The following is a 72,089-nucleotide window of genomic DNA, read 5'->3' as shown; positions in this document are numbered from 1 at the left end:
AATGCAGTTCTCCAGCCAAGTCATATGTGCAAAAATTCATGGTAGTGCATATATAGCGCCCCTCCCCAATAAGAAAATGTATTATATCAAGAACCAGAGCTTTGGGAAAAGGTTATATTAGACAAAATTACACACAAATTACATGGAGAAATTCACACTAGAATGCTGGTGAATTTTCATGAGGACTTTTTAAAAATGCAAACTCATGTGGAAACCTGAACTTAAGATTTGAACAGTGAGAAACTGAAATTGACAGATTCACCCCATACCATAAAAGGCTGTAGACTCCATAGAGTCTGGCTCTACTCAGTGTTTTGGATCCCCCACCCCACTCAACTGTGTCTCTGCCACTCCCACTGACTTGAAGCTCTCCTGTTCCTTGGGTTGTCAAGGAGTTGCCTGATGACACTTAATTGACCACATAAACTTTGGCAGCAGCATTGCTACTGAGTGGGATGCTGTAGCAGTATCAGAAAAAGAGAAAATCAGTAGTTATTTTAAGATTACTGATTCTGGTCTTATAACTCCAGAAAAAGAAATGTTGTGGGAGGAGGACCCTGAAACTCAGCACATATTGGCAAGTGCACAAAGGAAAACCTTCTGTCCCCACTACTTTTCTTTTCATGCTTAAAACAACTGGCATAGATGTATATGTAATATTGTTGTCGTTCTCTGTGTGGCTCTTTATGCAGCCAAAACATCACACATAACAGGGCAGCATCAGCAAGCATGAGAAAATCTCAAGGTTTGCAGAAGTACAACAAAATCTTTAGAAAAGCTCTATGTGGGAGGAGGCATAGCAGGTCAATAAGGTGCTGAGCATGATTGGTGAGCACTGCTGAGTGGGTGAAAATGGACACTTTGAGCAGGCAGGGGAATGGAATGGAGTATCCTGGAAGAAGGCATCTGGCTGGAATACTGAACAAGGGCACTCCACACTGCAGTCTTTTGCTGAAAGGCACACTTCTGTGTCTCATCATGGGCTGTAGCAACAGTGTCCCTTGTACAGACGGGAAGGCACTTTGATCCAGCAGAGTCTTCCTTCAGTGGAACAGGGAGGGAGACATTTTTCACTGATCTCCCTTCACCATCTGCCACACTGGTCTGAAGGGTACTGTCCACCCTCTGGAGCAGATTTGTAGGTTGTGCAGAAGGGAATGGGTGAAAATCACCACACACCCCATTCCACTGACAGATGCTTCCATGGAGCTTTCTGCCAGTGTGATGTACATCACTGGATACAATCCTAAGTATTTTGCTAGGTGTTAAGTATTTGCTCTATTCAACTGAGACGTTTTCTAGTGCAGTGTTTTCAAACCGCTTTGCAGTTTCAGGTTCCTTGGAAGCTTGTCAGCAGGAATTAGTCAATGGGCAGATCAATAATGGTCAACGTTCCTTGAAAGTTTTCCCACCGTGACCAATCTTCCTTAGCTTGTATTTATTTAATGAATTTTATATACTGCTTCATTGTAAGAAAATCTCTGAGAGGTTTAGAAAAAGTATTTAAAAAACATTAAAATTATTGATAGAGAACAGTTAAAAACAGGTATTTAAATATATTCCTCATACCGAAACATTGTGTTTAAGTGCACAGACTCATTTCACAGAGGGCAATGAGAAATCCCAGCAGGCCTGGCCAGGGCATTAATTGAATATGCATCCTAAACATGGCCAGAATCCTTTACTGTATTGCTAAAGCTCCATGAAAAAAATATGCAGGAGTTCCTTTGCAAATGTGTTCATATAAAAGCCATTTTGGCATATAAGCTGTGCTTAAATTAATAAATGATAATACTGTTACAGGCCACCCCAATCTCTGAGAGATGCAAGATTCCAGGGGTTCAGGCACTTACCCAGGGTAAGTGGAAATAAGGAATGGTGGGGACGGTGGTGTTTTCATGATATATGGTTTATTGGCACATATATACAACCTGAGCCTATGATGGAGGGACATTTACAGCATCACACCCTGAGAGTTCTCACTTCTCCCAAGGCCACAGTCTTGGATGCCAGCAGAAATCAGCCATGGCCCTCTGTCCCCCTGTCCCAACTTGCTGCTTACACAATAACACCCCCCCCCCATAGCAACCTGCAATCCTAAACACAACTCTGCTAACTAACTCGGAGCTGGAGAAGGGACCCCACCCCTCTGACACCTGGCACAGAGTCTCTGCTAATGGCGCATATCCCTGGCTTTGTTTGCTTAATGACTTGGCCATTGTCAGCAATTGAATCCCTGCATCTGGGGAAATCAGGGGCCTTGGTTAAATTCTAACCCTTTGCTGCTTCTCAGAATTTAGGGGACTCTGAACAATACGTTTCCTTGAAGGAGAACAGGGTTGGTGAAGCTGTGGTCCTTCAAATGTTGTTGGACTACTGCTCTCATCATTCCTGACCATTGACCATAGTGGCAGGGGCTGATGGGAACTGAAGTCCAACAACTCCTGAAGGACCACAAGTTCCCCATGCCTGTGGTAGTGCATTAAAAAAACCACTGTTCCCGTGCATTAAAAAATCTAGAAAGTGTGGGCTTCCAAGTGCAACTATAGTATAAGAATCAGTAGCAAAAAAAATGTACTGATTTTTTTTCCAGCAGGCAGCTTCCTGAGCCCCCATTTTTCCCCATTTCTTTAAGTAACTCAAACACCAGAAGTGATTTGCTATGTTGAACTATAGGTCTTTCTGGAATTCTACCATTTCATGGGCTATTGACTTGAAAATGTTGCCATCAGTCCAATATGACATATGGTCTTCCACCGTAGGAAAACACTAGCACAGCAGATGCACATTTTCACAGGGTAGCTATAGCAGCAGGAAATAATACTTAACCAGCAGCAAATAATAATGCGCTGGAATGAAGGCGAACATATGGTATTTTGACATACTACTCAGCTGAAAAATGTGTCAATACGACCCTGCCCTCCCCACTCCCAAACAAATAATGGGCTTATGCTTTAATGGAAGGGTGCTAATTGTATAAAATTGAGTGTTGAGTGTAATTCAGCCCCTTATCACAAAATTATGCAAAGCCGTGTGACCCTTAAACTAACCAAACTTTATGATTCATCATGTTTGATGAATACTTGCAATGCAATTCAACAAATAATCACCTTTATCTCCTTGTGCTGGTAAGAACATGATTGTGGGTGTGTACATAGACCTAAAACATTTGTTTAATAATAAGTATATTTAACAGAGAAATGTTTTTCCCCTTTTGGTGGTCATTCCACAATGTAACTCAGTTCATTTCTATTTAATTAAGCAATCACTAGAATTCTATTACATGTGAAATATAAAGTCATATCTAGATTTGAAGGCTGTGTCTTTTTTAAGTCCTCCGCTTTTTAGACATAAGAACAGTTGATTGAAAACATGTTAAGCCCAATTAAAACCAAATAAAAACTGTATTATCTGGGAGCTCTGGAATCAGCTAGCTCAATCTTATGCTGACCGGAAGCTGCATTTATTTCAGTGTCTCTGCCTTGGGTTTTTTTTAAGTCGTATATCCAGATATTCCTATCTGTTCCAACACATAGCTTTTATGGACTCTTCCACACACTTTCTCCTGATGTTGTGCTGGACACATAATAAGTCAGATCCAGAGCAACTTCCTCTGATAGAGCAAACTCCTCTGGATCAGACGCAATGAGTCCTCTCTTTTCTCAAGGCAGTTGAAAATCTATTTATCAGTGAGAAGTCCATACAAGTGTAGAATAATGCTTTCATAGATAGTACTCTTGACGGCTAATGTTGATGCCAATTCCAATAGCAGTGGGGAAGGGCCATAGCGCAGTAGTGGAACAACTGCTCTACATGCAGATTCAATTTCCAGGTAAGACTTGAATATATCCTGTCTGAAACATTGGAGAGCCACTGCTGGGCATTCTGAGCTAGATAGGCCAATGGCTAAATATACTCACCTCTGTTCCTCCTACTCCAGCCAAAGACCCTCTATTTAAATTCCACTGGTTTCTATGGGAAATACTTAAGATGGATTCTAACATCAATGTGACTTGGCGCTACAAAGGAGTGAATGTTCTCACATTTAGGCAGCTATCTTGTCAGGTTTACATGTTGTTGTTGTTTTCTAAAGGATAGTCGAGAATGAAGTCATGTGCTTGTTGCAATATGATCACTGTGTAGAAATGTTGCAGTCAGTCCTATTATCCAATTGGGACAAAAGCCAGACTAGTGAATGGTGGAGTATTGGATCAGATGTTTCCCTAACGCTAATTGAAAATACATCAGCAGGGAGGCAACCATTAGTTAAATGAGAAACCTTATAGATGCTCCTTGAGCTACATGCCAGATCTGTACTTAATAAATCTGGCTTGTGAAGCAATACTTTTTCATCATTAATGTCAAACTATTAACAAGCTTTGCTAATTCATATTTACCAAAGATACTAGGCTTTAATCACAACCAAGCATATAGCCCGCCATGGAATTCAGTTATCCTCAAAACTACCTTGCAGCTTCTTATAGGGTTCAAATTTAGCAGGACAGTGTACTCTTCGGGGGGTTTTTATTTTCAGGGAGTGCATTGCAGACTGCTAGATTTCTCCAGGCACCTTGACATTTAGTAGGCATAAAGGCGAGGTTACTAAGCAGAATTAGGTAGTTTTGAAGGGACTGCTGTATATATGAGACCCCAAGGCCATAATAGTCTAACATACCAACACCAAGGTAATTGCAATAATTTGCTGCTTTTGTGATACATTGGCTTCTAACTGCTTTGTAAACCATAAAATGAACCTAGTATTGGGAAGAAATGATTTCTGTTTATTCAGTACCCGATTGATTTTATATCCTACCACTTCCACAAGATGGGCAGGAAACTTACAACAGAAATAAAACTCAATTATGCATGTAGCCCTGCGTATTGCTCCGGAATGAAGGCATAAAACTTTTGTAAGTTAACACTGTACATAAAGCAATTAAATATATTTAAAAACAACCTTAGCACCAAACAAGTACTTAGACTAGGGGTGAGGAATCTTTGGCCCTTTGGATGGTGCTGGACTGTAACTCCCATCAGCCCTAGCATGCAGGGCCAATAACCAGGGATGATGGGAGTTGTAGTTCAGCAACCCTTCTGCCTCCCCAGGACAAGTTTGCATACAGAGAGAGGAAGAGGGAGACCTTGAGCTCTAAACTGTGTTTTTTATTTATGGGCTCTTCTAGTTTTGAGAGACAACAGTGGCTAGTGGAGAATACCCAGATGTATTTCTACGCATCCATATTTGGAAGTATATTCTACTAAAACCAATGGGACCTTCTTCCAAATTATGGAGGAGTAAAGTTCACAGCCCCCTGACAGAAAAGGTGACTCAGCTTAACAATGAAAAGAACAATTAATTAGCCAATCTTGTTTGCCACAGTGAGAATCCAGCAGCTGACTGGACACTGTGTCAAAGCAACCCGAGCATTCAAGGCAAACAGCTTCATATTAATCAATGTCTATTTTGATTCTCATTAGATTCAAGGTCAAAAATGGCATTATAACCCTGTACTATTTCTTACATGGTGCAGAACTATGGGGTCAGAGTTATTGAAGGAAACCACGATTCCTCTACTCCATTATACATTATAATAATATGTTCTTCGTTCTTAAGCAGGGCTTTTGTTTTTGCTTTTTGCTTTTGTTTTGTTTTGCCTTGAATGCTCTGGAAAGGCCAGCATTCCTCCATATGCATGAAAGCAGTTTCTTTTTTCATCTTTTTTTCTGGCAAACCATCAGACCTCAGAGATATTCCTGACAATGCTCTTTGGTATTGTGAAAAATAAAACCCCGCTGTGGAATATGGGGTGTTTACAGAGGCAGGAAAGATGCAAGATGCAGTCGGTACAAACAGTCTGGTTTTGCTGAAATGCAGCGGTACTTGGAAATCATCCAAAGCCACTCCTAAACTGTCAGGTTTCTCGGATCCCTTGGCTGTTCCTCTCTGTAAAATGCTATATTTGGCTGCACAGCTTCTGACTCACCAGGCTGAAAGCAACCCACCAGCCATATATACAGAAGCTGCCAGGTGCCTGACAGGAGTATCTACTACCTCCAGGATCAGAAACACCATCCCAATCACTGTGGAGCAATCACAGGTGGGGTTGCTACACACACGTCCAGCTTCCCAGACACACCCTGGTTAGCCACTGTGGGAATGGGATGCTGGAATAGGTAGGCCTTTTGTCTGATGCAGTAAGACTCTCCCTGCATCCTTATGAGTCTCCCTTGCTTTTTTGCATCCCTGGCCAGACAGCAGCAACAGGAGAATTAGTTTCTGTTGCAAGTAGTGACTGCTGATGTGTTCCATGTTTTGGTCGCCATCTTTTTCCTACGGGCTGCGACGCATATGGAACAATGGCATCTTGGCAAAGTGACTATTGCAAAGAAGGGTCCCTGATCTCTGTCCTTCATTCTGCCTTAGGAAAGAAGCCATGTTTCCTCTCAAATCCACATGTTGTTGCTTTAAGAACTGTCTGTCAGAGGGACAGAGAAATCAGCACTGTGACAGCATCTCCCCAACTTCCCCAAAGGTGTCAAACCTCTACCTGCTGGATGTGACATGACCTTATCTGCCTGTGCCGGCTCCTGAGCCCACCTTTAACCAGAAAGTATGCCAGAACCCTGCCTCTGTGACTGGCCAGGGTCTGACAGGTTCTTATTTGTATACATGGCATTCAAATTCCCATGATAAGATAGGTAGAACAAATATATCAAGCATCTTGTATAAGGAGGTGTGTGCAATTGTAGAAGAGTTTTCAAATACTTGAAACTGGCATCCAATGATGGCCTCTTCAAAGACAAAAAGGCACAATCAAAGCCACAACTATAATTACAAAGCTTCTCATTCCAAGAATCAGATACTCAAGAATGCATGGATGCTACACTAATGGTCTATCCAAAACTTCAAGCAACAACACACAACCAGGGAGGACATAATAACATGTAGAAAATAAATTCTTAGAGCAAAAAGATCTCTCTCTGAATGGCTATTCATCTCTTAATAGCAATCAGATTCTCTCCACCCCCCTCAAGTACATAATTTCCTGCTTTTCACCTTCTGCAATTATATGCATCACAAAGCAATGAAAGAGATGCGCATGGGGAATGTATTTCAGATAGATCCGTGTGTCAATGGGAGACTGTTCTATAGACTGAGAAACAACATTTTCTCTGGCTGGTTACAATTGGAATGAAATCGGCTATCATTATGCTAGCTCTATATATATATTGGAATGGTACTTTGCAAGTAACTCCATCAACCAAGTTACACAAAAAAAGCCCTGAAAGTGGCAGCTGTTGAAATGAGACCCAATTCTCTGAAGAGGATAAGGTGCAGTATAGGATCACTAGACTGTTTTTCAGGATAATCAAAATAATGTATATCTGTGGAAGCAACTAAAAAGGAGACAAATCTCAACTTGATACTGAGTACAGTAGTTCCCAGGATTTGGTGTGTGATGAATTGACCAGGAACAATAACCATGTTGTTGTCAAATGTGTGTGCATGGCAAGGTGCCTAGAAGGTCAACCTTTCCTAATTTAAGGAATGTACAGACTACCTTTTAAGCACCAAGTTCATTAAGTGGCTCACAACAGTATGTATTGATAAGTAAGCTATAAAATTTTAAAACCATGTAAAACCAACTATTACATTGCATTTCAAATAGCACAAAATATTACTAAATCAGTAACAAAACAGCATTACTCAGCAATTCATGCCCATACTAAGAACCAAGACACTTCCATGAACTAGCAACAGTAAAAGACTTTGTGGTCCATTTAAAAATGTTTAAAGATGGAGTCATGGGGCAGATCCACACTATACATTTAAAGCAAACCCAACACACATTTAAAGCATTCTGGGTACTGTATTTTTGTTAAGTATGCTGGAAAGTGTGGCTCTGTGAGGGGAAAACTATAGATATGCACACGCTTCTATAGCCACTAGGCAGCAGACCCTCCAAGTGTCCCTGTTTTCCAGGGTATACTCCTGGATTTACAGAAGCCATCCTGGTTTCTAATTTGATCCCGGAATGTCCTGTTCCCCACCCCCCCTATTTTCACTGGGAAAATGTTGGAAGATATGGAGCTATGTGACCTTTGAGCCAAGGAGATAAGTAACTATACAACCTGTAGAAGACATATAAAGGCAATTATGAATAAGGAAGTTTTAAAAATGTTTATTGTTTTATTATGTTTTTATATATTTTGGAAGCCCCAGAGTGGCTTCCCCAGAGTGGGGTATAAATAATGTTGTTGTTGTTGTTGTTGAATTTGATGGCCCCTATTTTCATTGGAGAAATGTTGGAGGGTATTAGACTAGTGGCTGCAACTGAAGCAAAAATCCATGTAGAAGTAGGAATGCAAATTTTACAAAATTATAAATGGTGGAAGATTTTTTTAAAAACTGAAAGATTTTGCATGTGGTCCAAATCTACCATGGCAATTTTTCTAAACGGTTCTCAGTTGTTACTGCTGATTTTTAAATGAGCATTCTTTGTAAGTTTAACATGGAAATAAGTTATGTAACATCACAGATGAAACTAAGCCTTAGAATTTGAGCACTGTGGGGGTGTGCTGATAAAGTGTTTGATTTTAACATTTGACCGGTTAGCTTCATAAACAAAATACATACACACAGTGTGTTTTGGAAGTATGTGGAAATAAAATATGCCAAGAAATAAAACACAGTGAAAATTGGGGGGGGGGTTAATAAATAAATCAGACCCAGAAGAATCTCAGGCTTGCCTTGGGTGTCGTTAGTAACTCTGGCAAATGTGCAGCTCACTCCTCCTGAAATTCTCAAGGGAGCACTCATACAATATGTACATATTTGAAATCTGCACAAATCTGTTATGCCTCTGCAGGCATTACCACAGCAACTCAAGATTTGGAAGCATGATCAGTGAATCTGGTTAAGGTTTATGAAACGTGTGTGTGTGTGTGTTTGTGTCTTAAAGTATATTTGGTTTTTCACCCCAGTAAATTCATCTTGCTAAATACCGGGAAAAGGTAATCTTGATTCTATATACAATGGGCATCACAAATGAGAATACTGTGGACACTGCACATGGACTGCTTTTGGACAGCCAGCTGGTATCTGTTTCAAGTAATATCTGACATCTGTTGCAAGAAATAATAGGTCTTGCTGGAATTGATGTGATTTACACTCCAAAATATGTCGAAGGCACCAGGTTGGTGAATGCCTATACTATATTCAAAAGTATCCAGAAATTGAAGTTCTGAGGTTGCAAATAAACCTAAAGATTATTAATCTCATCCTCAAAGAAGCATGTACAGTTTTCTGTACACAAGACTGAGGAAAATACGTTGCAGGGAGGGGAAACATAACTGTACGTTTCTCCAGCTTGGGGTTGTTCCCTTTGAGATACAGCTCTGTTCTGGCTTGTTAACTTTCCTGAATACAAAGCTCAAACCAGACAGTACCTTTGTTCTGCTTTCAGATGTCACAAGGGGAGGCCTTTTCTGCAAACAACAGCAAAAGCAGATAAATTATTTAAAAATACCTTTTCTTTTCTTTTTTTGAAAAGTGCCTGCTGTTGAAAAGGAGAAACAAAAAACAAACAAACCCCAAACAACTGAAAAACTATCTTCTACAGAAGTTAACTTGATTTTCACTAAACTTCTAGCTTGAAAAATCATATAATGTGGCTTATATCTTGGAGGAAATAATATAGATGAAAGTGAAATTTATACAGGAACCAGTCCTAGGAAGCCAGTTTGCCATTGCTTCTATGGGAGAGGTGGAGAGCATGCAACCCTCCAGATGTTATGAACACAGCTCCAACTCCAATTGGCCTCAGCCAGCATGGCCAATGGTCATGGATGATGGCAATTATGGTCCAACATCAATGCTAAGGCCACAGGTTCTCCATTTCTGTTTTATGGTATAAACTGGGTTGGGAAACTTCAGGCCTAGGATGGGATGAAGGACACACACACACACACACACACACACACACACACACACACACACACACTTTCTAGGCCATTGACTTTGCTTGACACATTCCATACCTGGAATGTGTCATTTGACCATGATAATACCTTTGGCTTAGTTGCTTGGATGGAGCAGTAGGTGTCTGTCTCTGTCTGTCTGTCTGTCTCTCTGCCTGCCTGTCTCTCTCTCTCTTGGTGTGTGTGTGTGTGTGTGTGTGTGTGTGTGTGTGTGTGTGTAGAACCCTCTAATCTTTGTGTGATTGTAATGTACCCTACAGAAGGAAAAGTTGACTCTATTGCTCCATCTACGTCCCCTTCTATAATTGCTGACCCTGCCCACTGAAAGGTTATCCAGGAAGAAACAAAGGTTTTGGGCTGGAAAAACCTCCCTACGCCTGGAATAAAAGGTCAAAAATTATTGCACCAGGTACTTGCCCAGCATCAAGTTTTGTAGGGTCAGATTATTATTATTTTTTAACATGGATGGCAGGCTCCTTCCTTTCCCAGAGGAGAAGTAAAGCTCACAGCTTCTGTGGTGTGTTAAAGGGGGAAATATTGTTATCCAAAAAAAGACATCCAAACTGAATTTATGTTGAATTTTGTTTCCTGGTACCAATACTCATCACGGCTCAACACAGAAAAAATGAATTACTGCTGAGGCACATAATGAATCTGATGCCTTACAGGTTTTGAAAGTGAAATACAGCTCCCAGTTCTTTTGAACTGCAATCAGCCATCACTCCCAGGAGTTCTAGTCCAAAACAGCTGGAGGGAACCAGGTTGGGGACAGCTAATCTAATAGTTTCAAGACATACTTCTAGGTTCATGTTACCTGTATCCATGTGTGATAAAACGGGCAAAGTAACAGGAGGGAGCACAAAATCAGGAAATACGGACACAGATTTTCAATGTATACCTGCTTTCTTTGTAGATGTCAGGAACTTGTTTTTAAAGTAATACCAACAAGGTATCCTCATAGCATGGTAAAAAATTCGTTCCAATAACATAACACAACATAACAAAATCCTAGTAAGTGTTGGAGCAGCCATGGCAACAGAGAAACCTACCTACATTTTTGGTGGCAATGTCTAAATGAAATCTGACATTGGGCAAGTTTCCTTAGCTGAATAAATAGGACTTTTGTTAGGAACAGCCCAGTTTCAACTGGCATTATGATGGAAATACCTCTAGGTTCAACCTATTAAGCAGTATTTTAACAAAGAATAGGGATGGGAAAGGAGTCAAGATGGCAACACAAGCAACACCGTCTATCTTTCACTCTGCTTTTTTCTTTCTTTCTTTTTCTTTCTTTACTACTCACCCATTTTAACTGTTTTATCTACTATGCGCCACCCCACGTTTTCCACCTCAAGACAAAAGAAAGGGTATTATAATGAACAAAACATAATCTGTGCAATTGGGAGCCCTAATTTCAAGGATGATTTCTTGGAAATGCAGTTCCTGTTTCCGATATCTCTTGACTCAAAAGATGAATTTGGAAAAGCCCTGTCCTTGTGATACTGAGAAACACATAAACAAATCAAGCCAACCCCAGCCCCAGCCCTGACATCCTTTTTATTTTGCATTGATGATGAGTTGTTATCATGAAGGAATCAGGCAGTTATACACCATGCCACTGTCAATACTGCTTGCAACTGCAAATGTTTTGGGATGGTAATTGCTTTGTTTCTAATCAATGCATGTACCTTAACTTCCCTCTGAATCACATGACTGTAGAGACCACAAATTTTCCAATTTTTGTCCTGCTTTTTTGCACTATAGTTCAGGAGAGTCACTTCAGACAGCAATAATGTAACAGTGATGAACCACTGCAAAACAACTAAAATTGTGTCAATTACATACTGTAGAATACGCCTTCAAAAAACCAAAGCGAGACAAAAAAAACCCCACCAATTTGGAGGGGTCTGACGTTTTAAAAAAAGAAGATAATGAAAATCTGAACAGAGATTTTCAATTAATTTGATCTCTGCTAACTCTGAAAAGAGAATATGTAAGGGAAAATTGGTGCTTATGTTTGAAATGAAAGGTTAATGAAATATTGGTCCATGTGATGTTCTTCTGTAATTGAAAAATCTTCAAATATAATAGTTTTTTAAAAGGACAAGTTTCTCCTGAAAGTTTTTGCCGTATTAGAGTAAATAAAATATTTCCCTGTACCATTTTGCCATTTAAAAACAAACAAACAACGATCTCAAAGGTAATGTGGGGTGATTTGGGTATTCCTCAGTCCGGGCTTTTTCTATCCTAATGGATTCAAGAAAGAGGCAACCAATTTAAACAGGATAATATAAACAGGTTTAATAGTATTGAAGGCACACCTCTTTAGCTGCATTTCCTGAGCTTGGACTGCCATGGAGTTAAAAAGGTAAAGGGACCCCTGACCATTAGGTCCAGTTGGGACCGACTCTGGGGTTGTGGCGCTCATCTCGCTTTATTGGCCAAGGGAGCCGGTGTACAGCTTCCGGGTCATGTGGCCAGCATGACTAAGCCGCTTCCTCTCTTTGGATTGCATATTAACTACAACGAGGCTTTAATACCTTCTATCAAAGTTTGTGAGAAGGAAGTACAAGCAAACAAATGCAGCCTATAGGTAGGAAATTGCGAGGCCTTCAGATGCGGAGAGTTCAAGTTTCCGCAGCCTTCTCTCCCTTCCTCTGCTTCTCAGTCAAGATAAATGATCTATTAAATCACAGAAATCCCAGGCTCTTCAGTTCCTGCTCTCTGGGAGGATTGCATTAAACCCAGTCAGCAATTATCTGTAATTCGAGATAAAAATCTTTACTCTAAAAGCAAGCTCTAAAAGGTCAAAATGTAATCACTGCCTTCAAAGGGGACTTTTTACTGTATGTTTGGCTGAACGAAGACAGCAATATAAAATGCATTCAACTTCCAGGCCTGCATTTCACAACATAAAATCCTTTGGCTTGTCAGAGTTGTGGGAAATGTAATGATAGAACTCTTTTAATACTATCTGTAATGCTATCTGAAATATTCTAGGCTTTTGTGACCTTCTTATTTGGAGTCTTTACATCTAATAACAAGAAAAACAGAATAGACCTTTGAGAAATGGGAAGTCATGACAACAGGGCAGTTGGAAATTAAGTTTCTTTTTCTTCTTTCAAGGCCAAGCTAGAGGTGACCTGGGAATGCACAGATTATTCTGTTAGCCAAAACATATGTGGACAAGTAAGCTTTTACTGGTGGGCAAGCCAGCAGCTTCAAGTGGGTGATCTTCATCATTCACCCCAGACACTGAGGTCCAGCGCTGAGGGCCTTCTGGTGGTTCTTTCACTGTGAGAAGTTAGGTTACAGGGAACCAGGCAGAGGGCCTTCTCAATAGTGGTGCCCGCCCTGTGGAACACTCTCCCATCAGATGTCAAGGAAATAAACAACTATCCGACTTTTAGAAGACATCTGAAGGTAGCTGATGAGTCTCAAACCCTCAGTAATATAGGGACTTCCCTCCATGTGAAGACAGCCACCGTTGGACTGAGCAAACAAGACTATAAGTGGGTCCAGCGGTCAAGGACGGGATTTCTGCCTGTGCTATAGAGAGAAGTCAGGGACAGGTGGGGCTCGTCAACCTGAGAAGATAGCCTATCTAGGAGAAGGAAAACTCTGATCCTAAACCTCCACTGCCTTGTGGACTATCTTTGGGAGAGGAAAAGGCTAAGGAGTAAACCCTACACAAATCCATAGTGGAGTTCCTAAGATGGCTGGATGGCATCTTGTATGCTTTCTTCTGGAAACTCCTGCAGCCAAGCTGGTGCCAAATATATTCTTCTGCATTCCTTTGGACCAGTTCAGCAAGGCTGGGTAGGGGGTTGCCATCTGAGCAGCCCAGCACCTCCATACGCACTTCCCAGACTTGTGCCCCGGCGAGGTTACTTCAGTGCTGCTACTGTAGTGATTTGACATGTTAGAATTACTGGCTGGTAGGGCCAGTCGCAGTAGATGGGTTCACACCTCCATTAAGAATGGGAGAGAAATTAAGTTCAGTTTGCATTTCAAGATAAATCTACCTATTTCACACTTTCTGAAATGCTATGTGGAACCAAAACACAACCATCCTTAGAAATTCATACTTCTCCAAATTTTGCAATGCAGCTTACCAGCCAAGTAATTGTACAGAAATGCATATACTATGAACACATATTAGTGCAAAATGTATTATATCAGGAGAAATATGTACTGCAAAAATATGAGTGCTAAGAGAAATCTGTAATAAAATGCAGGTGAACTTTCATGAGGACTTTTTAAAAAGGAATTCTCAAACTGATCTGGAAATAATGTAAAGAACTGAACTTAAGATTTTATTTAAAAAGAGAAACAGAGAGAAATGAAAATTGACAGTTTTGCCCATCCCTATTCCTCATCTATGTTAGAAATAATTATAGCAGCTCAAGTATATTTTATACTTATGGAATACGAATGCTTCTGCGGTGTTCTCTAGACAGTTTCTCAGGGCTAGTTCTGCTTCAAGTATTGAAATACTGCCTGGGAAATGTGAAGTTCTCAATGCAGGATCGCCCTCTTGTACAAACAAATTATCTGCCTTAACATGGCAGGTAGCTACTGCTGAGGAACTATTGACAATACACCTCCAAACTCTATTTTTATTCTCTGTCTGCCTCTGCTTCTTGGCAGGCGTCACATGGAAAAGCCAATGTAAAGATGGCAAAGTGGAAGAGGCTGCCTGCTACTAAGGTTTGTTCAAAAAAAATCTTGACAAGTTTGGGGGGGGAGGGTTAAGGATGGAGCCGTGTTTGTGGTGCTCATTTAAAAAACCAATTCAAGGGAAACGGATAAGGGGAGGCAATGCAATGGAAGCAAAAGTTCAGACATTGAAGGAAAAACCAGAGCGACACTGTTCTCAACAGCAGAAGGGTAGTGTAGATAGAGTACTAGGCTTAGGCTGCAGAGCTCCAAGTTCAAATATGTGTTCAGACATGAAGCTCTCTATTTGACCTGAGCTACTTGTCTTTTATTCACCTATCTTATCTCACAAGGTTGTTGTGTGGATAAAATTGGAGGACACCATGTGTGCTGCCCTGGAGGTAAAAAAAAGGGGGGGTGATAAAAATGGAATATATAATTATAATAAATAAAGAAGTTGGGAATTGGGAGGATTTTTTCCCTAATTTTTAGAAATAAAACCAATCCATCTAACTTATTTCTCTGCGGTTCTGTCAAGCAGCAGATAGAAGATGCCTGGATGAAAATAAATGGCAGCGTTAGCAAATTCTGAGGTAGCAAATATGCCATAGCCCCTCTATTACATTTTTTCATTTACCGAAAAAGTACATCCATTCATAGCTACTGCTTTGATTTAAATAAATAAAAAAACCACATGCATCAGCATGTGCACGGCCATTTGTTAAGAAAATAAATGCAGTGGCATATTTTGTACTGATCAAAAGAGACATCAGCAATTACTATTGAATTTTTCAAAATAGTGCTGCACTTTTTTAATATACAAAATTAAAATGTAAGGAAAACATGACATTGAAATAGCATTGCTCTGTCAATCTCCTGCCTTTCTGGCTTCATCTTTGCAGCTGCATTAACCGCACATATCCTGTGTATTAAAAAGCATACAGGCTATCCTTATGTATATTGATACAAAGGGCAAAGAAGTTGTGAATAAATAATGTATACGTATTTCAGAAACTACTTTATTGAAAAACATTGAAGAGAAATAATTTATACAACCACTATTATTCCACAGAGCAGTAGCAACTAATTTACTTTCATTCATTCTTAATTCTGTGTGTGCATGCTATACAGTTTGCATGATGTGTACAAATGGAAGCACCCACCCGATGGGACAATGAACTGATAACGTTCTCTCTTGAGAACATCATCTCTAATTGCACTCATCAGCAGTTACATACAAATGCAAGGGGCCAAAAGTACTTTTTTGCTTTTTCGTATCTCTCATGTTGATTGTGCTGTGATGGATCGTGTAGAAATCATGAAAAGGATGTTATAAAATTAAATATTTTACTCACTGACAAAACTGCTTCTCATCTTCATCTGTGACTTTGCCAGTGTCCCAGGAAAGGGAGAGGGTCTGCTGAATTTCTTCTTCAATGAAGTTTCTCTCCATGATCTTTAGAAGTACAGAAACTAATTTAGTCAATATATTTGTTCTTCATTAGACCAACAAGAAAGACGGCTTTGTTACTGGTATTTTTCAGAAGGACAGCAGCTAAAGTTCTTCACCGGTGAAAAGAGACAGCCACAAAAATAGCGAAGTGTGCAAGCATGGCTGTGGCACAGAGACTAGGAAAACAGAGGCAATAACAGCTTGGAGACCAATCATATTTCATTATTCTGCTGAGTAGAAACAAGATATGCTTAAGAGGTCATGTGCTTTGAGTGCCTTTACAGAAGCAAAGGCTCTGATAAGATGTCTCCTCACCCTTAACAGAAATATGGCTTTCTATTAACGGTCAGATTTGATGGTCAGACATACAGATTTCCATCAAAACATCCAGGATGGCATCAAAATGCTGAGCTACTTTAAAAAAAAAAAGTTTTTAAACCCTAAACATTTTTTTCTCGGCTTGCTTAGCAAAGCTTAGGATTTCTGCCCTTCTGTAGCATACTTGAAGTCGCTAAAGCAGAAAATGGAACGGTGGGACCAAATACCTCTGCCAGATAAGGAAAAGTTTATTGAGCAAGAGCAATTTACCACAGGGATAAAGAAAGAGCAGAAATTTAGAGCTTCAAGACTATCCTCTCAAGGAAGGCATCAGAGTTCAGCTGTACAGAGAATTAAGCTTCGTTTAAAATACACAGCACTATCAAACCACTTACAGACTATTCTGATTCCTCACAATAATCCTAAAAGGAAGGGGGTTCAGAATTGCTTCTATTCTAATAAAACCTTTGAAAAACAAACCAAGGAGCTGTACAATATTTAAACAAACCAAGGAGCTGTACAATATTTAAACAAACCAAGGAGCTGTACAATATTTTAAAAAACCTGGAATTAAAAAGAACAAGAAATAATAACAACATATAGGCTTATATTCTAAATACTGTACACAAGAAGGATAGGAGAATGGGAAACATGTGAATATCTGAACTCGTTTGACAAGTAAATTATTTAAGGATATAGACGTGCATGCGAAAGTGAAATGGAAGATTCTGTTTGCCAATCATGTAACAGCGCAATTAAATAAAAGGCAGAATTTGTATGTATTCTTTCTGCCTTTGTGAGTGGTTAAAAACAAAGGTGTACATGGCAGCCGTCTGTCTTCCTATAATTATGAAATGCTTCATATAATTATTTATTTTCTTTGTGAATCATTTCCCGTGACACGTCCCTCATGTGCTTGCGTGTGATATATACAGTATACACACACACAAGAGGGGGGGGCACAAAACAGCAATCACTTGTGTATAAATTCAGTTAAAATCCAATAGAAACACAAACTAGAATTAATATATAAAAACACCTCCACTAAGGAGGTTTGTTCAAAGATGGACAATAGAGGAGACTCCTGTCTAATATGTATGTATACAAGGGAGATTTTTTAAAACCAATTAATATTTATTGGTTTTTCCAAGTTTTTAACGAATCAATGCCAAATTACATCAAATGGAATACAAAAAGTTGACTTCCAAGTCTTCGTCATAGATGTGTCCCTGTTTCCCCCTCTGTGCTGCTTAAGGGAAGGGAAGAGAAGATTCAAGGGAAGATTCTAACTGCTGATATTGATATTCCCCTTGCATAGAAAAGAACAATGAAGGTCTTGTATGAATGGTGATCTGAGCGTAAACCAGAGCTGCTGAATTATGTCCAGTAGCTAGCTTATTGGTATTTTTCAGAATGACAACAGCGAGAGTTATTGACTAGTGAAAAGAGGCACCACACAAGTAGCAAAGTGTAGGATCAGTGTGCCTGTGTGCGCACATTAAGCTGCTTTTATTTTTCTTCCAAAGGAAGACCCATATACACATGGGAGAAGAGGTGTATTCAAAGGCCCAAGGGTTCAGGTGTGAATTTTTAGGAAGTCACCAGAAAGTTAACTTGCAAAACCAAACCATAAATGTACATATGAAGACTCGGAGCCTAAAGAGACTCCATAGAGTCAGAAGACCATGTGGGATATTTTAAGTGCTTCTACTAGAAGCATCAATTACTATAATGTAAAAAGTTGACCTTCAGAATTAAGGTAAAGGTAAAGGGACCCCTGACCATTAGGTCCAGTCGTGACTGACTGGGGTTGCAGCGCTCATCTCGCTTTATTGGCCAAGGGAGCTGGCATACAGCTTCCGGGTCATGTGTCCAGCATGACTAAGCCACTTGTGGCGAACCAGAGGAGCGCACGGAAACGATGTTTACCTTCCCGCGGGAGCGGTACCTATTTATCTACTTGCACTTTGATGTGCTTTCGCTGCTAGGTTGGCAGGAGCAGGGACCGAGCAACAGGAGCTTACCCCGTTGCGGGGATTCGAACCGCCGACCTTCTGATTGGCAAGTCCTAGGCTCTGTGGTTTAACCCACAGCGCCGCCCACATACCTTCAGAATTAGCAATGTCTATATTCTATATTCCATGCTTTTTTATTATGACATCACCACAAGTCCTCACTAATTATACATTGTAGAAGTTCAGCTGTGATGTCATGACAATTAAAGTCAGAGTCAGTGCATCCAGTGTTTCAAGGTCAAGGATAAAGTGACAGGCTAAAAATTCCTCTATTTTCTCACAAAAAATAAATATGTATTTATGAAGCAAAGGGTTGTGCACTATGCATTTGAAATAAAAAGCATAGACACCCCAACTTTTCAAATTCTGTACAGCGGCAGAGGAAACAGAATGGAAATAATTGGGGGTATCCAATCACCCAACTGATTTTTCACCTTCCCTATTCTCCCCTACAGTTCCACCCAAAAGTTCAGGGGGCTGAACAAGGCATGAGAGGTGTTATGCAAGAACAGACTCTTCTGCAATCATATGGAGAGAAGCCAAAATATGCAGTTCCATATTGAACACCCCTCACTCTTTGGGGAAGGACAGAGGACTCTGCATCATATCTGAAATGAAAATGTGAATTTCCTTATTCTTAGGGCGACCCTTCTACAATTCAGGCCCAGCTCAGCAAACAATGATTAATGTTGAACCTAAAGCAGAGTAGCTAGAAGCATTTTACCACTGGGCCTAATGTTCTTCCTGTTTGTGCCAGTATTTTTCAGAGTTCTACTAATAAAACATATTGTATGTGGCAGTGGTTCCAAAGCTTCTTTTCTCTGTGGACTCCTTGAAAATTGCTGAGGGTCTAGGCAGACGATTTAATAATGTTTCTGTCTGTTGTGGCTATGGTAATGCACTGTGCTATATGCTGTATGTTATTTAATTGCTTCTTTTATTTACATTGCATTTTATTGTAGTACAGTTTTAATGCTATACCTTGAAGGGTTGTTGCGAGAATAAATCAGATCATTACTGTAAGCCCTGTGCTTTATTAAGGAGTCTTATAGAAATGATTAGCAATTTAAACAGTAATAATAAACGAAGCATCAGCAGTACCTGTTCAGCATACAGAATTTACCGTCTAGCACTTGTAATGTTGATTCAATAGAAAGGGGCATCATCACCTTCTCCCAAGACAACTAGATCCACTAAAGCAGGCTGGGATGCTGGAGGCTACTTTGTTTACACCTATGGAGTAAATTTAGAATATTCAGTTGCAGGTGAGCAGCATATTGTCCCCAAACCTTTTGAAATATGATGTGACCCTTGTTGCCTCTTTGGAGAGATAATCATGTTGGACTCTTCTTGGGGAGTGGGGGAAGAGGGAAAGAGAAGGCTAATTTTGCCTTGTGGGCTCCAGACTTGTTATTTTGTTGGTGGGGTTCTGTCACATAATGGCAAATGCAAGTTGTGCAGATGAAGTAGATTTGGAGCTTTTGCACAACAAACCTGCTTCCAAAGAAAACCAGACTTCTGCAGTAAGGAAAATGCACTGACAGGTGCGAGATAACAGTTGCTTGATGTAGTCATGTAACCTCCTTGCAGCAAATCAGAATGAATGCTCAATAAGCAGGTCCTCGAGAAGCATGCTTTCTAATAAATAGAGGCCAGTGCCTGGAACAACTGGTAGCTACAAATTGACATAAACTTTTCCCACTATGGAAGTTTTGGGCTTGTCAATCCACTTTTGTCCCATTTGTATTAGCCTGGACTAATCCCCATACACATGTATTTGAATTCACTAGGCAACTTTGGTCTTTCCTATTCATACCAGTAGGTGCTTCCTTTTGTGCTTCCTCCTGGCTTCAAATCTATTGTTTCTGTTATGGCAATTAAGTACCAACAGGGAATGCATGCACATAGTTGCATGTGAACCTAATTTTTTTAAAAAAAAAAACACCTAAGAAGGGTGGTAATGCACAGTCAGGCAATTGTAAATTTGCTTGCACAGTTTTCTAGTTTTGTGCAAATCTGAGGGCTGGTTCTATAAAGTAAATCTCCAATAGGATTTAAAAGGACTGCCAGCAATAATTTGGACTGACAGCCCAATCTTATTTGGAGAACTAACTGTGTGATTTGATTGAATGTTTGATTATTTAATTTCTATACCACTTAATATATTAAAAATATCGCTAAGCAGTGTACAAAAAAACTGAAGCAGCAACCAACTTAAAATATTACAAAAATGCACAGTTACATAAAAATGTTTTATTTGTACATAGCTAAACTAACATAATATGTGCAATGGGACGCGGATGGCGCTGTGGGTTAAACCACAGAGCCTAGGGCTTGCCGATCAGAAGGTCAGCGGTTCGAATCCCCACAATGGGGTGAGCTCCTGTTGTTCAGTCCCAGCTCCTGCCCACCTAGCAGTTAGAAAGCACGTCAGAGTGCAAGTAGATAAATATGTATTGCTCCGGCGGAAAGGTAAACAGCATTTCTGTGCGCTGCTCTGGTTTGCCAGAAGCAGCTTAGTCATGCTGGCCACATGACCTGGAAGCTGTACGCCGGCTCCCTCGGCCAATAAAGCGATATGAGCGCCGCAACCCCAGAGTCGTTCACAACCGGACCTAACAGTCAGGGGTCCCTTTACCTTTACCTTTACAGCCTCCCTCTCAGTCTCTAGATTTGATTTCCAACTTACGGTGTGTTTTATTTATGGGTTTCATGGACCTTTCAAATTAAGCCAATTTAAGGGAAGGCTATCTCCTGCTATTGGAATGAAATGTATTTCCCTCTTCCCTAATATCCCATCCTTCTTAACTATTGGTTTTTATGCTGCCTGGGACTGATGGGAGTTGGAGTACAAGCAACAACATGTGGAAGGCAACCATTCTCTAAACAAGAAGATGGGGGGAAATTTCATCAGATATTCAGATGATGCAAAACAGGGAGGAACAGCTTACATATCCAAAGAGAGGAATAAAATTCAACATGACCTTGACAAAACACAAAACTGGGCTGAAACTAACAGAATAAAATTCAACAGAGAAATACATCATTCTGCATATAGGCAAGCAAGCAGATAAACAGGCATAGAATGGGAGATATCTTACTTTGCAGTAGTGCTTATGCAAAATATCTGGGGAATTGTAGTGTCTCATAAGAGGCACATAATCAGCATTGTTTTGTGGCTGCATAAAAGGCTAATGTAATTTTAGGTAACTGCCTAGACTCCAAAGACTCCTCTGAAGAGAGTTAAGTTATGGGTAGAATATTTCTTAATCTCTCTGTGTTTTACATGGTTATTTCATCAATCATCACTGACTTTATTTTAAGATGCAATTGATCTAAGTGATTAGAGAAGCAAATTGAGCAGCGTGATCTACATTAAAAAGAAAATAATTAACACATTTCATCTTTTAATTAATTTATCAAAAGCCAGCAGCAGAGCCAGGCATTTAGTGTTTCGCCTCAACAGCAGAAAGATCAGGAGAGGACGTTATTCGTGGGTCAGACCTCCAGACTGCGCCCTCCCGCAATCCGTTTAGGATGGTCAGGAAAACCTTCAGAACAGTTCGTGGGGGGGGGGGGGATAGATTACACTGATGAAATGATTTCCTTAGGGCTATGTTGAAACACACACACACACCTCTTGTTGTTTGGCTGCAAACACAGTATGGCTCATGCATCTGTATAAAGAAACAGATCTGACGTAAGTTCTTCAGTACTGCTAAATGTACTGCAAGAATACTGAACGGTGGTGTTGAGGGAATTATGAACATGGTTTCCTGCTTGCTACCTTGAAATCTGTTCCCAGAAGCATTTAAATACAAGCTCTCTCACATATTTGTTTTGGTAGATGCAATTTAATTGACCCAGGTGCTTACTAGGATAGAGTTGTGTTTAATTTCACAGTCCAGCAGCTAAAGATGAAAAGGAAAAGATGCAAAAGAAATATATTCTTAGATATGCCATAACCTGGCAACTGCAGTGCTAAATATTTCCAGTGCCTCACTAAATGAGCAAGCACATAAATATACAGATAGTCACTGGCTTTTACCCCTCATTCCCAATTCCCAATTTTGCTCCTTAAAATGCAGCAAATGTTTCTTTCCTTGGCTGCATATACTTAGTACAGTGGTACCTCTGGTTACGTACTTAATTCGTTCCGGAGGTCTGTTCTTAACCTGAAACTATTGTTAACCTGAAGCACCACTTTAGCTAATGGGGCCTCCCGCTGCTGCCGCTGTGCTGCCACTGCACGATTTCTGTTCTCATCCTGAAGCAAAGTTCTTAACCCAAGGTCCTATTTCTGGGTTAGCGGAGTCTGTAACCTGAAGTGTATGTAACCCGAGGTACCACTGTAATGCATTGAATGACTAAAAGCTTTACTGTGAAGGACTGGGCATATGCAAAGTCATGAGAAAAGCAAACCAGATTTATTTAGATTTTAAGCAACTCCATTGAAATAAATATACATAGAAACATAATGCATTATATGTACTTCCACAATGTGGGCATATGCATAAGAACACAAGAAGAGCTCCACCATATCAGACCAGGTGTGCCAACCAGCTCAGCATCTAACCACAAGCTTCCAGGGAGCCTGAAAGAAGGCAAATTGCTTTCTTATGCCAAGTCAGGCATCTGGTAACCTGCAGGTAACAAATGCATTAAGGGTCCAGTGAAAGCATGAGAGGGTTAACCTCACTCCCTCAGTGCCATTCTACATGCTGGTCACAGCCCTGGTGAATCATGCTCAGTGTCCTTCTGAAGGAGTGCCACTTCTACAGCCATAGGGTTTCCAAATTTGGCCAGGATTTTGGTTCTTGTTCTCATGAAGGAAACCCCATGCTTGTAGAAGTGCCCCCCTTCAAACAGATGCTTGTTATCATGGTATGTGGTCAGCTTATGCAGAAACATCAAGAGGGTGGAACCCTTCCCATTCCTACTGATCTCTTCCCAAGTTTGGTATCCATGGTTACGAGATGCCTGAATATGGCCTGCTGTTGCTCCCAGTAACTGGTACTGCCACTGAAGACAGGCATTTCATGTTCCAGAGAGTCTCATAGATTGCATACTAAGTATCAAGGCTTTACTCTTCATAATGAATTTACACTGAGCAGAAATTTGTTGATAATCGGATAGAACAATATATCTAACTAGAGGCTATATTTATCTCTCTCTTTTTTCACTCACTGCACACACCTCAGAGCAGCTAGGTTTACATCTGCTATTTGCCACAGTAGTCTTATTCTTGCAGATCTGCTGTAATGACCTGTAAATGGTATCATCCAAGCCATCAGATTAGATCATCATTAATAATAAATGGCAAAGCGTGCTGGAACCTAAGCCAAGGTTTTCCTTGCTGTTATTTTACTACCATACTAACAACAACCTATTACAATATTAGTCATATATCAAGATCAGTCTTGTAACTAGCTATTTTTGTTCTATATTCAGAACAGGCTCCATACTCCCCCCCATTAGGCCCACCACACAGATTCAAAATGACTGTCCTGCCTTCTCAAAGGTTATATTGCTATTATTATGTCCTTTTAACGAAATCAGCATTGATTTGGGACAGGAAGAGATTAAAAAGTGTACATGGTTTCCTTTCGTACCATTATAGCTCATGAACAGCTGGTGTGTTATCATTAAGGGTGTTTGACTAGATAGTAACCAAATGAGCAGAAATTTCAGGTTCAAATCTCCCCGAAACCACTAAGATCAGTGGGAAAGCTCTCTCTCTCTCTCTCTCTCTCTCTCTCTCTCTCTCTCTCTCTCTCTCTCTCTCTCTCTCTGACCTCAGATCTCAGATGATTGATATGAGGATGAATGCACAAATACCATATTCCTCCTCCTCACTTGGGGGGAAAGGCAGGATAAAAAGGTAATAAAATGTTTGCATCAAAATGAATGCCTGCTTCAAAGAGCCATGCACTTAAACTAGTCTGGTTCTTCTTCCTTAAATAAATATACCACAGAATTTAATATAAAGCATTAAACCATTACATCCCCCAGAAGTACCGTACATAACAAAACCACCATCCGCAGAGCTTAAAGGTCAGAAGCAAAGTGGGCATTAAGTATCTACTCTCAGTTCAATGTGGTTTACATTTCTTGTTCTTTACTTTACAGTACTTTTATTGAGCAGTCCAGGCTACTCCCATATTCAATCAATTTCTTCCTGTCTTGACTTCAGTTTATTTATAGATTTAAAGTTAGCAGTCCCCATGTCTAACTGGGCTTTTAGCTTTTCATTTAACTTCTTTACTTAAGAAAAGGTGGAAATCTATAGTCATACACTCCTGAAAACAGTATGTGAAACTGTTGCAAGAGGATCTGTCTACTGAGCCAGCGATGACTCACTGCTACCACATTCCATTGTCAAATCCTTCTTCCTTACCTCTTCCGTCACATAATGCACACCTTTATAAAGTATTGTGAAAGAGCACCTACACAAAACACTTTCTATTCATCAATGTAGACCGTTAACAAAATATTGCAGTGTATTTGCACTCCCTAAGGGTCTCTCCATACATCCTTTCTGTTGCACATTCATGACGATTTGTGCTCATGATGCTAATGGGGCAGTCACATGTGATCCCGCTTTCAATACTTGTTTGCACCTGCAAAAGTTTTGGGATGGTCACACAATTTCATTCCCAATCAGTGCATAGACTTCATGCTGAAATTCCGCAACTTTTTATAACGCTAATGCTCTGTTTATTTTTGTCCCGCTTTTGTTGTGCTATAGCCACTATGAACAACATTAATGTGGTAGCACAACAAACCAAAGCAAAATAAATCACCACTAATGCACTATCTAGCTGGTTAATTCACCTCTTCCTACTACTTTTTTTTCTTTTCCTTTTCCACTGCACTCAATATTCCATGGTTTGCCCCCTCGGGATTTCCCCCCACTCTAAAGATTTCTGCTTCTGCCTCACAGCTGTGCAGACATTGCATATAATTGTGTATGTGTGTGTGTGCGCGCGCACACGCACGTGCACACACATCACTTGAGTTGAGTGAGTTTATGGATTTCAGCAGCAGCACACGTGCCTATCTGCACATGGTGCCCTCTCTTTTCCCTCTCCAGCACAAGAACCAGAAAATCAAAGGAGCACAGACAGGCATCACGGCTGTAGCAGAATCTTGACAGGCACACACATTAAACAATTTCAGTGATAAAGATGATAAAAACGTACCTGCAGCTTAAAAAAAAATATACTAGCATATTATACCTTTTATCTATCAAATACTTTTTAAAGAGAAATATACAAGTGTACATGCATCTTACAATGCCATTAAAATGTGGTGGTGGTGATTTTCTAAATACAAAGAAGCTCTGTTTTTATTGGGCTGCTGAACAGGGTAGTTTATTTGTATAATTAATATCCATCAAGACCAGATTTGAATTTCCAAAAGTTGTAGTGTGTTTTTTAAAGAAAACCTTGATAATCACTCATGCCTATAGGCAGTGCTTTTTTTCTAAAAAAAATGTTTAGGGGTACTCTCATTTTCCTACTCATACTGAAATACTGCCCCTCGGTGAGGCCAAACTTAGATTCACAAAATGTTTAGGGATATTCGTACCCCTGCGTACCCCCAGGAAAAAAAGCACTGACTATAGGGGTTAAACCAGTGTCTCCTTTAAGGATAGGGACAGGAGGAAGCTAACTGAGTTAGTTAGTTTACTCATAAGCGCAGCACTCACAAATGGCAAAGGTAGGAAGTTGGCTTCACCCGCACAACTGCGGAATAAAGAGAGACTGTGGCTTTATTCTAGGAAGGGCTTTTTAGAAGCTGAACTGTATTTCAACTCCCTGTCAATATCATTGGCTCCATAGTATCATGTAATCACACAAATCGATAGTCTGCCATTTCACATGCTTGTCATTATGAACAGAATCTTTCTTTTCTTCTCCACAGCAAGCATATTAGCTTTTCTATTGTGAAGTAAAACCTGCATGTTGTGAAACCCTGTGGCTGCCCCCAAAAGTCAAGGCACTGAAAGTAGATTTAAAGCCGATGATTAGATGTGATACAATCACCACAGAAAAGCAAGATATGAAAAATGAAGATGCTGTAAAAATGACTCACGGATGAATTATTTATCACACTGGTGATCTTGAAGTCCATTAATAGCTATAGGTCCACAAAGTATCTGAAATTACTCAAAGTGACAGTCTTAGAGCAATTTTGTATAACTAGAAATGAATCTATGGAGACCTAAAGACATCAGCAGACATTTTTAAGTGAAGTGTGTTTGGCGGCCGTCAACAAGCTACTGAACTTTTCCATAATACTACTAAATGAAGCTTATACCCTTCAAGAATTGATGTATGCTTTTAGTGCTGCCTTCTTCAAATAGTTGTCTGAAGTGTTGTCTGTAAGCCAGGCACTATCCAAAGTACAGCCAGACTTGCTTTGTAATAGGATACTAGATTCTATTCTGAAGTTCATTTTATCTACAAATAAATAAAATAAATCCAATTTTCAAATAAGAAACAGTATATTTTAGTCTGTGTGCTTACCAATTTCAGCTTTTTATAAATACTTTGATCATTTTTCGGTACACTTAATTCTGCCCCTGTACATTTTTTCTATGGAAGATTTAGAGTTGTCTTTCTTGCATCATTTTCCAGTAATCCCTGGGGACCCAGAAATACTTTTAACTTTTTTTTTTTTGACAGGTCAAGAAAACTCCCTACTATTCTTTTCCTGTCCTCAAAGGGACCTACATTCTTAGAAGAACCTAGAGACACTACAAGTAAAGACCTATTCAGGCTTTAACAAGCATATGGTGATAATAACTGAGGGAGGAGAGTCTCTCTCTAGACTCAGATCATGACAGGGCAGCCTGTCAAATACATGGAGCCTGTCCCCAAGAGCTGAAATCCTGAATGCTCAGAGTTCCAGCTCATGGGAGGCTCGCCTGGCATGTTCATTATACGTCTTTAGACATCAGGCGAGAAAAGGTTTCTCTAGAACGAGGCCCTTGGTTGACTAACATTCAATGGTATTTTAAATGGTTTTGTGGGAGGGGGGTGTTGTTGGCTTGTATTTGTATTATTATGTATTTAGGGTTCTCATTTTGTATTTTTATGTTGTGAAGCTGTATTTTAATTGAAAAAGGAGCCATATACCAAACAAAATGAACTTATTCTCTCTGGCCTACCGCCCCCTCCTCCACCACTGGGCAAAATTGTCTCTCATTAGTTACTCCTTATTTTAACTGAAGTGAGAGATTTTGAGATTTTGCCTGGACCAAACAAACTTATTCCATTTGTGTCAGACTATCAATTTTATATTGACGTACAATATCTCACATATGTTACAGGCACTTTTCTTTCTCCAAAGCTACTGAAGCTAATGGAATCACAGCAATCAGCACCTGCTGCTCACAAACATATCAAATTCCACTCCTTATTACTAATATTCTATTTAACCATTAGAGTAATTTACCTAGTTTATAATCCCTGAGGGAAAAGTAAAAACAATCCATCTCCCCAACTATCAAAATAGTATAGTGTTTCACAAACTCTCAGACACGCAACAGTGTTAAAAACAAAAAGAACAAAACACTCCTGTCACAAGGTAACAAAAGCTGAGGTGCACCACAAACACATTGAGGTTCACACATCACCTCAGTGACTCACTGCTGCTTGCTCTATTATTAACTATTATTATTAGATTTATTACCTTCCCCTGAAGGTTACAGGCTGGGTTACAGCATTATAAAATGCAGCATTAAAACAGTTAAAAAACTAATTACAATCACGACTAAATATATCTCTGAAGTATCAAAGGGTAAGGAATTGCATCTTCAGCAAATAAACAAGTTACCTGAAGGATTTGAGCTGCATTTATGGTACGATGATAAGAAGTTACCACAGCTGACATTTATGAGCAGGCCACAAGGGTGAAGAAAATGACCTGAGGTAAATTGTGAGCCAGCCCTCAGGTCTGCAGTAGGAAAGCCTTATGGGGGAATGAGAGAATGCCAAACAACACAACTCATCTCACAGGTTCCCAGAAGGTAATTTACAGTGCAATCCTAAGCAAATCTACTCAGAGCCAATTCCTATTGAATTCAGTGGGGCTTACTCCCAGCTAAGTGGTGTTAAGATGACTGCCTAACAGATCAGGAGTCAGAAAGTTGTAGCCTCCCTGATGTTGTTAGACTTTGATTTCCATCAGTCCCAGCCATGATGGGAGTAACTGGAGGACCACAGATTCCTCATTTATAGTCTTTAGGGCTATGCTGGAAAAGGGACTACTTATTTGTATACAGTGGTACCTCAGGTTACATATGCTTCAGGTTACAGACTCCGCTAACCCAGAAATAGTGCTTCAGGTTAAGAACTTTGCTTCAGGATGAGAAGAGAAATCGTGCTCCGGCGGCACAGCAGCAGCAGGAGGCCCCCTTAGCTAAAGTGGTGCTTCAAGTTAAGAACAGTTTCAGGTTAAGAACGGACCTCCAGAACGAATTAAGTACTTAACCCGAGGTACCACTGTATAGGCATCAATCAGATGGACTCTGAAATATTTTGAAGCCTGAAAAGAAACAGTTCCCTTGAACACAGAAAAAGAACTGTTATGTCAACACATCAACATACTAGGTTTCTGTAGAGAGACATAAAAGCACCCATTTCCTTTCAAGTAGGCAAGTTCGAGACACAACTGGCACTCCATCTGCTGGAATCTCACGACCAAATTCTTTTATCTGTCTTTGGAGACATTGCAGAGAAGCTGTGTTACTTCTGCCCTCGAGGTTCTTAGGTGGCTGGAGAGAGACAGTGATGTGTATGAGCATAAAGCTTGAAAACGTGAGTCTCCTCTTGTTCTCTACTACATCAATTGGCAGAGCATTTTTCACGCGAGTGTTCTCAGGATGTGCAGCAGCCTTCCTTTTGCTGAACTGTTGGGTTTATCAGGGCTTGTTCCTCCCCTTCCTGTGTAATATTGCTAGCATTGCTTCCTCCAGGCTGCTGCTGACCACACCAAAGTCCAGCCCTTGAACAGAGGAAGCAAGCCACTTATTTACAGAGTTGCAGGTGGTGTTTGAACAGCACAAGAATGGTTGAGGGGCATGCATCTTTGCAGACGCCAGTCTCAAAAGAGCTGTCAGGACCATAGCCAGATAGCGACACTTTTATTATCCCCAAATGTGATTTAACCATAGTGTGTTAACAACTGGAAAATGAACAAAACCATGACTGCAATGGGAAATCTGTATTCTAGGGATTATTTTTTTAAGTGCTTACCAATTCACATACACCGAAAAGCATGGAAGGCATGTTAAACTTGAGAGCATTCCACAGCAGGAATGGGAGCCATTTACCTAATGTCATGTGGGTGAGTGGGACATGGATGGCAAAGGATCTATCTGCCTTTCACCAGCAGCATGATGGGCAAAGAGGAATGAGGTAGGAGTCAGGGGAACAGAAAGCAGAGAAAGGTAAAAGGGTGACCCCACCCACATTTGTCTCTGGCTGTGCCAACCACCAGCTTTGGCCTTGTCTACATGCATTATCCCTGAAGAAATGCCCAGGGCTGTCCGTGGCCTTTGGTACATAGGTTGCCCACTGCTGTGTCTTTTCTACTCATTGATTCTTAAATAATATGCCAATATTGCCATCATGAGAATGTGTAACTTGTCACTGGACACAGAGTTTTCACTGGGAGGAGCAGTAGGTTAGGCATGAGTCTGTTACTTTTGGTCAGGAGAAAGAAGACTGAAAGGGAAAAGAAAGTACTAGCAAGTAGTGGTTCTCCAGTGGAAGTGAAGAAGGCAGCAGCAGATAGCTGCAATCGATGCTGGGAGGATCTGCAGGAAGAGTTTGTGCAGCTGTCGTCCAACACAGCTGCAGCCACATTTATGAGCTATAAGAAGTTCAACAAGGAAGCTGAGAGTCTGCGTAGCTGCGAGCCAATTGGGGTGATTCAGATGGCTGTGTTCTAGCTCCATGGTTGGAGGAGTGTGCTTCTGAATACCATTTGCTGGGAATCTCAAGCAAGGAGAGCTCTGTGGTATTCACCTTCCACTTGTGGGCTTCCCAGGGGCATCTGGTAAGTCACTGCGAGAACAGGATATTGGACTAAACTGACATTTCGCCTCATCCAGCAGGCTCTTCTTATGTTTTCACACACACCTTGCATCAAAGTGCAATGGCAATAACTCTCTGCCTGAGCCATATCAAGGCCTCTACAAATCCTCATGTTGTTATGTACAAGCAAGAACACTCTTAATTATTTTAGCATAAAAGTAAGACAAACCCTGGTCCCCCTTCCCTCCAATAAGGGATTATGAAGGAAAGTGAATCTCTTTTACTTCCCTCTGGGGGGAAACCCCATAGACCTATGTGTCTCCAATCTGTCAAGCTTAATTCTCTCTTAATCCACATATACATGCACACACTCAGTAGATAACTGCTGGTAAGTAAGCACTGAACAAAGCCTAATTCTAATATCTAACCTGTTAAGTAATTGTGTTTAATGATTTGGTTCAACCTTAAATAATCTTGTTCTGTCGGACACCTTTAGCTTGACTCAGCTACCGTTATAAAGGGGAATAAGGAACTGTGCCAAAAATGGTTGGTGGCTGCATAATGTAGAATAGGTTCACTTTTGCATAATGGTAAGGATTTTTCTAAGCATAAACACTTCATACATAGGAACAATTGGTAGAATAGGTTCACTTTTGCATAACGGCAAGGATTTTTCTAAGCATAAACACTTCATACATAGGAACAATTGGTTGGATTTAAAAGCTACCATATTTTGATATCAGTATGAATACAGCAGCAGCATCTCAAACTCATCTTCAACAAGCGGTGTGACTCCCAACACTGTAGCATAATATATCACCAGTTTCCCACACCAACTTCCAAAGCAGCTTAGCTGGAATGGTTTATAGACCAGCTAACCTAATTGGTGTCAAGAGTTCATCATTACAGCTGCAAAACCAGATTGATGTGTGTCAGGTTGCTTCCCTGTAAATAGTAAAAACGATGTTCTATCTAAGATGGGGTTCTGTTTCATAACTGTTTCATGTTTCAGCCTCAAGAGGTGTTCCCCCCCCCCCCACTCAAAAGCTTGCTGGCTCTTAAGCAGTTAGTGCTTTATCATAATTATAAATGCCTTCTCATATTTCCCTCAACGCCCATTGGATGCATTCTGTACTCTAGGATCATCACACAGATGGAGGAAAGACTAATTGTCAGGTGGAGAAAATAGATGATGGCAGCAGAATTAACGATCTAGGTCTACTCTCACTCAAATAGAAGTAGCCTTCTAACAATAGAAGATTAATAGAAGTGAGCAACTTGTTTATCTAGAAAGGGCATCAGTACATAATTCAGTGATTTTTATCTCAGATACAGGGGTCATCCACACTTCTGCTTCTCCTGTGCCTAAGGAGATTTTCTGCTTGTCCTGTCACTTTCCCCTCAAAGACCTGCTTTCCCTGGAAAACTCAACTGACATTTCTTCCGATTCAGCCATCAAGAGTTGGGTTTCCCTGGGGGGAAGGGGGACAAGCGGATGTGTGGACAAGCCTAGTCATGGAAAAAGTTGTGGCTGCTCGTGTCTATTTTTTTGCATTTCCTTAGAAATAGTTATACATATTGTGATATGAATATAGATAGTAACACAAAGCAATGTTTTATTTTCTGTACATGTGCATGAGTACATACCTGGGTAAACAACTATGTAGAATAATTTAGTCAGGGGCAGATGAGGCCAGTGAGTTAGCAAGGTAATCTGAAGAAAGCCAGAAAAAGGCCTTGGACTTCCCCTTTAAAGTTTCTCTACGTAGCAGTAGACCGCTTTTTGTTTTGTGAAATAGCATTTCTCATTTAAGAAAATATGCAAAGTATCTATAAAGAAATTTTAATTATGCTTCCTTGTATTGTGGATCTAAGAACCCATACTCTGGGTTACATGCAAGAAAATGTAAGAAAGAATTGGATATGGACTGGATCTTTTGAGTGAAGTACCCAGAAAACAGGATGGGCACAATCCTTTTGAACAGGGCTTTTAACTACCATGCTGCACTAGCAAATTAACAGATACACAAAGTAGTATTTTGGGCTCCCAAATATGCCTTTTTTAATAGTTTAACAGCAACTACACAGGAATGGTTCACTTTTGGTAATTAAGGAGAAGCAGCTCAACAAGGATTAAATAGGACCCCATGGAGGGAAATGTATAGAAGTCAAAGAGTGTAAGATAAACAATGATAATCGATATACTAAGATATGTAAAATGCATAAATGAATAAATAAAGGAATGGTTCACTTCAGCCATTTTATTTCTATACAGTGAATACAACAAAAGACATTTGCCATACAGCTGAACACACAATGGAAGGAATTACACATCAAGTTTTGCTATTATTCTATATTAACTTATTAATTATTTTAACCATTTTGTACAAACAATATTTACATCAAGGCTATCAAATGCTTTTGTCATTATAAAACTTCAAACTGGAGACCAAAATCATTCAAAGCACTTTAGGACCTATCGTCAGAAAGCAAACCTGTGTGGAACCAATACATTTATCGAACTCTAGCACCCGAAACAGCAATAGTCCACAGATTAAATGGCCCCGCCACACCTTGCAACCGTTCTACCCACAGTTGTCTCCTGCCTGCACAAGCCAGCCTGTTACAATAGTAGGCCTGCTATCTACATGGGCATACTGGTACCTCTAACATTCTCTATGTTATCTCAAGAAGCTACAACGCCTAGTAAGCTTTAAGGTGTGAAAGTGTGTCAGTGGGGTTGGAGTCTAAAGCTATTTTCCCTGCAGCTTCAAAATTATTAACTGACTAGGCTCACAACCTGGGATTTTGTTTAAGAAAACAGGTTGCAATCATTTGTTAGGGAGAAATCATCTAGGTGAATTATCCCAACATTTGGGAGCGATGACACAAGTGTGAAGTATTTTGGTGCCTGAACCAATTGCTGCTGCTACTACTACAAAATATATTTATGGCCACTTAGTATTCAGGGAACTCCGTCCCATGGAAATATTAAATTCTTAATTCATAAGTTAAGCTGACCAATACAAAGCCTAATAAAATTAGTGTGGGGGGGGGTTTCAAGTAGTGTGGATACAGTATCAGACTACTTAAGTGATAGTGTGAGCCCTTCTTACTTGCCTACTGGCTTTCTTGATTACAGAGACTAAATTAAAGTCTTTTAATTGAGCAAGCTATTTTTGCTGTCATGGGCATATGAGTCTAACTCTAAAGGTTATTTAAGTCTAGTTAGTATATGAAACAAGATCTATTTCATTTATATATCATCACAGTTGCCACATTAAGATAACGCCAGCAGGCAACTGTAGGTCCAGATCTCTACCTATGTAGCAGCACACATACTCCTAAACTAATCTAAACAAAATCTGCATCTCAAGCTGAACAACCCATATCAGAGGTTCATTTAGCAGCCACTGTTGGTTTTCAGAACTCTTGCCAAAGTAATTGTCACTGTGGCATTCTTCATTCCCAAGAACAAGTACTCCCTGTTCTTAACAATTGCTGACAAAAAAAATAAAAAATCACCAAAGCAATTCAAATCACGCATGGGGTGTATTAATCCAAATCCAAGCTATTCAGGCACTGCCAACACACCTACCGTGGGAAAATGTAAATGCATCCTTAAAAGCAATCCTGGGTTTCTCCTCCCCCCCCCCCCCCACAGAAATCTTGAAGCTGAGATCATGCTAACACAACACTTGCTTATTCTTTCTTCTATAAATATCGATTTATGTCAAAATAGCTTCATGTAATGAGTTATAAATTCCAAATGAGAAAAACTTGTACAATAGTCACTCCTAGATTCGCCTTAAATGGAGGTGGTGTTCCTGGAATTCAAGGTGAAGCAAGCTTATGTTAAAGTGGAACGCAGCATGGTTGGTTCTCGTGAAGTCTGTTCTAATGCTTCTATTCCTTTTCCTCACTTTATTGGTATGCAGTTCTATGCATCAGCAGTCAATGCAGAGCTTCTTGTATCTAGAAGTGAAGGTTATCTAGTGCTAGAATGCAATGTCAGCATACCTCTGAAATGAAATGTGATTCTCTTATGCCAAAAGAATGACTTAGAGGAACTCCCTTTGTAATATTACAACAATGTATTTTGATTTTTCTCTTGAAGTAGTGAAGTAAAGTAGTAGCCATGGAGTATGTACAGTTGGTTATGTCAATATGGATTGCTTCAGTAGATGGCTCGTGGATTTTTTGTACTATAGTAGGCCTCACAGGCAGCGACATAAGATGATTCTGGGAAAAAGTCGTCATGGTATTCTGCCAAAAACCTGGAAAATCAGAATATGTATTAACAGTTCTGTAATTCTTTAACATACCTACATAGGTAATTTTTCAAACATCCAACACTGAATATTACAAAAATCAAATTCCTTAATGGGAGTCACACCTTCAGGATTTTGGAGTCTTTTTGCCACATTTCCAGCGATGCTGCTGAAGATCAAAATTAGTCAGTTCACAACTCAAATTTGGTGAGCTTGTAATTCTCTAATGTATTATTTGCTGACTTCAAGCCAAGTATTTTTGTAATTCAGAGACATGTTACAATTTATATTTCCTGTGCAATCTGCATGGTTTCTGAGATTAAGAAGCTAAAGTCTACCATCACTGAACATGCACAGTTATTTGTTGTTGTAACCGTTTGCTTTTTGATTTCCCAAGGACATTAGAATGTCATTTGTAATACACATGAAAAGGTTTTAATTTAACCCTTTGGTGTTCTCCTTGAATCTGCAATATGCTTACAACAAACACTCTTTGCCCTCTCTCTCCTCTGAGGGATCGACAGAGTGCTAGGCTCTCCACAGGACATGGTGCCACCTCCACTGTGTCCTCACGGTTTCTCTCTCAAATCACAGGGATAAAGAGAAGAGGTGGGAAATATTGTTTCAAATAATAAAAAGAGAGTGTACAGAGCTGCCTTCTCTGAGCAGGGAGGATGAAAAACTGGACTGGTAGGTGTGCCAACAGTGAGGTTTGTTCTACACAGCTCTACTTTTTGGCATAAGTAGGAGCAGCAATCTCATTTTCATAGGCCACTAAAGCTGCCTCATGCAGAGCCCTTTAATCCATTGACACAGAATGGAAGTGGCAGAAATCTTTCCCAGGCCAACTGGAGATTGCAGGGACTGAGCCAGACATGTGTTCTATGATGGTTTTATGCTGCAGTGTGAGAAATAAAAATAAAGCTCCTTTTTTTTTTTTGAACCAATTTTACGTCATCTCTGTTACAGCTTCTGACAATACTATCCTACACTTGTCTACTAAGAAGTAAGCCCACTGGGTCTAATGGGGCTTACTCTCAAGTAACTGGGCAGAGGGTTACAAGCCTAAAAATACGCTAGTTTCTCTAACTAAGGCTTAACTGAATATACTTGCAGCCTCTCAGTTATGTATTATAGCTAATGTTGCCTGGCACTGTATTAACTGCATATTGGTACAGACTAGTGGTCACATTTCATTATTGCAAGTTGAATTCCACAGTGCCTACTCCTACAAATAAGACTAGCTGCAAACGCAAATCAGAAGAATGATCAAGTTAGTATTATACGGCAGAAATGCTAATTCAGTGTTCTATATAATGAACAAATATCAATTCTGAATGGCAACTGTGTGCACCAATTGGTAGACCAATCTGAAGCACTGGTGTATCAAGAATGGATGCTAAGGACAGCATTGGACATCATGTAATGATCATGCACATCCTGTTGTGCATCTAAAGCACTCCTTACACCAAAGCTCCCACTTCACTTCACATGTGCAATCAGAGGATACACAAATCAAACAATGCATCAGCTTCTTATTATATAAAATGTTAACGGGAAGCCCTTTGTGAAGGTAGAATTAACTTCTTGGGCACACCCTCTCACTTTTCTTACAGACTAAGCTGTAAGACAGTCATATAACACAGGACTCGTCCATTATTAAAATGATTGCTCTTGCAGTTACTAGGTGCCCTGGAACAGTTAGACTTAAAGACTTTCTATAATTCACGGTCAAGTTACCTTAGGAACAACTCAAAGTGCTTTACTAATGCCTTTAGGTTTTTGTCAGGAAAGCTCATCTTCCCAAGTATCTCTGGAAGCTTTACTGTAAAAGCAAAATGGGGAAAAAACAATATCATAGTTAATTTTTAATCAGTCTCTATGCAATCGTCTAAAGACAAAAAAAAAAAAATTGTGAATTTTTAAAGTTTAGTTAAGTTTCCCACTGCTCAATACAATATTCCATGAGTATAGAATACTCTGGTGGTTTTCTTCCATTTGTAAAGGTATATTGATCCTCAAGGCATACAGAATGGCTTGTGGCTCAGCCCGTAACAATTTCTGATGAAAATAGTAAATGTGCCCTGCTATGCTGTTCATCAGAATTCGAAACAACTAGATCAAGTTAAGAGGTGCCTCTAGTTAAGTGGACAAGTGATTTTTTTATTATTTGTGGAACAAAAAATGTGTTAATAAAAGTACTTAAATCAAATGAGAAATATGCTGCAAGGATGCGCAGCTCAACTTGATTGCTAAAATAGCTTGTCCTCCAGTTTGGAGCTGTACTACCAGCTTTTCGTAACACTTCAACGAGTGACAGTTCAGGTGCATCTGCAGTGACCCTCAACAAAGCAGCTCCCCAAAATACATGTGATGCTTAAAACAACAACCACTGTATCCCATCCTTATTTCTCCCCCAGCACAACAGTTAGTAGAAATGAACTAGCTGGGTTCCCATGTTAGCACCCAGTTTGAACAAACATAATACTAGTTTAACAGGAAGCACTCAGTATTTGAATTCTTGCACCAGGGTCTGAAGATGGAGTAGATAAAGTATATCTGGATATGGGAGAATACCTAAAAGAGAAACCCAAATTCTCTCAAGAGCTCAAATTGTTTATTTGGAAGAGTGTTACTGTGGAAATCCAATCCAAACTTCATTGGGACAAAGCGTTATTTACATCCAAGTAATGTATAGGACCTTAGCACTATACATAATCTATTTTCAAAGTGAAAAATGTATTTTACCAAACATGCGTAGCAAATGTTGAGATCCATAAATGTAAGAAGGCGGTGGTGGCTGATCACCTGGGGGATAGCTCTCTGGCATAAGTTTCCATGACAACACCTAAACATAAAATTAGCACATTTAAGAATACATCAAAGCATGGTCCATAATAATATCCCCAAGAGATTATATAGGCCCAGCTCATACGTCACAATAATCCATAATTAATGGTTTATTATTAATGTAGATCTCAGTCTCACTGTGTTCCTCACCTAGCATCAGTGGGAACAACAAACTACGATCCCTGCTTCAAATGACATCTGAACCAGGGATCTCAGCTTGTTTTGCTCAAACAAACCACAATTAGTAATTCAAGAGCAAACCTTGGCTCTATGCTATGTTTTGTTTGGAGAGAAACAAGCCATAAAGTCTGTTTGGACACAATAATCTGGTCTGGAACTCAAGAGATTGTGGTTTATTGTTTCCGCTCATGCTAGGGAAGCAGCAAAGAGGGAGCCATGTGTACATTTGCAGTTGCAGCTATTCTTTTCCGAAAGAGACTAAGGACAACTTGGGTTCACAGCTAAATTTAGTTCTTTTAACGTAATTTAATCTTAGGAACCTGCTAAGACTAAGAGCTTACCTCGTTTAATTCATTGTTTCTTCTGCCTTCGAAACCAGCAAATACTGCCCCACCCTCTTTGCTAGGAGTCAACGTGATGGGTGACGATGACCCACTGTGGACAGGAGTTTCTTCAAAAGAAAAGCAGAGCTATATTATTCCCTGAATCAGGAACAGAACTTTTATTCAAATGAACCTGATGCAACCAAATTAATGCATGATTTATTATTTTTGTTATTTATTAAACTTGTATACAGGCCTTCATCGGAAGATCACAAGGCGGTTCACAACATAAAAATACAAATCGAGAACACAAAATACATAATAAAAACAAGAACAAGAATACACCAATAACCCATCCCATGGGTTAACACATTTAAAATGACATAGAACATTAATCAGTCAAAGGCTGATTATTCTGGGCTTTATTCTATGTTTGACGCAAGTCTATTTAAGCAGAGTAGGTAGTGAAGGCAGTTGAAATTATATGCACCCAAGCTTAAGATACCTGCTACCTACCCAGAGGGAAAGGCTTCGGTGCCACCAGTACCTACTTTTCTTCCACGACTAGTATAACACTCAGCATGCACATGTCAAATGTCCTTCCCTACTTCTTAAAAAGTAACAGATGATAAATAACGTTTACAACAAAATGGTGTCTCCCCCTGCCCCCACTAAATAATTTCTCCACCTTGCTACAACGACATACTCTTTTCAAGGTGCAAAAACAATTTTGGCATTGACGTAGGAGCCTCAATGTTCCGTCGTTTTGGTTGTGGTGAAGAACTGCTTTCCGACAATCTGTCACAGTTGGATGTGTGACGTGTGGAGCGCCTTAGGGACTGCAGTATTTCAGGTTCGGTTTTTCGGCGTTTTGGTGTTACTGACTCTCCCGTCACAGGCTGACTGTCCGTGGACTGGGGAGTCGATGGGTTCAGAAGTGGTGGGCTTGGGGAAAGCTCTTCTTGATTTCTGAAGAAAGAGAAAAATAAAAGTGCACTAAAGTGTTAAGCGCTTACCGATGCAACTGTATGTTATGCAAAAAAAGTATTAGCTATAGTAACTATGTGACTTCCGTGTTTTTCAAAACTACTTTCTTCTACTTGTTCTTAGCCTACTGGAAACCAATCTCACTATCACAAAAAGCAAGCAAAGGTTAAACGCACTGCAGTTACACCATCTACTTAAATTATACTCTAGAGAAGAGGGGGAAAAAAAATACCAAACCTACCTGTTAGTGTTTGCTACACTCTCTTTGATTGGAAGAAAAAATTTGGAGGAAGTCACCTTCTTAAACTGTGCTTGCTCATAGGGATACAGAAGAATCAGAGGAAGAGTGAAGTCGAATGTTATTCTTAGCCCATCCACCATTTCTTTACACAATTCAACACTAGAAAGTTAAGGTTGCAAAAGAAATGCATAAATATTTTCTATAATTAACTAAATATGTATATGTTAACATGTCATAAGGCAGACAATTTTAAGAGAAATTGTAAGTGAATGTACATTTTAAGTTATTTGAACTCTAGGGAACTGCGTGGTCATGGGGCCTTGACACGCAAGAGCACAAAGTCATGAGCATTTGCGCTTCTTGAGTACAGGTCCACAAATTTTGGAATGCCTTCCTTGATAGCCAGCCAAAATTTGAAGTCACCAAGGTTCTTCCCCTGTGGAGGAATGGATGGGTCTCGCATCACGCCACATGGGAGTGCTTCTGAAGCACACCATGAGACTGAGGAGACTTCCCTTCTCTTTCCCACCCCAAAGCTCTGGATAAGAGCTGGATTCATTGATGTTTCACTGTGTTTATGAACTGGCCAGAGCTTCTCTAAGCTATCACAAGCCCCAGGCTGGAAGCTGGGGACTGCATCTCTGAAGTTTTGCAGAAGAAGCTGAAAACTGACCAGTTAGTAGTGATCCTCTACTCCTCGCCCACTGACTGAGCTGCACAGGGATGATGCTGACAATAGAAAGTCAGATTCACAGGAAGTCAATTCCCCATTAAACACAGAGTAGCCAACATACAATTGTAGAAACAACTGTCACATTATCGCAAGTATAAAGGGTGTGAAAGTATATGAAGCAAGCAAGGACAAAGATACAACACTGTAACTGAACCGAACCAAACACTTTGTCAAGTGAAAATATTCTTTATGCAGTGTGGGAAGAAAATAGCAGGCTGTTTGGGGAAGCCAGAAATCTAAGGTCTAGGAAGCTGAAATTATGAAAAGAGGGCTCAGAATGGTTGCTGAAGGAAGGGGAATAGTAGATCATATGCTGAGAATAAACAGACTTGAGGGAAAGGGGTGACGGCAGGGGAAGTCAAAGTAGGACTGGAAAAAACTCACATAGATCTTAGGGACAGGATGAGTTATGTACTGCTGGCAGGCAGAGAGGTGAGGTCATTTGAGGCGAGCAGTGAGCTTAGAAGGTTTTGGAAACAACTTAAAACTTATTGTTTGAGTTTAGAGTTTGGACTACTAGCATGAAACATCTGTTTTGATATCATCTTTCTTCTTGCAAGAGATGTATCTGGTGAGGGAAACTGCATTTAGATATTATGACTTGGTAAACAACCAAATCAACAAACACGCAAAACACCACACACCCTTTAAATAACACAGTGAAGATTTAAACCCTCTGCTACATCTTCACTCTGCTTGCTATCTTAACTATACAAGATGACTTTATATAAACATAAATGACATACAGAAAAGGCTCTATATGTACCTGGTGTTTCCTGAGAGCTGCCATTTAGGGAACCTTAAATTTTGTAGATTATGCTCAGGGACAGAAAATGAGGTTGATACTAAAAGGACTGCCAAACGTATCTCTATTTAAAAACCAACTGCCTTTTACTTCCAAGACAAAACGTGCCCAAACCAATTCCTTAAGTTGTATCTACATTACCCCCACTAGGAAGGTAATTTTAACAGCTCCTACAATGGCCTTTACAGCTCAACGAGATCCATCTTCATATTGCATTTTCAAGCATTATGATTTGCTTGTGTCAGCTAACCTTTCACTTTATCCTCAGAATGACAGAGTTCATTTACAGCAAGTGAGAACATACCGCTTTGAAAACTTATGCCTTCATTTCAAGCACGATACTTTAGATACATAAAACAAAAAAGTGCTTACTTACTTCTTTTCTGGTGGGATATAGTGCAGATTCAAGTTGGTGTGTGAAGACATCTGATGGTGCCGTGATCTTTCATTGGCTGAAAAAGCTGCATTGATGGCAAAATGCTTCACGTACGATTCCAAGATGGTTATTATATTTGTCTGACATGGCAGTTTCACCAGCTAGATGAATCAATCAATGGCCAAATTGAAGCAATTATTTATGCAACAACATAATAAAAGTTCATGACATCTGAGATCTGCTTACCACCATTCTTTTGAAATACACATTTAAGTAGACAAGCCTGAACTCAGAAAAATAAAGTGTACAAGAGAAACTTGCATCCAGCTTTCTCTGTTTGGAGAGTAAAGCAGCCATAGAAATTCCAGTAGCACCAGTTACCTACTGTACACCAATAAAACCTATACTCATTTTACTTATATGTGCCAGGGCGCTGTGGGTTAAACCACAGAGCCTGTGGGTTAAACCACAGAGCCGATCAGAAGGTCAGTGGTTCAAATCCCCGCGATGGGGTGAACTCCCGTTGCTCGGTCCCTGCTCCTGCCAACCTAGCAGTTCGAAAGCACGTCAAAGTGCAAGTAGATAAATAGGTACCGCTCTGGTGGGAAGGTAAACGGCGTTTCTGTGTGCTGCTCTGGTTCGCCAGAAGCGGCTTAGTCATGTGGCCACATGACCTGGAAGCTGTATGCCGGCTCCCTCAGCCAATAAAGCGAGATGAGTGCCGCAACCCCAGAGTCGGTCACGACTGGACCTAACGGTCAGGGGTCCCTTTACCTTTTTTACATATACCCCAGCACATAATTTGAATCCATTGGTTTGGGTCCTGCTGTCTGAAGCAACAGAAAACAAGCTTGTTCCATTTTCCATGTGACAGCCCTTCTGATACTTGAAGATGGCTATCATATTGCCTCTCAGAGCTCCAGAGCTTAGCAGCACAAAACGTACTTTCCTTAGGCTATAACCTCCCTCTGGGATAGCATGGAAGAAGTGGTCAGAAATAATACTCTTGCAGAATTCGGGTTATTTTTAAAATTACTCCTTCTGCATTATAAATTAGCTATTCATCATCAATCCAGAACTCTTTCACTAGCTTCCATAGAGCTTATGAAACAAACAACTAAAATGGTTCAGTCTTCTGAATACAAGAATTTGATATAAGTGCTTTCAAACATCTTCATTTGATTAAGTTATTCATACCCGTTTTCTCCTATTAATATAGTAACAATCTTCTTCAAGCTTTTTTTTCAAGATTTCAGGAATTTCAATGTTTATTGCTCTTTCTTCCATGTCCCGTTTAGTATGAGTCTCTTGCTCTTCTTTCTGTACAAATACATATAAGATTTTAAAAAGTCTTTTCATACATTGTACCGGTAAATTACATAGAGAGAAACATTGGAATTATTTATAACATACGAACCAGGACTGATGCTAGTAGCTAGCTAAAGTTAATCATAACCAACTTATGTCCACTAATTACTCCACATATGACTTAGCTGCATCACCCACTTAAAACAACTGTGCAGTAACATTTTATTTTTTTGCATAGAAATGTTAATGTCATTTATAACATTTTTTTTTAAATGTAACATCACTCATTATTTTGAGAGCAAGTCACATTACATTTAGGTTGTACTTTGAAACAATACGCCTCCATGATCAGTGCGAAAAACAATTCTGGAGTTATATGGTATACTACAAAAATGGGAAACTGGATCCAAACAATGGGCCAGATCCTGATGTTCTCCAACCCTCATGAGTCACTTTTACAGATGGATGGAACCACCCACTTCTCAGCCACCTGACATCAGATTTGATTTTTTCCTTTCTGGACTGGCTTGAATTCAATGCGGCAGAAATCAGCTCCCGAGTGGAGTTCCCAGGTCCCATTAGAGCTTGCTTGGATATTAGCAATTTGTGAAATATTAAGTGGTATATTTAATGGGCATAGCTTGGGAAGAACTAGGTTCATGTGTCCAAGGTTACCATCACTGGTCTGCCGAGATATACCAGTGACAAAAATCATAGGGTACATAGTACTATGTTTTTACATTTTATGCAAACATTAAGCTAATCTTTTGTGAGTAAGACACTTGGTACCCAGAAAATTCTGATTGTTGCCCATGAAGTATTTTATGGCGTATATTTATTTGTTGGTCAAGATAGCTGTATTGGCATACCATTTCTATTTTTTCATCCACATCACTTTCTTCACTCTTTATTTCTTCATCTGTGCCTTCATCACTGTCATCAGAAGAAGAACTACTTATAGCTGTATAAGAAAAAATGAGTTACTTTTGACATTTAGCACGCTTACCCACTCACTTCATTTGACAAAAGGAGATGTACCGGTAATCCTCAAGCTAAATTTATCTGCCTATTTAAAAACTTTATCAATCTTTCTTTTAACTAATTAAACACATTTAAACACATCACAAACTGTGTTTTATATAGTCGACTTTTATTTTGTTCTGTGTATATCACAATGTTTTTTGTTGCTATGGCCGATGGCTGATGCAAATAAAGTTTCATTCATTCATCACAAAATGTGGAAGGTTTCTTAATATCAGTGAAAAATAACTGTAATTGGGAAACTCCTTAGTACAATGCTTCAGTAATTGGAAATTTACAGAAAATAAATTGATTTCACAAGGAACAATAAGTTGGACATTACGCAACAGAGATTCTGAAGAGTTCTAATTGCTGAAGTGTCAGAACAAGCAGAATGTATGGTAAACCTTCCTAATTACCACTACCAGTGTTGAAAAGCTTAAATATTTGATGTGCTTTTAAGGCTACGGTTCCATTCCAATCCCAAATATGTTCATTTCCAAACCTGAACTCAGAAGTATTGCCAAATTCCTTACAGGTGAATGTAGTTTTTAGAAGGACATACACTATCATCAACAAAAAGCAATTCAAACCAATAATAGTGTAAGTTTTCCTGTACATAAGACTTACATGTGAAGTTTAACTGATAGCTGCACCTTCTGTTTTCTCCCTCCTTTCCCTTATTAGCTTAAGGCTGTAAGCTTCTTAGGACTAGAGATCAATCTTTTTGTGCTGATAAAGTTGATATATAAATACTTAAAATAGACAGTTCAATCATAAGCAGAGAAAACAGACACCAAACTTACATTTTTCACTGCTTTTATCATTCTCTTCAGCAGGAAGGATCTTCAATACAGAATCAACACCAGGCAGTCTGCAACGCCCTTTCTTTCCTTTTCTTCTCCTAAAAGAAATTTAAGAAAGCCTACCATTCAACCTAACATTTTGTTATTTTACTTAAAGCAGTAAGAGTACAAAAATACCATACAAACATAAATCTTCAGGATATGCCTGTGTTTTGCCATTCCCCCGAACATGAACGGATTCAAAGAGATAGGTACTGATGCATATATAGTGCTAACTATAGGTTGTTGCTACACAAAAAAGCTTTGGCAAGTTATTATTATCATCATATGCTTCCTCCTTTCCTGGTGTGCTGCAATCCCCTCCCTTGCTGGCAGTAAACCATAGTTTACTCATTCACCCAAACCGGTTAACTATGATTAGTGCTTGCCATGTAAAGCAGAAGCTATGATTTGATCCTGGAGTTTCAATTCTAGTTTTTTAAGGACCACTGCAGCAATGGGTTGAGAGAAGACTGAGACTGGTTTGCTGGTGCCTTTTCTCACTACCAAGGAGAATAGCAAGCTATAAAAGCAGTAGCTCCCGCTATTGCTGGGGGGTGGGGTCCTTCACCTATATAGCTATGCGGCTTCTCTCATGAAAACAAAAGGTATTGCTTAAAAAAATTAGCTATAGCTAAATAAATCACAAAAGAGGGGCAGAATTAATAAAAAAGCATAGGGCAAAGCACTAATAAGCCTGTCACCCATCAAAACTGTTCTGACTACTAGGCATAGGATGTTTTAAGAATTTTAGCTTTTGGAGCTTTTTTCCTTTTAAGAATTCCCAATGGGAACAGATGGACTTCCATCAAATGTGCTAAAAGAGTTCAGTGAAAAGCTTAGTAAAAAAAATCACTTGGAAGTACAGAATAGCTACATCCACCTCAGCAGGTATAAAGTCACAATTGTATGTAAAAGGAGTATGCATTTAACCGATATTACTATTGGTGCAAACTTTGTTTGATCCTTACATGCGAGCCACAGCTTTCCTTGCCAATCTACGTTGTAATCTGCGGTTTTCATCAGAGTCACGAAGAACATGATCTTCAGCTGCCCATCTGTCCCAACTGAGTATTAAAAAAAAAAAGCATGAAAATGTAAGATTACAGTAGGGAGTAGTATTTGAAACAATACATATGATTTCAGGTCAGTTCATAATTAAAAGGCTAACTGGGATTTAGTTAATGTTGGTTTTTAGTTTGATAGCCAAGTTAGTGAGATCATGCATACATTTTTTGTATGAGTGGATGCACAAAATATTGCACAAAGCAGTTAAGTTGGCACGCCTCCGCTTACACTGATGGCAGGCCCTCACAATCTGGCCATGGACATTGTTATTCAGGAGCAAGTCCAATTTTAGTGACATTTACTTCAAGATAAGCATGATTAAAACTGCTGCCTGACTTTCAGGCGGGCATTACAGGTACCAATCCCTGCAAAGGTGTGATTATTTGACATTTTATTTATTCGTGAATTATTAAAAGAACTTGCAGCACTATGCACAATGTACTAAATACATCCTCACCTTCGGTTCCAACCATTAAAATGGATCAGATATTCTGGAATCTTTCTTCCTTTCTCATCCTTTCCAATAACAATGTCAACAATCTGAAATTATAAATGTTTGTGCATTATTATATAAACATGGGAAGAGATTCTACGGGTTTGTACTTCAGACCAAGAGAATTAGTTTCGTTTCCAAGTAAGCTTGTTTATTTTGAAGGCTTACAGACAATATCATATGTGAAAGCAATAGTACTGCTGTTTCAGAAAGGAGCTGGGGAACCAAGCCAAGAATACCACCCAGAGACAATACATTTAGTGACTGAGAATGTGAGGGGATTGTTGAGCGGCTCTCTTTTCAAATGCATTATTTGTTTTGAGGATGGATCACCAATTTCTATTTGTCACAACACTTCAGAGACTGGTTTTCTAGCCCATACTAAGAAAGGAATTGGTGTTGTGTTCAAATCCTGCAGAAGAAACCGCAGACAATGCACTTGGGAACTGCAGTTTTCGCCGAGGGAGTAGGCGGAATGTAACCGGTGTGTGTAGCCAATGGTGCTGCTACGTACAGTATGAGGAAACCCTGGGCTAGACATCATCTGGGAGCCCTATGCCACTGTATCCTGTCTCTCTCACCTGCACCACCCTGGCCATTCTGCTTCTTCCCCCACTTCCCACTGAACTGAGTAAAAACAAAGCAAACACCTTGACATTGTTTCACACCTTTGTACTTTTTCAGTCTTAACAGTACAATTCAAAACATGCCATTGAGTTTAATGGGTCTTGCTCCCAGGAAAATGGGAATAGAAGATGGTAGCCTTATTAATATCCAGTATTGCCAGACATTGTTTGAAACTCCCATTGTTCTAGGTGCATTTTGCAACAGGGAATTTCATTAGTGCAAGCAGTTTCTGAGCTCTGGGCGCAGCACTGCACCTAAGAGTTCAGATTAAAACTGCTGAGTGAAAGGAAAGGAGGGCCTTTTTCTGCCTCCCCACTTCCAGCTACTCTCTGATGACTGGAGAAGAGACCCTCTTAAGAATATTAGGAGGGTGGGCAGGGGAAGGACTAGACCATGTGAAAAATGAACGTAATATTTTAGCTGCAGTTCATTCATATTCAGCTTTGTATTATTGTTATTTTAAAAAAGCATGCCTAGACATTCCGTTGTTGCACCCATAACCTAGGTTTAAGGTGCCATTTAGCTCCTAGCTTTCATCACTCAGTTTCTAACACTATTACCAGATCTATGGAACTTGTGCCAGGGGTGTTTTGAAAATAGGGCTGAGATGGGCAAAACGTTTGCAGATCAAAGTCAATCAGGCACTTGTCATAAACAGAGGAGAGAAGACTGAGTGAGGAAACCAATGCAGAAAAGAGGAAGAACCTGATTGTGCATACTCTGGCTGTTTGCTTCTGCACCACAGTGTGCCGAAACTCTCCTCCATCATCACTTCCTATGGAAGCTGCCAAACCCCCGCACACTCCACACTACCCTCATCCTGGTGCTCCCCCCCCACCCCACCCCCATCAGGTATCATCAAGAATTGACCCTCCTTTCCTTTAATCAGAACTTCTTTTTCTTTTCATTTTTTTACAAAAAAGAAATAACCTTCTCCCTTTCTGATACACCATCTGGCAAGCTGGGATGAGGGAAATTGCCCAGCCTGCTGTCACCCCCGACTAACCAGATAGCACACAATGCTGATGGAGTCTGCTCACACCTTTTTAAAAAAATTAAAAAAGAAAACAACCCTGCTTTTCCCGACACCAGCTTGGTAAGGGGGGGTGGGGGGGTTTGTGTCAAGAAATAATAGCAAGGTAAATGCTAGTTTCACTCTGCTTTCCCCCCCCCATCCCCTTACCAGGTGGCGTCATGTGAGGCCATAGTTTCTCTTTCCTGTTGTAGCTGCTGTGAAACTCCTGAGCTGACTCTAGCTATATTCACCTGCTACCATCCTTGTTTTCCAGGGTGCCTGGACTAGACGCACTCTTTTCCAGGGTGCCTGGACTAGACGCACTCTGGGAAACAAAGGCGGTGACAGGTGCAGCTGGCTTGGCAGGCGTTTTGCTGAACAGTGTGCCTGCTACTGAAGATCCATTTTAAAAAGCAAATGAACGTATGTTGCCACCTGTCTCTAACAGTCATCATCAATATACACACAATTTCATTCAAAAGCCACAAAACAGAGGAAAGAATACCACAACAATATGCAGGGTTAAGTATACTAAAGCCCTTTGATTACAAGGACTTTGGTGTGACGAACTCTGCATAAGATTAAGCTGCAGAGTATAAAAGCAATATAACAGTTTTTCCAGTTATTTCCTTTGCAGTTCCCTATAGAGTTTATGGCTACAATCCTAAGCACATGTCTACCTATCTTTCACCAAGGCTTACTTCCAACTAAATACAGTATACACAGAATTTGGCTGCATAATCTGGTTTGGAATAACAGGAATTGGAAGGACCTGGTGTACATACCAGGGAATTGCCGTCACTGTATTCAGTGTTAAGCTGCAGTCCTGAGCTATTTTGAAATATATTTTTCAAGCATTTGAAATGGTTTCAAATATGTTTGAGATTACAGCCAACTATATTATTTTCAGTCCTACACCCCAAAGAAACCTCTCAAACTGATAGGTAGATAGCAAAGAATGATCCTACCAGTTTGTTTCAATATATAGATTACCTTAAATGTTTTATGCAAGCCTCATTTATAGCTTATAAATATTACTATAAAACAAAGTATGCTTTAAAAAAAGCAGTTCTCATTCACTATAAGCAAGATTATTTATGCTATGCCCTTTTATTAAAGGTTTGATTTTCAATGCGTGGGGAGGGTGTAGAAAGTATACAACAAATCCATCCATGCTAAAAAGTTGGTAGTGCCTTCATTGTCCAAACTTGGGTCCAGTTCAAACATTGCAAAATGCATGAGGCAGTTTTGTTTTTCTGCCTGAACACCCAAGTACCACACTCTGGTTAGCTGCAAACGGTCATGCCGTCCAGTGCCTCTGCAGTCAGTGAATAAACTGAACTTGAGTTACATGCCAATTACTACATGGAAGTGATTTCCACATGTGGCTTTTAAGAATATGTTAACACTTGGATAAATATCACTTCCAAGTAAATTAGCATGGAATTGAGATATTCGTTTCTAGTGTTGGCAAAATAAACCCGCTTTCTTATAGGAAGCCCACAGCTAAGAAGTCATTGGGAAGGCTTTTCTCTCCTATGGAGAACAACTGCAGCCTTCTATATAACCTTCTATATAACCTGCAACTGCAGCCTTCTATATAACCTTTGCAGCAGCTTGAGGGGATAATATTCGGTAAAGAGAGGCCAGGCAATAAAATGCAATCCCCGTTTACCTGGGAATAAGCCCCGCTGAACTCGGTATGGCTTACTTCTAAGCCGATATGGTTAGGGTTGTTCTACAGCTACAGAATAGAGCCAGCCGGTAGTAAACACGGTGGTCTGTGTTGTCTTTTAAGAAGTGGGGACAATTTTCCCACATTCCCTGCACCTGAGCCGAGAAATCTCCAGGCGCTGGTAAGACCCACCTCTTCCCTCAAGAGAACACGGGCAGCTAATTTGGCACGCGGTTACCCCACAGACACGTGTGTCAAGTTGTCCCTTAAAAGGACAGCCTCTGGTAACCAGATAACCTGTATTAGAAAAGAGTCAAAATAAGACGAAGAGACTAGCGCAGGGGGGGGGGGAGCAGGAGGACTGGCGCCAATTTTGCGCTGTCGCCTTTCTCCTTCAACGGTATCTGCAATGGATCAAAATAAAATAATATATGCCCCAATAATATGTGCCCCTTTAGACGGGTCCAAGCGAGATGGAGGTGCCCAAGGAAGCTGCTTTGCACCTAAGCCCCTCTCTTCCCTCAAATGGCTGTGGGACGAGGGTGAGTTGCGGGGTGGGGGGGGAGCCAAACAGAGCTGGGTTCCCCCGCCACCCAGAGGGGAAAGGAAACAGCTGCAACACCCGGAAGCGCCACCGAAGAAAGAGGCCGCCGCTTCCGTTAGCGGGCGGGTTGCTCGGAGGAGGGGGGCACCGCGCGCGAGCGAGCGCACGGGAAGGGAGGGGGTGAGACGGCCAGGCGCGCGTGCCCGCCCTCCCTCCCGGCGGAGGAATCCTCACCTTGGCATCATAGAGCACCTTCGCCTTGGTCGGGTCCGGCTCGAAGCAGAGAACTCTCTCGCCTTTGCGGAATTTAAATTTCATTCCCCGCGAGGTCATTTGTTCATCATGGCGAAAGGGAAGACTCAGCCACGCCTCGCGGCAGAAGGGCGGAGGGAAAGGCAGGCAGGCAGGCGGCTCAGCTGAGCCCGCCTCCTCCTCCTCCTCCTCCTCCTCGTCTTCTTCTTCTTCTTCTCCTCCTCCGCGCTGAAAAACAGTCCGCGAGCGAAGAAAGAACGCGTGAGAACAGCAGCAAAGCAGCTGGGCGCCCTCCCGAGCAAGTGCACGCGGTTGCAATGCTTCGTTTCGCTAGTCATGTGGGTGGGATGTGCTATAAGGACGGGAGTGATGCTACCGCCGCCGCTGCTATTCGCGCGAAGAGCGAGGAACAAATCTCCGCTCAGCCATGGAGCCCGCTGGACCACCGGTCGCTTAACCTCATGCATCATAACTGTTGTGCAGAAACCATAACATTCATACCTACCCTCCCAACATTTCTCCAATGGAAATAGGGACGTCCTGTTCCATAATGCTAATAGTCCATTTTATTATTTATACCCCAGCCACTCGGGGCAGCTTCCAACATACATAAAAACAAAATACTAAACATTTTTAACATTTAATATTTAGATGTCTTCTAACTTATGGCACAGGGGACGCATAGCTCTCCCAACATTTCTCCTATGAAAATTGGGACGTCCGAAGTAAATGTGGGACATTCCGGGATCAAATCAGAAACCGGGACGGCTTCTGTGAATCTGGGACTGTTCCTGGAAAATAGGGACACGTGGAGGGTCTGTACAGTGGTACCTTGGATTAAGTACTTAATTCATTCCCGGAGGTCCATACTTAACCTGAAACTGTTCTTAACCTGAAGCACTACTTTAGCTAATAGGGCCTCCTGCTGCCACTGCGCCGCTGGAGCACAATTTTTGTTCTCATCCTGAAGCAAAGTTCTTAACCTGAAGCACTATTTCTGGGTTAGTAGAGTCTGTAACCTGAAGCGTATGTAACCCGAGGTACCACTGTATATACCTTGCCTTGAGCTCCTTGGAGAAAAGGCGGGGGTGGGGAGATATAATAGATAAACAATAATGAATACATACATCATACATTCTGGTTTTCAGTGTGAAGTGGGCTAGCTGCCCTAACTCTAGTTCTGCCCTTAGAGCTGCCAAAATGGATCCAAATTCTCCCATTTGTAAGCATGTATTGAAATTGTATGCTTTATTCAATGCACGGCTTGGTAAAAAAAGGTCACCTGTTTATTCAGCTGTTCTCCAGTGTCGTGGACAGGCTGGATACAGAGGCACCAGCTGGGGAACCTCCTCAGAGCCCAGGAAGTGGTCAGAGGGAGAAGAGGGAGAAGACTGAGAGAAAGAGGTGTCAGAAAATGAAGATGTAACAGGGCTTAGCGAGCAGGAAGAGTCTGTGGCAGACAAGTGCAGAAGCAGGAGATGAGGGGGCCCCAGAGGCAGAGATGAATCAAGCTGCTGAAGAAGCCAAGGGGTCTCCCCCTCCTGCTGCTCTCCCCCTCTCCCCTGTCTCCCAGAAGCAGGAGAGACATGAAAAGGGCAGAACTATTGGCTGCATGCAGATGCAGTCTCTGTTTGCTTGGGAAAAGCCCTGGAGAGGAGGAGATTTAGGCAGATGTGGAAAGGAAGGGGTCTTCAGCTTCCGCAACTGTCTCATGGGGCAAGACCTACTGAGAAGAGTTGCTGTGCTCATTAGGCCTGGCTCCCCTGAGCTGGCCTGGTTTCTGCTAATAAAGAGTTAATTTCACATACTCCATGTAATTTATAGCATTTATACATTCATCCTAATTTGCTTGTGTGTGCTTACATGTCTTCCAGTTAATTATTTGTTCATTGTTGCACTTTACAACACATTTCCACCTCACTTTCCAAATCGCAAAAAGTCCAGTTTTAAAACGCTATTTGATTGCACCTCCAAGATAGAAAGCTGTTGGCCTAATATTTGCTGTGTAGACCAGAAGTGGTTTATTGCAGCTCAGCCCAGCAGTACTAAGTGATATGAGAAACCAATAAAAAAACTTGCTGGTTATAACTCTTTATTCACGACTTGTGCTTAATCTGAATCATTTTTAGATGGAATATCTCTTTTAGAAATCTGTTTCTGTGGAGTGCTGTGGTTTGAAACCTGACTGGCTATGTGTTGTTGCTGTTTAGTCGTTTAGTCGTGTCTGACTCTTCGTGACCCCATGGACCAGAGCACGCCAGGCACTCCTGTCTTCCACTGCCTCCGCAGTTTGGTCAAACTCATGTTGGTAGCTTCCAGAACGCTGTCCAACCATCTCGTCCTCTTTTGTCCCCTTCTCCTTGTGCCCTCCATCTTTCCCAACATCAGGGTCTTTTCCAGGGAGTCTTCTCTTCTCATGAGGTGGCCAAAGTATTGGAGTCTCAGCTTCAGGATCTGTCCTTCCAGTGAGCACTCAGGGCTGATTTCCTTAAGAATGGATAGGTTTGATCTTCTCTCAAGAGTCTCCTCCAGCACCATAATTCAAAAGCATCAATTCTTCAGCGATCAGCCTTCTTTATGGTCCAGCTCTCACTTCCATCCATGAAGGGGACTGGCTATATACTTGCCCTTTATTCTGTTTTCTGCTCTGGACAAAGGCCTTTTACATACTGAAATACATACTTGTCTCTGACCCTTCTGGCTAATCATTTTTCATCTTAATTCCTCAGGGGTTTAACAGGAACTATATCAAAACTTTTATTTTCAATCAAGGCTTTTAAGTGATTAATTGCTGGTGTTTTAGGCTTCTACTGTTTTATGATTCAAGATCTTAGTCATGTTTAATTATTTTGCTGCAGCTCTTCTGTTTCACTATTGGGCTTTTACTGTTAGTTGGTTAATTATTTTATATCTGTCACCTTGACTACCTTGGCAGAAAGGTGAATAATATGTTAAATATAGCCTCGAGCTTCAGATACCAGTTTCTCTTACTTGCATCTTTAAAAACACACACACACTTGTGGTTATAAGAATTGTATAGCCATTCACACACAACTTGTGGGATACAAATAAAATTGTTGTTATCTTTGAGGGCAAGCTTTCTGCTGGCAAGTAGGAGCTACTTGAATCTAGTGTACAACTACTAGATATGACTGACTGACTAGCCTAACTCCTGAAGCCTTTCCACAGTGACCCACCAAATACTGACTGTGAAACTAAATTAAATCTCCAATCCATTTTTGCTCCTGCTTTCCATGTAGGAGAGCCAACTCCTATCCTTTGCTAGTCTTAATACCTATTTATTCTTCCTATATTGCTGCATGTTAAATTTCGATAACTGCTTTTGCCTCTTGGCTTTCTCAATTTCATTGAAACTTTTAAAAAAATTAACTGTTCTTTTTGTCAAAATCCAGCTGTGCAACCACAATGTTCTAGTAGAAGCATTCAGAAAAAACTCAAGGGTGGGAATTAGCACAGTATTTTTTTTCTGGGAAATGGGATGAGGTCATTTGTTTGGAAACAATCCTGAACTTGTGACAAAGAATGAGTACTCAAGGGGCGGAGTAAATTTTAGCAAACGAAATGCTGTTTGTATGTTTTCGGAAAATTCCAAAGACATGATTATTTATTTTAGTGTGATCTGTTACTATGTCTTCTTTTCTCTGCATTTTCTATATACAATCTTTTGAACTAATTTGCCAAATGTACTTGTTCCCATTTTAAGTCAAATGAGACAATGCATATTTATAAGAGAAAGCTTACTTGCTTTCCAAGCCTCATATGGTACGTATTTAATATCATGTCTAAATTGGTACCAAGTTCAGGTCTTTATAAAATAAGACAAGGTGCGTTATTATGCAAAAACAACAAACTAATAGTGAGGTAAAAGAAACCAAACTACCAATTCTTATGTGCAACAGCAGATCACGAACAGGGAAGGGACCTGCGCAACAGAAGAAATATAGCCCTATGAAACACATTGTATCACCAGATTTATGTTGTTAACCATTTATTTATGGTATTTATATATTGTTTTTCAAATGGACCTCACAAAGCAGTTTACATAAAACCAGTGCTATTTTTCTGGAAAAAGAGGTGCCAGAACTCACCACGAATACCTCCTTTGTTCTCTTATTACGGCAATGGCACCGACCTGAGAGGTGCCAGAACTCAGTTCCTGCTGAAAAAAAGCCCTGCATAAAGCTATTAAAACAATAAGCATCAGTACTATACAATGAAATAGAATGATTTTTAAAAACATCTATTGTCATTGAAGAAACTGCTTTTTCTTTTTCTCCCTACTCCTCCGGGAAGGATGAGTTTATTAAAAGTCCTTAAAACAGCAGTTGGGGAAGGAAAGAGTAATTAATATACAACGGTGGTTTTACACCAGGCTCCTGCAGGTGGCCTGTTTATTGAGCATTCATTCTGATTTGTTTGCATGGTGTTTATACAGAATCATAGAACTGTGGAGTTGGAAGGGATCCACGAGGGCCATCTAACCCAACCTCCTGCAATGCAGAAATCTCAGCTAGATCATACATGAGAGATGGCCATCCAACCTCTACTTAAAAGCCTCCAAGGAAGGACAGTCCACCATCTCTCGTGGTCTGTTCCACAGTCAAACAGCTCTTGCCGTCAGAAAGTTCTTCTTGATGTTTAGTCAGAGTCTCCTTTCTTGTAACTTGAATCCATTGCTACCCTCCAGAGCAGGGGAAAACAAGTTTGCTCTATCTTCCATGTGACAGCCCATTAAATATTTGAAGAAATATATCTCCTCTTTTCCAGGCTAAACATACCCAGCTCCTTCAACCGTTCCTCATAAGGCTTGCTTGAACATCTTGATTGCCCTCCTCTGAACATGTTCCAGCTTGACAATATCCTTCTTTAATTGTGGTGTCTACAACTGAACACAGGACTCCAGGTGTGGTCTGATCAAGGCAGAATAGAGCAGGACTATTACTTCCCTTGATCGGGACCCTAAACTTCGGTTGATGCAGCCTAGAATGGCATCAGATTTTTTTGCTGCTGCATCACACTGTGGACTCACGTTACGCTTGTGGTCCCAGGAACTGAAGCTGGAACCTTCTATATGCAAAGCTTTACCACTGAGCTACAACCGTTATCCAAGATAACCTCTGCCTTGATCATTCATTCACTTAATTATGCATTTGCTTTTTAATGCATTTCCCCATCACTTTATGGGTTATTTAAGGCTAGCCTGGAATAGCAGTCATTTTACAACTTTCTATATTCCCCCCATTAAGTACATGAACCTGAAGTTTTGAGAGGTTCACCTTCCAATCTGAAATCTTCCCATCTAGAAAATGTCTTTCTTCTTTGCAATCAACTTTGTCTGCCTATTGCTATTACAATACAATTGATTTCATGTTGTTCATTACCTGCTGCGTAATGGAATCCAAGTGTGAAATTTCCAGACAGGGTGCAGTTCTCCTTGCTTACCACTAGATGGCCTGGGTACCTTCCTTGTTTTTCAAGAAAGAAAATGAAAAATATTTACGTATTTCATAAAGCAGTAGGTTGGACTAACCACATGGATTATTGGAGCAATGAAACTGTTGAAAATGAATAACAGCTGTCTCTTCTTCTTTTTTTAAGATGTTTAAAAGAAGAAGAAAAAGAACCCTGGATTCTCAGAAGCAGTACTGTTGTTTTCCTGTGAATATTTCCCTGCCCTTATAAATCTTTACACACTTAGCTTTTATATATTTTGGAAAACTAAGGTATACAGAAGAACACAAAATCCATCTGGGGGCCAATTCTGTACCATGAATCGATAGGCACGTGACATCATCATTGTTGTTGTTAATGAATCAATTAAATTTCTACACCACCCTTCATCTGAAAATCACAGGGCAGTTTACAATATTAAGCAGGCGCACCAACTTGGGCCCCAGATTATGGGTGCCCGATGGCACCAGGGATGTAATGTGCCGTCATGACGTCATGTTACATCAGTGCACCGCAGCAGCACTTTCGAAGCCTTGCAAGGCCTCAAAGGTCACGTCCGAAGCCTCATGAGACCTCTGACACAACTTCTGGTTTCTACTGGAATTCGCACGGGAGGTCTGGCAGTGCCTCAGACATTGCTTCCGAGGCCTTGCGGGCCCTTGGAGGTCAAGTTGGAGTCCTCACAAGACCTCCAACACGACTTCTGGAAAGTGCGTTTGAGGCTTTGCAGGGCCTCTGACATAACCTCAGAGGTTGTGTTGGGCCTCTGATGCAACTTTTGGTAGAAACCGGAAGTCACATTGGAGTCCCACAGTAAAATTGTGCATGCCCGGGGCCCCTGTAGTTTGCACCAGTGATATTAAGGTAGATGTGGGCACTAATTCAGAACCCAACCTGAGTTCTCTGTTACTGGCCAGAGATCCTGTTTTCCTGACTAAGGGTGATGCTATCCCCAGCTCTTTTCCAGTAAGATGCAAAGGAGACATTGGTAGCAGCTGTGAGTTTCCTATATCACTGTAGTGTATTCTCTGCTACTTCCACTGAAATATTTTCAGAGTTCTGTAGTGATTTCATACTCTTTAATGCAGCTTATAAAACAGTGATTGAATTGCACCCCCAAATCTCAGGCTTTTATATACAGTATTTACACAATGAGTCCCATCTGATTGGCTGATTCTGCTTCCCTCCTGGAGCCTGATTGGTCTTTTCCTGCAAGCCAATCAGCTATTGCATTCTAGGATCCTACTTGCCTATTGTTCTAGGATCCAAGCTTAGTACATAACACCCACCTTCATTTAATTTTTGTCTCTCCCTTCTGTGGGTAGGTTGACCTTAGAGCTCCTAAGCCCATTTCCCTTGCCTTTGGCTTCCCACACTCTGCCTACTATGTTGTTGTCTAGGGTAGCAAAAGCAAATGAAAAGTAAAAGGCCTTTCTTTTCAGATTGAAAGTGGGTTCTTGAGGACTGAGACACATGTTCCCATCACTCTGGGTCATGGCCCAAACTTTTCAGAAAGCAATGTGATGCACTTGCTTTAGACTGCAAATTCCAGAAGATTCAAAATAGCCAAGCCTGAAACTCTAAATCTTGTCACTTATCTGCCACATACTTTCAGGTTGCACTAAGATAGTTTAGGAATATTTAATAACATGATGCTTATGGAAATAAATAAATAAAATTTTTAAAAATGGCCAGTAGCACCTTAGAGACCAACTACGTTTGTTTTTGGTATAAGCTTTCTGAAACGTATCTAAAACATATCTGAAGAAGTGTGCATGCACATGAAAGCTTATACCCAGAACTAACTTAGTTGGTCTCTAAGGTGCTACTAGACAATTAAAAATAATAATATTTATTTTGATTGTGTCAGACCAACATGGCTACCTACCTGAATCTAGAATGATGCTTATGAGATAGTTCATATTATATTGATAACCCATATCACATTGAGGGAAATCAGTGGCTGTGATATACTTAAGTACTTTGTGCTGAAAGTTCTGTAGAGACGAATCAGACAAAGACACTGAACTAAATGTTCTGATCCTTCATATGCTGTTCTCTTTTGCATGTACAATTGACACAAACTGCCTACAGTGCCTTTGTTTCAAGGTCTCCCCAAGGGTTGGGCAGCTGTACACTTTGGCCAATATTGCAAAAAAGCATGTCTCTTCCTGCCCCTTATTGCAAATGTTCTTCAGAAAGTTTATGACCTGCTGTGACTGAATCATAACTGAATGTTTTCTCTATTTGTTATCAATAATGAATAGGAAATGTCAATTAAGCATTAAATTCAATACTATATTTGGCCCACTTAGCAAAAGGAACAAGTTTGTCATCAGCAGAAGCTGGTGAGCAATAACAAGGGCTGCTTCAGATAAAATGCATCACTTTTCCCCAAACTGGAAATGCCTCGTTATAGTGACTGTGGCTACCTAGATCCATTGGTAGCTTTTGTACAAGTTTACAGCTCAGTTAGCATTTAATTGGATATGATATACAGTGGTACCTTGGGTTAAGTACTTAATTCGTTCCAGAGGTCTGTTCTTAACCTGAAGCACCACTTTAGCTAATGGGGCCTCCTGCTGCTGCTGCCGCGCCGCCGGAGCACGATTTCTGTTCTCATCCTGAAGCAAAGTTCTTAACCCGAGGTAATATTTCTGGGTTAGCGGAGTCTGTAACCTGAAGCGTATGTAACCTGAAGTATATGTAACCTGAGGTACCACTGTATCAGGCAACCTCATAATGTTGGGAGGCATAGATTTATCCTTTTGTTTATGTCATATTTCAGTGATACTAAAAGTGTTATGGTATAGCCATCTTTACCGTTTGCTGCTAAAACAGTGTCAAGAAATGTACTGATGCCCACATCCCATTTATTGGACTAATTTCAAAGCCGACCTGCCTTTTTTTTTTTTTCTTAATCAATGTGTTCAGTGAGTGATCCATGTTTGCCACATGTCTTGATCATCAACAGGACCAGCCATGTTTGTATTATTTTTAATAGAGGCACCTGTTCATGTAACCTTGCTATATAGTGAACCTCCTCAAATTGTAAATGACTGCCTGACACTTTTGAAGTAGTTTGGATTGATTCTTGGTCTGTATAAAAATGGATCTCAAAGTCTTACACATGAATGTGGTTTGAATGTGGTCCAACTTTGGGTAATTTCACACTGGCAGTTGACTATTGAGTTTGATGTTGGGATCCAACCTAATGCACTTGCCTGTAAATACTTTAGTATTTACTTCTAGAAGCTCCAGTAGGTTACTGCTGTTTTCTGGGTTTTGATTGAAATGAAGGAGTGTGGACTGGTCAGGGAATGAACAAATCTACTTGCATATTCCTTTGTACCCTTCTCTAAAGCAATATACACCTGAAAATTCAATGCATGGAAACGTGGGACAGTTTTGAGAACAGAGAAAGAACTTAGGAAGTGGCCTTATACTGAGCCAGACCATTGGTCCATCTATCTCAGTATTTTCTATACTGACTGGTCGTGGCTCTCCAGAGTTTCAGGTAGGGGGTGCCTCTCCCTGCCTTACCTGTAGATGCTGGCATTTGAATCTGGGACCTTCTGTGTGCAAAGCAGTTTCTCTACCACTGAGCTCCCACAACCCTTCCCATATAGAGATACTTTAAAACTAAGACCATTGGAATAAATCTACTTGCTACACTTGTTGCACAGCATACACTTTCCATGTGCAAAGTCCTAGCTGAGCCCATGCTGTCTCAGTCAGGATACCTGCAGTACCCTAATTGGAAGCCCTCCATGTTTCAGAGGATCCTTGCAGGAGAGGGGAAGGAAATAGTTTCCTCCAGAACTTGGAAAAAACAAATGTGTTTGGTAGGGTCACCCCCAACCCTGCCAGCAATGCCCCTGGTAATCCTCCAACCTATCTTTGACCCAGCCAGTGCAAGCCTTAAACACTCTGCTCTTCTCCCATCTGCTTATCATCATGCTGCTCCAGCAGGAAGAAGGGAGGGAGGAAGTTCATATGACTGTACGTAGAAAATTTAGAATTTGGGTACAATCAGATTATTAGCCATGGGAAAATCAAATGAAGGAACATGAACAAGAAAGTAAAATGTATCATTGTTTGTACAAATCATTTTAATACTCTTCATCATCCATTCATGAGGCTAAAGTGGCAAACAACGAGGACTAAACACAGGAAGCCATCACTAAAAATTACGAAAACCAAAATTGCGACAGTATAATAAATACCATCCCAGCTGTTGATTCCCAGCATAGAAACATCACAACTCTTGTCATCAACAGATTTTTAAATTTTATATGAGCTTCAGTTATATACTGAAATATGGACCATTTATGTAAATACTAGACAGAATGCATGTACCCACTGACCAAATTTTTAGATTCCTAACTATGGCATGTGCATTGTCTATTAAACCGTGTGTGGATACAGACCTAGTCAGTGACTGCATGCTAGTTTCCACAGATGGCTGTCCCCATTTTGGTTTTCTCCTTTATTTTGTTTCCAGCTTCCTGCCTTGTTCTCTGGGGACATAGTTATTCCTAAATATCCCTCTTTAAATGTGTATGAAGTATAATAGTTAATTTTCATGTGTTCAAAAATGATAATCTATTTAAACAAGCTTTCATCATGCAGAACATTATCTGTTAGGTTTTTTAAAAGAGAGAGAGAGAGAAGCAAATGTTTTGTCCAATTGCACATCAGGGAATTTCAAAACAAATGTGAAACAACACTGAATTTCTGATTGAAAATCAGGTTAAGTAGATTTTTAGCTATATGACAGAACTGATTCCAGGCCTCAGATAACAGTAGAAACATGTTTTCAGTTGAGAAAGAAAACACATGTGTTCTTCTGAAATGAGAAGGTTTTCTAAAAGACAAGCATCATGTGTAGCAAGAGAGTAATTAAAATATTCCAGCACTTAAGAACCGAATATAACCCATTTTCCCCATTAACATTCACATTTTAAGTGACTTTTGGGATAGATGCAGTAGCAACAATAAAGTTGTGCTCGTAAAAAATCAGTTTAGCAGGCAACTGCTCCAGTGTCATAAGATGCAGTAAATTATGAACCAATGGTGGCGGCAGCAAATTCAACACCCATCTGACGGACTGCCAGCTTTTCAGCCAGCCATTGTAACTTTAACAGCAGCCTGAGATGAAGAAATTAACAGCAGATAGATGTTTGTCTCCTCCTGGAATATCTTTACTGCTGATCTCTGTCCAACATTTTCCTGGCAAAAGAGCAGTCTGTGGCGATGTTGCTTCTTCCCTGCACTGGCAATTCCTGCCTTCAACAACACTAGATAAAAGTTCCTCTTATTGAAAGATCCATAAATCAAGCCTACCCTGAAAAACCTCTAAGGACATTTCTAACACGACTAATGCAAACTTCTCATTGTTTTGTCCTTGTCCCACCTCTGCCCCTTTCACTTCTGTTCAATATATTGCTGTTCAAATGGTTCACCTCTCCTGTTTTGACTATATGATGTATCCTTAAATCCCTATGCTGGCTTCCCATATACAGCACATTTCCCATACTTGCTTTTAGGCCTGGCCTGCCCTTGAATTTTCCCTTCATTTTTGCCCATCTTTCCAAGCTTCACTCCTCCATCTCTATTATTCTCCATCTCTCTGAAGTTCCTGTCTTTCAGTCAACTCTGCCCATTCTCTCTCATTCTTCCCTGTCCTTGGGATTCACTCCCTGAATTCTCGGTCCCCTTTCAAATTCCCCCTCTTTGTCAACCAGGACTTTGACTTAACACTTTAATTCCCATCCTCAACTGTAACCAAATTTAAGTAAATGTAGCTAGAGTTGTTCTCTTCAATACCCTTCCTGTCTGCCCTTCCCTTCGCTCTGTCCTGACCATTGCCAGTTATAAACCCCTTTACAAATGTATCTTTAGTTTATAAAATACACACACCACTCTGCGGAAAGTGCATTGCACACTACACGATGCTTTATTAAGTACAGTGGTACCTCAGGTTACATACGTGTAATGGTTCTAGGGGTGCTCGTGCGTAAATCGGCACCACCACTGGCTGGATTACCTGGGTGAACTCTCACTGTCCGGACAGCCATTCACCCGTGGCTGTCTCAATCACTGGCAGAATCCGTCAGTGGGCGTTTCTTGAACTTCTTCCAGCATAAAAGTTCTTTGACGCCTAGTCGCCGCCTACTCTCCCTGCGCGGAAGCCTTCTGCGCAAGGAGGGTGTGGGCAGCGGAGGACCAGTGCTCTCCCTGCTGGTCTCCGGCGAAGAGTCATGGAGCCACCTCGCCGATTCCCCCATCTGCCCCCCTTCTCCACTGGTGCTACGCTGATTTCCTTCCCCAGAAGATGGGCTGCTTCTCTCCCTCCCGGGACACTCTCCGGAATCCCTCTGGACCCCTCCCTCTCCCTCTGGCTCCGATGGCAGTTCCCTGACAATACGCTTCAGGTTAAAGACGCTTAAGGTTACAGACTCCCCTAACCCAATAATAGTACCTCAGGCTAAGAACTTTGCTTCAGGATGAGAACACAAATTGTGCGGTGGCAGTGCAGCAGCAGGCCCCATTAGCTAAAGTGGTACCTCAGGTTAAGAACAGTTTCAGGTTAAGAACGGACTTCCAGAACGAATTAAGTTCTTAACCTGAGGTACCACTGTAATAGCTACTCTGAAGTGTTTGTTGTGCCTCCCAAGCTACCTATATTTTAAGTCTCCCCCATACTACCATTTCCCCATTTTCCTGACACACTCTTGCAACCATAGGCACCAATTCCTAGGGGCCCAGGTCTCTTTGCCCCTCCCCAATATTTGAGGGGGTAAGGGGACCCCAAAGTTGATAGGCACTGCTGCCTTTCTTTCTTTCCCATGTTCAGACTTCATTTCCCAGAAAGCTGTAAAGGGACTTGTAAAAGGGTTGCAGGGTGGCAAAGGAGCTGGGATTTGGCAAAAACATCTGACATAATTTATTACAGCCCCTGCAAATTGACTAGAAGGAGTATGTGTGTACGGGAGGCAGGGAGGCCGCTGAGCAGACAGAGGGAATCCCGGCACCTCAACTTCCAAACAAGAAGAAGAAACTGAGATTTGCGTTCTCTGGCTACTTCTGCAGAGGGTGTGTTGCTCAGTCTTGTCTTCCAACAGCAAGAGAAGCTCCCGTTGACAGTCCCACCTGCAGGCTCCTTTCCATTAAATCCCTCCTAGAGTGCAAGAATTTGATTTAAATAAATAAATGTCTACGTTGGGGAACATTCACAAATAGCACCCCTTACTTGCATTCTGAAGTTGTACAAGACTGTAGTCAACATTTTCTGTCTGTTAGCTCAAGGACTCCTGCACTACTAGGTGGGCAAATTGGTAACACTGCAATCTACGGTGCAATGAAGTTGCCACAAACCGGCTTGTGCATTCTTTTGTACAACACCACTGGTGGTGCAAAACATTTCGCCAGGGGAACAAGTATACTGCTAAGTGACTTTAACGAGGCGCTATGTTGAATACAACCCATAGTCCAGAATTCTCCTGCCTCCATCTGTTTGGGCTTGGCAGTAGGCCTTTTATCCTTGTACACTGTACATTGGAAGTTGCTCTTAGAAATTGGCAGGGCAACGGAGTACTTTGATACAAGTTGAACTGCAGTTAATAAAAGCATCTATATATACACATGTATAAGCCCCACTAAATACACAAATATTTAGTTGAGCTTCTCTGCTTCTGAAAATTTATATTGTAAGAACAGTTTCAGAGGTTTGCCCTGAACCATTTTTACTCATAATTCAGTTGTTTCCTTGCAAAGCTTTCTTTGCAAGATGCAAATAAAAAGGAAAGGAAAGGAGAGGAAAAAACATTGCACGTGCATTTGCTAAGTTTTAAATGTGAGCTGGTGAGGAGAATTTGAAAATATATGGGGAACAATGCTATTTCTGCATTAAGCCAAAAAAACCTTGGAAACATGAAATCTGGTTCCAAGTTAGACCACCAAAAGAGATACTAAAGATAGTACTAAGAATAGAGTCAAATTAGTTTCTATTCTTAGATTTATCCAGCAACACAGAAGAAGCTGAAAAAGCAAAATAAAAAAGGGGGAGGATATGAAATTAATGTTCATTTTAGAGTCACACTTAGTTTGAAGTCCTACATACGTACCTGGGAAAAAGTCCTATTGAACTCAGTAGTTTTGCATAGAAATCTATAGGATTGCACTGGAAGTATGAAATCTTGTGTTATTACTAGCCATCTTAATTCAAAAGGAATTTTTACTGAGAACCCAAACACTAGCATGTTATTTATTTACACAGTGCGGGGGGGGGGGGGCATTTGGATGCTGGAAAACATGCAGACTTATTTGGCAGATGAAAGTATTTGTAAACCAAACCACAAATAAAATATGTGGCATTCGGAAAGAAGCAATTAAAAGTTGCATTTTTATTATTATATGGAACCTCACATTTTGCATGCAGCTTATGACATGAACTATTGGCTCCAATACAAAATCAAAACAAAACAAAACTCTCTCTCTCCCTCTCTCTCTCTCTCTCTCTCTCTCTCTCTCTCACACACACACACACACACACACACACACACCCTGCACCACATAGAAACTTGAATATGCAACACCTAAGAACCAGGGTTGTGCATTTGTTTTGAAGATAGTCAAACAACTTTGGATCCAAAGCAACTCAGGGTTGCCAGGTTGGAGTTGGCTGGTGCCAAAGCTTCAGAAATGCTTTGAAAGTGGTTTGATGGGGTTTTTTTTAAAGTAAAAATAAAAACCCAAAACACTTTTCCCTCACCTGGTTTGATACCTCACCCAACCACTCCATAAATGGATAATGCCATTTATGCATTAGCGCAGCTTTACCTTGGCTCTCCTTGTTCTAATGATGTTGCTTTGGGGAGGGATGTATTTAAAGGTAAAGGTAAAGGGACCCCTGACAGTTAAGTTCAGTCGCGAACGACTCTGGGGTTGCGGCACCCATCTCACTTTACAGGCTGAGGGAGCCGGCGTTTGTCCGCAGACAGTTTTTCTGGGTCATGTGGCCAGCATGACTGAGCCGCTTCTGGCGAAACCAAAGCAGCACACGGAAATGCCGTTTACTTTCCCACCGGAGAGGTACCTATTTATCTACTTTGTACTTTTGGCGTGCTTTTGAACTGCTGGGTTGGCAGGAGCTGGGACTGAGCAACGGAAACTCACCCTGTCGTGGGGATTCGAACCACCGACCTTCTGATTGGCAAGCCCAAGAGGCTCAGTGGTTTAGACCACAGTGCCTCCCTTATTCACTTTTGTGCAAACAATACGCCCCAATCTTCCCCTTAAAGCCTCTAAAAATGTTACTTATTCTACACACACACACAAACAATTGCAGAATTCACTTTTTGCTTGGACCCTGAAGAGCACCCTCCCCAAATACCACAAAGCAGAGACTTTCCTGTGCCTGCTATTTAGAAAAATAAAAAGTGCATATTAATTTCATATTAACCTTGTATCCAGTTTGGCGCTTAGGAACACAAGGAAGGTGTATTATACTAGATTAGACCACTTGTCCATATAGCTCAGAACTGTAAACCTACTCCATAGGTAGAGATCTTTCCATCACCTGCTATCTGACCCTTATAACTGGGGAAGTCATATGTTTTCTGCTTCAAACGACATCCTCCATGATTGAGGATGTGTTTAACGAAAACACTAGGTGGGGAGAATGACACAACTTAGCATTATATATAGTTTGGGTCACCAGAGGGTCACTGGGATTTTTTGTAAACGTGCAGGCCTTGAGAGAGGGATTGGACATTGATATCAATATTGGAGACCATAATGGATATTACAATACTACAGCCATGCCTATGGACATTTCCTTGTGGACTTGGCACATTGCCTTTCCAGTGCAAATAGATAGTGGCTGATTTCTTGACTATCTAGGTAGGAGAGTTGAATGCGTTCAAGTTTTCTTTTCCCCGAGAGATAATATTTTTATGACAATATACTTAATCTGCTTCACAAAGTCTCACAAAAAGGAAATATTAACATCTGAGCCCTGGACGCCCCTTAGAATAGTTATTTCTGTGTAGGAATTTACCGATAGGAGTAATGCCTGGGAAAGTACTGGTAGATTTAAAATGTGCTTTGACAGAAAGCCACATGTAAAAATATAAACTCAGGCTTCCCTAGTTAAAGGTTGAGTCAGGGTCTCCATTCCCCACTGAGGTGGCTTTATTTTTTTGACACGATTTTCAGCATCAGCTAGGTCAAAGGAAACGCACACAACAATAATAATAATAGCAAATTAATAATAAACTCTTTTAGTCAGCCACAGCCTCATCTGTTACACGCTGCCAAAGAGGCTCAACGCAGGGGTTGCTGTTCTCTAAGTCATGTTACTTCTGGCACTTTTTCTATTTTCAGTGTTTTTAATGTTTCCTTTCCAACAACAATGAACGTCAAACTGGGATGCTGAAAAGTACATCTGTGAAAACAAACGTCTATCTTCCTACAAGATCAGTAATAATAGACCTATCTGGAATTCTCCCAAGTAGTATGTAGCCCTTGGGTCTTGTCAATTATTTTGGAGTCACGTTACTCCAGTATGGTTCTGATTTCTACAAGTTGGGCTAAAATGTTCAAAAAATAAGGTAAATTTTCAGAGTTAAATTCTACACAGAAGATGCTAAGTATTCTGCATTGAATGATAAACTTTTGCCACATTCTCTCCTCTGGGGAAACTATGCAAGTTAGCTAGATTATGTTTGATAGTCATCGCTTAGTAACTGCAAGGTGGCATTGAACCAAGATGAAGACTACACATCTATAATGCATCCAGGAACTGGAATTCCAGCTGCTGACTTTGTTATACATTTCAGAGCACAATTCAAAGTGTTGGTGCTGACCTTTAAAGCCCTAAACAGCCTCGGTCCAGTATACCTGAAGGAGTGTCTCCACCCCCATCGTTCTGTCCGGACACTGAGGTCCAGCTCTGAGGGCCTTCTGGCGGTTCCCTTACTGCGAGAAGCCAAGTTACAGGGAACCAGGCAGAGGGCCTTCTTGGTAGTGGCGCCCGCCCTGTGGAACGCCCTTCCAGCAGATGTCAAAGAGAAGAACAACTACCAGACTTTTAGAAGACATCTGAAGGCAGCCCTCTTTAGGGAAGCTTTATTGGAAGCTGCCCAGAGTGGCTGGGGAAACCCATCCAGATGGGCGGGGTATAAATAATATATATTATTGTTGTTGGCTTTGTTTTTGTTGTTGTTGTTATCAGTAGGTTGCTTCTCCAACATATACAGGATCCACACACAGGCCCCATCCTGTTCTCTGCTGAGTATGAGAGGAGCCCACTCTATGAACATCAGCAGCAGTGACCATGGTGCTCCCAGCTGTTCCTCCATGGGATTGTTAACTTTAGTGTTCCAGGACAGGTGAAGGTGTTCACAGCATGCAGTAAAATAAAAATAAAAATACTTAACTAACTGACCAATTGCATCACAGATAACTCAGTTCTGCTCCCCCCCCAACATAATTCCTGCCCCCACTAAAATAAATCCTGGCTGCGCCCATGTGAGGTAGAGCGGCAAGTTCTATTACCGAGCAGAATACTTATTAAACTCTTGTTTGTTCAGGGATTTCCTGACCAGTTTTATATTGCACTGTTCAGTAGTTTATTGATGGTTTATTGTGGGTGTTTAGTGATGGTATGTAGTTTTATCTGTACTCTTGGCCTTGGTTATGTGGGAATGCTAAGGATAGTAGGAAAGGATATACTGAATAAGTATTATCCTTCCTTCACTCATGCTAGTAAGTGATGTAGCAGAGCAAATTCCCCTCAATATAGCTGGAAGCTAGTTTGAAGATTTGTTTGAATCTCTTGGTTAAGATTATCTCCTGGTGTCCTCTTTTGACCCCTCTTAAAAGAATAAAGACATGAGAGTCTTTCTGAGTAAAGTAACAAAAACTTTACTCACATTTCAGTACATTTCAGTTCACGATTTGATCCCTGGAAGGCAGGCTTTACTTGGTAGTCACACAAAGAAACTGTGAGTTCATCTCATGTGGAGTCTGAGTTCATGTGCTGCTGGCTGAGAGCCAGCAGATAGCAAAATTACATTAAGAATACAAAATGGCTGCAGGAGAGCAGCACTGACTGCACCAATGGATTACACCCCACAGGCTATATAGTTTATAACTTTGTAAACCATTTAGAGAACTTTAAATAAATCAATTTAATGCAAAAAGTTATAATAATAATAATAATAATAATAATAATAATAATAATAATAATAATAATAATAATAATAATAAATTATTATTATTATTATTTATTTATACCCCACCCATCTGGCTGGGTTTCCCCAGCCACTCTGGGCAGCTTCCAACCGAATATTAAAAACAATACAGCGTAGTGGTTAATTTGATAAATAAAGGCAAAACCCCAAAGTCAAGTTGCATAGTTAGCATTTCCTTGGCTAGTCTAGTTATTTTGGTATCCGATGCAGAAAAACTCAAAAATGCTACACACACCACCAGCACCAATAAGATACATTAATTAACTGAAGAATTGTTTCCTTAGGACACCCCAAATCAGCTGCCTAAAGTGGCTGCCTCACGCTACATAATGCAGAATTAGACATATCTAAGCCCATAGATAAGCTTTTGTCTGCCTAACTAAGCCTAGGATTGGGATGATGCTAAATGGTTTTTCAAACAAGATGCATAAGAAGTGATGCAATATAATAACTATATTAGGCAAAACTTCTGCATAAAGTGCTTTAATTTTATTGCCCTCGTTTTGTGGTTTCAGTAGAACAGTTTTGATATGCTTCAAAAGCTGCACATATACCAGCAAAATGTTTGTAATCCCCATGGCAACTGTATTTTCAAATCACACTGCACTATCCCCAAACATTTAACCATTGTTATGTGCCAGTAGTTGCTGGGAGAAAAGGTATTCTGTGTAAGAGGACTGTCCACAAATTCCAAACCACCACCACAACAAAGTACGTACATTACATGACAAAAGGTTCACTCAAATTGGAACTACATTATCTTAAATGCAAGTGGTCTGAACTGAAAGAGCTTTGGGATCATGTTTTTAAAATTGTAACTACCTGCTGCTTTGAAACCAATTTTAGGTGCACTTACGTTGAAGTAAATCCCACTGCAATCAGTAGGATTTACAATGCGTTTTTACTTCTGGTAGCAGTGGCATTCTACAGGACAGTCCAAATTGAACTCAGTCCTATTGAGTTCAGTGGGTCCTCCTCTCTAGTAAGTGGAGTTACTACCACAGCCCTAGACATTTAGCATGAAGCTAATTCCACAGATCTGTGTGTATCTGTACTGAGGCACTGATCTCATGCCATTGATCTTGGTTATTTTATTGACGCCAAGCACTGCAAAGCTATCCCTGGGTAAGTCTGCAACTCTATTCTTGCCCTAGGGGAGCTTGATGAGCTTTCAATGATATTTCCTTTATTTATAGTCCCCAAAGGCTCCCAGAGCACCTTACTAAAGATTTACACAATAAAATAAAATTCAGTAAGAATTGCACACTTAATCAGAAATAACCCTGTGCCAAGTTTATTATGGCAATATTTTTTTGCCCTCAGTTTTGATGTTCCCTGGTGCTGCCAGGCAGCAGATCCACTGGGGATCTCTGAAGTGAGCGAGGTTGAGAAGGCTAGACCCTACTTAGTCTTCCCTTGCCAGTATGCTTTATTCAGACCAGCCATTATACTTTTTCTCTCTCTAATCTAATGGATAAACATGGCTGTCTAAAGTTTGTTTGCTCTTGGCATTTATGTCAATGCAAATAAACGGACAAAGAAATGGCCTCGCCATCACTCTTATAAGCTGTTCTTCTGGCAAATAAATATTCAGGATGGAGTGAAAGAGCTGCCACATCAATGCAGTATTATGACATGTCCTACAGTATCTTGACAGAACAACAAATGGTCCCATTCACAGTACAGCGGCATGAATCATCATTGTTACTGAGGCAAAGCTGTCACTGATCTACAACCCAGAATTAGATGGACAGTAAGTTATGCTGGCGTGGGTCACTCTTATTTCTGACACCTTGGTGTCATTTATTGTGAAATCACTTTGATATATCCTACGGAAAGTGATTTATAAATCTAAATAAATATATTTAGATCAGAAACATCTACACACCCTTGTTGTTCCATAAGCTGTTTTCATAGCTATACCCTCCTCAGTTGCGCAAGCGGGAAAATAGGTCATCATTCATTTCCGTTCCCTGCTGGACAATCTTGTTACCCTATACCAGCCTTATAGTATCTGTGATATGAATAAGCTCCTGATTTCAACAAGAATACTGGAAAACAAATCTTTACAGCGTTAAGATTTTCCCAAAGCTGTTCTGCAGGAAGTGGACAAGCTAAGCGTGGATATGGCCTACTTCATCTGGACTGCATACCATCTGAAATTCTGTGCAATGCGCAAGGACAGCATACAGATAAGTTTCCAGCTTGTATTTGGGGTCTTCCGGATCTTTCAGGGTGTCTTCAAAGTTGCTGTTTCAATTTATATACCACCCTTTATAAAAGATCGCAGGGTGGTGTACAACATTAAGAACACGTTACGGAGCATCCATAACAAAAAGCTTAATAACAGAAAGCAGAATAATAATAAATAATAATAATATCATAATATCAGCCCCCTACCAGCTTTAACAGGCCATAGATTATTTAATGGCTAAAAGCCTGGGTAAAGAGGAATGTTTTTGCCTGGCACCTAAAGACATGAAATGATGGCGCCAGGTGAGCTTCTCTGGGGAGAGCATCCCAAAGTCGGGGGGGCCACCACAGAAAAGGCCTTTTCTCTTGGCATCACCCTCTGGATGTCTTGGGGAGGGGAGACACAGAGAAGGGCCCTGGATTACAAGCGCAGCGTCTGGGTCGGTTTGTATGGGGACAGGTGGTCCTTAAGGTATTGAGGTCCTGCACTCTCCAGGCATGGTAGAGAAATAGGGGAGGCACTGAACCTTAATGACACGGCAACTTCCTGGACTGGTGCCCTGCTCCCTACAGACTTGAAGTGCCCCTATGTTTGCAATCCACTACCTGGCCAACATCACTAAAGGTATGGTGGGGGACTGTTGTTATGATTAATTTATTATAAAATGTGTTCTTAAGATTGTCCACCACCCCGTGATCTTTTGATAAAGAGTGGTATATAAATCACCACCACCACCATCATCATAGCATGGTGCAACTGCTGCTTCCTACATGCTCCTGACACTTGGTCCTCTGCTAACCCAGAGCTTCCCCTGTATCTGGTAAAGGCTGTAAAGGTATCTGAAATCTTAAGACATTTGTGTGGATTTGGAAGAGAGAAACTACCTTGGGAAGTGACTGTCCTCAATGAGGACTCTCCAGAACTTAATCAGGTTTGTTCAGATTGTCTGCATGAAAATTTCAAGCTGTCCAGCCTGTACTGGTGGGATGCTGGTCCAATCCAACCTCCTGGGTATTGAGGAATTGCTTCACAGTTCCCTCTGCTTATATCTGTGATTCTGTCCAAAAATGTGCCCAGCAGTTAATGTCTTTAAACTAACTTCTGTCTTCATATCAAGGGGAGGAGTAGCTCAAAGATACATGTTAAGAGTTATAATTGTGCATCTTTCTCTTCTGGCAAACTAAGTTGCTTTGCTCTCAATGTGGGTACTCAACTTTCCTAATGCCATCCAACTGGGGGTCAGCTTATTAGCCTGCACTCCTATCTGCTTGAAGGGGAAACTGGAAGGAACCGATGCAATTGAAAGGTGATACTCCACAATCCAGTGGAAGTACTTCTCATTGACCATCCTGGTCATTTGCTGGGAAGAGGTACAGTGCATGCCTCTTTCTGCAGATAATTCAAAATCACTGTGCAGAAGTACAATGGCGGAATAAACAGACATGTGGGGTTTTCCCTGCAGAGAGGAACATATGGGAAATACTTTGGATAAACTTTGATAGAAAACCTTTGCTGTGAACATGTTTATATAAACAGGCTTTGTATTTGCAATTCATCTTTTAGAAAAGTGGCTATGGGGCTTACACATGTATTATGCAACTGGGTTTCAATAGAATGGGAAAGAGCGAAGGGTTCTGAACTCAGCCCAGAGGCTCATGTTGTTTAAATAAATGTATACAGTAATCGTAAGCAAGAGAGCAAAAGTATCCAACATAGCCTACACAGAAGAATGCTTGCCATGGTATTTTATAAGCAGCCCATAATAGGAAGGGAATGTGTCAAGCGATTTTTTTATGGCTCGTATGTTGGGAGTTTATACAGCCAGTCATGTTTTTGTAACAATATAGAGAAAAATCACCAAAGCCTAAGTGTTGGAAAAATGAAGTTTCTTTTCATGAAACATGGAGAAAATGCAAAAAGGAGATAGATAGATAGATAGATAGATAGATAGATAGATATATTTAAAAATCTATTTTGCTTTTACATTGTTGCAACAAGTGGCAAATCTAGATCCAGGAAGTACAAATTTTCAAGGTACTTTGAAAGAGAGCTAATCATTTGAAGTCAGTGTTCGAAA

General features: G+C 40.6%; 1 protein-coding gene and 1 long non-coding RNA gene across 4 annotated transcripts; one reads left to right on the top strand and one right to left on the bottom strand.

Moving 5' to 3' along the window:
• The first annotated feature begins 23,405 nt into the window (after window positions 1-23,405).
• LOC308588634 lies at window positions 23,406-26,931 on the top strand. Its single transcript, XR_014008845.1, has 2 exons — window positions 23,406-23,498; window positions 26,353-26,931. It is a non-coding gene; the product is annotated as an uncharacterized lncRNA (long non-coding RNA).
• A 5,788-nt stretch (window positions 26,932-32,719) lies between these two features.
• Window positions 32,720-50,394, bottom strand: MSL3 (MSL complex subunit 3). 3 transcript variants are annotated; one of them, XM_081199292.1, is made up of 13 exons: window positions 50,069-50,394; window positions 45,938-46,020; window positions 45,384-45,479; window positions 44,374-44,471; window positions 43,417-43,508; window positions 42,437-42,559; window positions 41,240-41,400; window positions 39,326-39,484; window positions 38,804-39,066; window positions 38,116-38,225; window positions 37,493-37,592; window positions 36,485-36,569; window positions 32,720-34,750 (listed from the first exon to the last, which is right to left on the bottom strand). In XM_081199292.1, the coding sequence occupies exons 1-13, from the start codon at window positions 50,165-50,167 to the stop codon at window positions 34,651-34,653; spliced, it is 1,569 nt and encodes a 522-aa protein (XP_081055418.1). In that variant the 5' UTR covers window positions 50,168-50,394; the 3' UTR covers window positions 32,720-34,650. The 3 variants fall into 3 exon arrangements, with proteins under 3 accessions (XP_081055418.1, XP_081055420.1, XP_081055419.1); XM_081199294.1 differs by lacking the exon at window positions 50,069-50,394 and adding an exon at window positions 49,483-49,944; XM_081199293.1 differs by lacking the exon at window positions 50,069-50,394 and adding an exon at window positions 49,291-49,473.
• Window positions 50,395-72,089: the final 21,695 nt, after the last annotated feature.

The sequence above is a fragment of the Podarcis bocagei genome, assembly GCF_964188305.1.
Source record: "Podarcis bocagei genome assembly, chromosome: 6".
Lineage (NCBI taxonomy): Eukaryota > Metazoa > Chordata > Lepidosauria > Squamata > Lacertidae > Podarcis > Podarcis bocagei.
This window is presented reverse-complemented; position numbering and strand designations above follow the sequence as displayed.

What these genes read in the sequence shown, in the direction of transcription:
- MSL3 (XM_081199292.1), bottom strand. Translation starts at nt 50,167, where the DNA reads ATGACCTCGCGGGGAATGAAATTTAAATTCCGCAAAGGCGAGAGAGTT. An exon ending in GTTTTTGCACCTTGAAAAGA is followed by an intron (nt 38,226 to 38,803) that starts GTATGTCGTTGT and finishes TTTCTTTTGAAG; the next exon opens with AAACTCCTGTCCACAGTGGG. An exon ending in GAAACAATGAATTAAACGAG is followed by an intron (nt 37,593 to 38,115) that starts GTAAGCTCTTAG and finishes TTTTATGTTTAG; the next exon opens with GTGTTGTCATGGAAACTTAT.